This window comes from Dama dama, chromosome 5 (assembly GCF_033118175.1).
Source record: "Dama dama isolate Ldn47 chromosome 5, ASM3311817v1, whole genome shotgun sequence".
Taxonomy (NCBI): Eukaryota; Metazoa; Chordata; class Mammalia; order Artiodactyla; family Cervidae; genus Dama; species Dama dama.
Genome location: NC_083685.1, coordinates 129,834,017 through 129,906,105, shown reverse-complemented (window position 1 = coordinate 129,906,105; position 72,089 = coordinate 129,834,017).

The following is a 72,089-nucleotide window of genomic DNA, read 5'->3' as shown; positions in this document are numbered from 1 at the left end:
TTTCCACTCTCTAAATGAGGCTGGCCTCCCAATCATTCTTTCCCCCGGGCCCGCCCCCATATTTTCTTTTCTGAAATTTCTGATCTAAAAGCACTTGCAACAAATAGATAGTTAAGCGTAGAGAAGCATGGGCCTTATAAATCAGTAGAGAGGGAAAATGTTAAAAACGTTTAAATTGAAGTCTAGCTGGTTTACAATGATGTATTAATTACTGCTGTATAGCAAAGTGATTCAGTTATCCGTGTATACATTCTTTTTTTGTTTAATAATCTTTCCCATGATGGTTTATTACGGGACAGTGAATGTAATTTTCTGCGGTGAGCCACACAGTAGGAACTTCTTGCTGTCCATTCTCCGTATGAAAGCTTAAATCTGTTAACCCCAATCCCCACTCCATGCCTCCCTCAACCCCTCCCCCCTTGGCTCCCACTAGCCCGTTTTCTGTATTTGTGAGTCTGTTTCTTAAGGACATATTTAATCAGTGGTTTGTCCGATATCCCTATTCTCTCTCTATTCTTTCAAACACCACAGATTTGAACATCAGCCATCATTTGAAGGCGGCACTCTGATAGTGACACTTTTGTAAGAAAGTTTTGCTTCCTAAGATCCTGAGACCCTTCAACATAGTTGTATATATTTCTTCTAAATCTTCAGACTGCCGTGATGATTTATGGTAGTAATAATTGCATATACTCTGCACAGTGTTAATATTGGAGACAGACCTGCTGTTACGGGGACCAAGTTCAGTGCCAGCTGCGTGTGGCCAACCAGCCCAGGCTGCTCGTTGATTGGGATGACCGCCTCATCACGACCGTCCTCACCCCACTGCCCACGGCTCTGCCCCATGTTCTCACTGTGTGGCTCCACCTTAGAAACTCCAGTTCCCCTCTCTGACTGATCAGCTACCTACCTGACTCCTTCAGCAGCTCTTTCTTAATGCATTTATTTGGCTGCCTTGGTCTTTGTTGTATCACGCGGGATCTTCATCGTGGCTTCGGGACTCGCTGGGTGCGGCGTGTGGACCCAGCAGCTGTGGTGTGCGGGCTGCAGGGTGTGTGGGCTTCTGGGCTTGTGGCAGGCGGGCTCCAAAGGGCCTGGCCTTAGTTGCTCCATTGCATGCGGGATCCTAGCTCCCTAACCCGGACCCAACCCACATCCCCTGCATTGCAAGGCGCATCCCTAAGCGCTGGATCGCCAGGGAAGTCCCTATTCTTTTAATTACTGTGATTGCAGTGCTTGGCGCATGAAAGGCTCTCAGCAAGTATGTCTTGAACGTGTGAATGAAGACTTCCCCAGTGACTGGTACCCTTGGACTTCCTGTCTTTGAGTGAAGGGTGTGAGGTGGTCACCCCTTGTTTCCATCTGTATCCTTCTGAGGGCTGACCTTGAGGGCAGGCGCCTCTCCACACACCTCTTACCTGTCTGCATTTTCTGTTCCAGGAAGCGTCTGTGCAGAGCTTCCATCTATTGAAGTCCCTACTTTTTCCATTGCTGATTTCTAAAAATTTCTTGACAAATCTGGGTAGCAACTCTCTGTCAGTTTTAGACACCACCTTGTTTTCCAAGTTCTTTGTGAATGCTAATCTTTACTCAACAAAACCTCTCTGTCCGATGCAGCTGTATCTATGGGAAAAGGCAAATCAGATTATGTAACCGTCCTGATGAAAATCCCTTAATGACTCTTAAATCCTTAAGATAAACATAAAACCTCTTAACAGGATACATAAGCTCCTCCAAAGGCTTACCTAATTCCTTGCTACTGTCCCTCTTGTTCTTGGCTTTTTTCCTATAGCATGATGGTACTGTCTTCTAAGCCAGGACTTTTTTGAGATGAAGGGACCCTGTTAATCAGGACGTCAAAGCAGTCGGTAGGAACAGGGACTGTCTAGGTGACCTGGGACCTCTGGTCACCCTGGCTATCTGGGTTTCTGCTTCTTTGAACCTGAAAATCTTTCTGGGCTTTTTCTCTGTGGATTTTTCCTTTATCTTCAACATTCCTTCCCACTCATGCAGCTTTCCCCAAGATCACCTTCCCCTGTCATTTTTCAGGTCTCAGAGCTACTCCAATCCAGAGCGAAGCCTTTTCTGGACACAGTCATATACTTTGAAAGAGAGACTTCATTTCTTCTTCTTTCTTGATTCTCATGACACTTTTGTTACACTGCCTGCTTTATGGCTGACTTCTGTGTCTGACTGTGAACTCCAGGGACTTGTCTGCCCTGCTCACTGGTGTACCCCACGGGCCTAACAGAACTCTTATAACAGAGGTGGTGTTGAATTAACGCTCACTGAGTGGTGCAAGTTCATCTTCACAGCACCTCTGTAGGGTGAATATTACTATCCTCAATTTTTATAACTGAAACATACAGAGGTCGTATGAAACCATGAAGCTAGTAAACCATGTAGCTCGGTAGGGATAATATGAAAACTGAATTTAAAACCCCATGCTGTCAAGCACTGTGCGTCTTCCCTCTATAAATGAATTCTCTTTGTTCATGGTCTTTTATAAGACAGACCTCACTCACTCCTGCTGATCGCTGTTTGGACTATTCATCTGAATAATTCTGCTAAGGAAAACATAAATCTGAAAGTATATTTCAAAACCTAGAAATATCTAAACTCTTTGATCTAATAACTCCATTTCCAGAGCTGTGTCTTATAGGAATAAATAAAAGATGAAGAGAAAAATTTATGGGCCAAGATACACGCTGCAAAGTAATTTATATAAGCAGAAATGTAAATTTCCTGCAAGCTTAATAAAAGGAATGAAATAATTAATTAAAACATGACAGGTCCATGGAAGAAATATATGTCATCATTAAAATAATGTTTACAAAACATGTTTAAAAATGTGAGAACATACTTGCAATAATATATGAGAATATAATAAAAAGTGGCTAAAACTCCAGAAGGAAAAGGGGTGACCTTTGAGAGCGTGGTGTTGACATATGCACACTACCATGAGTAAAATAGACGGCCGGTGGGAAGCTGCTGCAGAGATCATGGGGCCCAGCTCGATGCTCTGTCATGACCCAGAGGGCTGGGATAGGGGGGAGCGGGGGGAAGGTTGGGGAGGGAGGGGACATACGTGTCCTTGTGGCTGATTCGCGTTGTTGTATGGTAGATGCCAACACAATACTGTAAAGCAACTATCTTCCAATTTAAAAAAAAAATGAAGAATTTCAAGATGGTGATAATATAGGATGAAACCCAAAACGTGGTCCCTCTGAGTGTGGAACCCTGTGTCTACACAAGTCTTACACTTTTAAAACCAGTCCTGTCTGCATATTCCAATAACAAAATAACTGTGAAAAAGTATATTCAGTTATTTCTAGCAGTTTCCTTTTGTGGTTGCATTATGGGTGGTTATTGTCTTCCTACTGCTTTACTAAAGTCCCTAAAATGTTCTCCATGGCATATATTGCTTTAATAGTCAGAAGTAAAGATTATTTTTAAAAGCTACAGATTTTCATAAATCCTACAAAGCTACAGTTATATCCTGAAGCTTAACTATGAGGTTTCCTAGAATGTACTTGGAGTGTACTTTGCTGCTCAGCATCCCCAAATACTTCTCGGCAGAGTTTTGGTTATTTCAACTATTGTTGCCTCATGGTAATAAGATTAGCCCTTGGAAACTTGACTGAAGTTGGTAAAGGGTGTCTTTATTATCCTTTTCCCTTTTTCTTTTTTTCCAGGAAGATATCTCTCTCTTTCTGCATTTTTTCCTTTTATCCACACAGCGACTTATTATACCCTCCTTTATCAGAAGAGGAAAAGTAGCTATCATTTGTTACAGGGTTGCTACATGCAAAAAGCCACACCGCGTTAACTGTAGCGCCCCTTTCACTCTGTTTAGCAATCTGATCGAGTGGACCACTGTTGTTTCAGTGTCATAGAAGAGCATGTTGAGTCCTCGAGGTTATACATCCAGGGCCATAATCCTAGTAAGAGACAGAACAGGACTAGACCTCAGCTGGAGTCTCCAGATGTGGTCACCAACACCTCCTCCCACCTCTGGGTGTGTCTGTGTGCCTTAGATCAAGAGGTGGGTTCTGCTTCCCTTCTGGAATGGGAATGGGGTTCGGACTTGCTTTGACCAATAGAATGAAATAGAAGTAATATTCCAGAACTTCAAAGGGTCGAGCTTAGCAGCTCCTGTTTCCTAGAACTTGGAGCCCCGCCCCCAAGCTGTAAGGACATCCAGACTAGAGCGTTGGAGACCACGGGTAGAGGGGCTGGTTAGGTCGCCTCACTGTGTATATAAACCTCACAGTCAGGCAGGGAGGAGGGCTCTGGGAACTTGGATGTCAGAGCTTGTTTTATCATCTGTGCTGTAACAGAGGGGGTAAACAGTGCTGCAGACGCAGAGGGAGGGGGAGTGACTCTGTGTGTGTCTACGGCTGCGGGCGTGGTGAAGGGCGCCTCATGAAAGGGGTCACAACGTTTGTCATATATCTGGAGGGCTAGTAGGGTTCCCGAGGTAGAAAAGGATGTTGTAGGCATTTCCAAAGACACAGAGGCGTAACAGAACAGGGTGTGCCCAGGGAATGTGAGTGAAGAGTATTTTCCATGGTTTCTTTGTGTCAGACACGTCTAAACAATAAATCCTCTGAAGGCTCTAAACTTTCTCACTGCAGTTTACACACTGGTGAGGCTGCACAAGGCCAGGGCAAGGGTTTCCTGCAGTGGCTGGTGGAGAAGGACTTGTGCTTTAAAGCTTTATTCCTCTTACTCAATTCTTTTATTGTGACAGTACATTGTGTATTAGTTTCTGAAGGCTGCTCTAACAAATGACCACAAACCCAGGGGCTAAAGACAACAGAAACTCATTCTCTCGTAGTTCTGGAGGCAAGAAACCTGAAATCCAGGTGTTGGCAGGGTCACATGCTCTCTGAAATCTCTAGAAGAGAATCTTCCCTGCCTTGTCCAGTGTCTGGGGGCTCCGGCGTCTCTTGGTGTCTGGCCACGTGACTTCCGTCTCTGTGTCCACGTGGTCTTATTCTCTGCATCTTCTCTCTTCCGAGAGAGACAGTATGACTGGCTTTAGGGCCCACCCTAGTCCAGGATGACCTCATCTCAAGTTCTTAGCTTAATGACATCTGCAAAGACCCCTTTTCCCAAATGTGGTCACCTTTACCGGTTCTGGGTGAAAACAAATTTTGGGAGAATGGTCATCATTCAACTTTAGACAGGAAACCAAAATCTCTCTTGGCTAATTCATTATATTTAAGGACAAATTAAAATACAAATCCTTCTCGGGTCATCATTCATAAACTTCAAAGTTTAAAATTTCTACAGTGGTTAATTTGAAACGTGACTTCAGGTAAAGAACATTAGCAGGTTCTCCTAGGCAGGACTCTTATCAGAGCAGAATTGCTCTCGTGGCTAGCTGTGCTAAATTGAAATCTTAAGAAAATATAACGGGGTTATATTAAACTTTGGTTGGAAGGTGGTCTACATTATTACACATACGTGTTTTTCATAAGATTTTACTCTCAGCAAATGCTGGTGTGAAACGCACTGCCCTTCCTCATACGAGGAGAACCAAAAAATACACCAACATCTGGGATCTTTGCATGGGTTATTTTGTGGGTTCCAAAGACTACAAACCAAATTCAGAGAAACATGAATGGAAATTCGATGGGGTTTATGTTGGACTTTTAGCCTTGCTTCTTTTGTCAGGAAGGAAGGATTGCCTGGACCTGGAACTTGTTGCTTGAGTCCAGTTTTCTTTTCTTTGTGTCCAGAGTTTCTATTCTTAATCCAAAATAGAATTTAGAATAGTTTCTATTCTTAATCCAAGCTTGAAGAGTGAGAGGTACTCCCCCAGCTCATAATATGATAGGATTTTACCTGCCAAGGTAACATGCAAAACTTCAGGTGGGTTTAAGCTGACTTCTCTTTGGAAGCAAGAGAATTTTAAAGCTTCTAGGAGCTCTTTCAGTTTTCTTCAACTACTATCATTGGGAAAGTGAAAGTTGCTCAGTCGTCTCTGACTCTCTGCAACCCCATGGGCTATACAGTCCATGGAATTCTCCAGGCCAGAATATTGGCGTGGATAGCCTTTCCCTTCTCCAGAGGATCTTCCCAACCCAGGGATCGAACCCAGGTTGCCCACATTGCAGGCAGATTCTTTGCCAGCTGAAGCCACAAGGGAAGCCCATCGTTGGGAACTGTAGTAATTCTAGGTGTTTCCTCTAAAGATTCTACATCTATAGAGGCAGCTGGGGAAGGAAATAGCAACCCACACCAGTATTCTTGTCTGGGAAATCTCATGGACGGAGGAGCCTGGCGGGTCGAAATAGCTGGACAGCCCTTAGCGACTCAACTACCGCCACCACATAGGGGCAGCAGGGAGCCTGTTCTATTCACGTCTTACAGAGAGTACCGAACACTTTCCAACTTCTTCAACACTGTCGTCAGTGATCACCTTCATAATTTCCATTATCATCACCGTCATCACTATCAGCGTCACCATCATCAGTACCAGCTGGAGGATTCCCTCACTGAGCTCATGGTTGGCAATCACACTCTCCTGTCCTCCAAGAGAAAACAGAAAGAGGTGCCTCCTGGAATGTTCAGGTGGCCTGTCTGCCCCCTTGCTCCACGTCTCTCTGTGTTGATATCATGGACACATTCAAAGCATCCACGGGCTCTAAGGCATATCAGCTCAGGATGCCAGGCAACTGGTCTCGACAGCGCAGACCCAGCCCGCTCCTGAATTCCGTGTCCTCTGTTTCTCGTGTTATGACGGTCTGCTCTCACGAAGGCCGGAGATCATTGTCATCTGGATGAAAGCCTTGTTACCGTCTCTAGAAGTGAGGACCGTAGCCTCCACGCTGAGAAAAGTGAGGGCTGTAGCCTCCACGCAGAGTTGGCATCAGAAAGGCTGCATGCACTTCAAGGTAGGGCAGATTACCTCGTGCCACTCCCCCTGGCCTTCTAACCCTTCTGACCCTTCATCAGTTGTTCATTAGATCCAAGGAAGTGTTCCCTGGATGCAAGCCCAGCAAAGACTCTCTCCGTTGAGATATTCCCTAATTCAGGGCACAGCCTCTGGAATTCGGAAGCCAGATCTCTGTGCGTATTCTCTAACTGCTTGGCACACAGTTTTGTCAAATGAAAGACAGGCTCTGACCAGTCAATGCTTCAAGAAGCTGTGCAAATCACACTTAACGTTCCACAGACTTAGAGACGTGTTTTTCCACCTGATAATTATTTAGAGCAATTTGGCTGCTCCAGCTTCCGTCTTGACTTCCATCATTCAAAATCTGGGAAACTTATATCCAGCCCTCCTGGAAGACTCATTGAAAGGTCTGGAAATCTGTTGAGCTGAGGAAATGTTGAAGCCGGAAGCTAGGTGGCGCTGGCTGCCACGGACTGCCCAAGGCACACTTGTACATGTCGGAACATGCCCGGCATGCAAGGGACACAGCTGTGAAACCCTGCTAAGGGGTCTGGGCTGAGAGGCAGGGCGCCCGATTTGAAACAAAAGAGAAATCTAGACGTTTCCCTGCATTGCTCTCACTCCACACCATTACTCGCTCTTGAACGAGACCCGTGGCTTCTGACTTGTAAAAGGAAAAGGAGACCGTGATTGTATGCGTCTGTTTTCTGAACGAACTCCTTCTGGTCATTTGCAATTCTGATCTTCTGTTTAGTCTTTTTGGTTGTGCCATCAACACGGGCCTCGAGCGCCACAGAAAAGCCAGAAGTTCTGAATTAGCAGTCGGAAGAGAACTTGGTTTCAGTCCCTTTTCCATTGATGCCTATTTTCCACCAGCCACATAACCTGTGCACTTGCAATTATTTCTCCAGTGGCACTGGCTTTCTTAAGCTGTAGTCAGGAAATAAAACTGCTCTGGTGAAAAGACTGGAATTGTAGCTGAGAACACAGGAATGTCCACCCAGCCTTCGAGGTCCTGTAGAACAGAAGAGAACAAAATGTCAAGGAGGCAGGTTGAACAAAAGTCGACTTTTATCAATTTCTCGTCACCTCGGCTGGCAGCACCATCTTCTACAGGGTCGTTTCTTTCCGGCACAGGAGATATTAATCTTGAAAAGTGTTCTGCTCTGTGAATGCTTATGGAAAATGTTTTATAGATAAATATCACATCACATTTAAGAGGTACATTTAATAAGTTCCATTTATTGACTGTAATGTAGCTACATGAAGTGGAAAAAGTCATCAAGAATATGCTTTTTGTTAATATTTCCAACTGTCCTCAAAGATACCAGCTATAGTGTACATACATTTGTAATGGTGATGGGCTTACTGCACAAGAAAAAACGAGCATACTGTTGATTTTTTCTTTTTCTTTCCTTTCTTTCCTTCTTCTTTTTTTTTTTTTTTTTTTTTTGGACATATTGACTGGTAAAATGCTGATCCTAATTAATTCCCGAGTGGAAACAGGCTTGCAGGCTGGCAGAGGGGACATAAACTTCATTGGTCTCAGAGATTCTGGGATCTTTATTCTAACAGGAGTAGCTTTGGCTCAGGTTAATATTTCTGGTTGCTCAGTGGTAAAGAATCTGTCTGCCAATGCAGGAGATGCAAAAGGTGTGAGTTCAATCCCTGGGTTGGGAAGATCCTCATGGGGGTGTACAATGTAAGGGATAATAGGGAGGGGTTGGGAGGAGCTGGAAGAACCTTTAGCCTGCCCAACAAGCCAGCCTGACCCCGATTGGACAGCAGAAATCCTAGAATGCCCTGCAGTCCAAGGGAAGTTCAGGTGAGTTGGGGAGTGCTCAAGCCAAAGCTGGCCATTGGAAGACCTCCTGTCTCAAAGGAAGGGTTTTGCCTGAGTGTCCCTCCCACTAAGCCACTGGTCAGGGGCAGCGGCCTGTGGACGGTAGAGCCTTGGCTGATACAGGATGCTGGATTCCTGAGCTCGGCAAGCGGGGCCCTTGTTCAGTGATCTTCCCTGTAGATGAAGATCTGTAATGGGCATTCTTATGTTGACACACACATCATTCGTTTTTAAAAAATACTTATTTACTTGGGCTATGCTGGGCTTTAGCTGTGGCACGCAGGATTGAAGACATGTGGCAGGCAAGACCTTTAATTGTGGCATGTGGGATCTAGTTCCCTGACTAGGGATCGAACCTGGGCCCCCTGCATTGGGAGCGCGGGGTCTTCACCGCTGGACCACCAGGGAAGTTCCACCGATACCATTTGAACTTTCAAGTGTTAGGAGACACACCCAGGACCTCACACAGGCTACTATAACATGACCACGTAGGCGCAAGAGTGCAGTTTAAGTATTTGAGGAGGAATAGCCTTCTTGGGAGCTAAAGGCAGGAAGGGGCACACACATTCAGAGCAAGCAGTGTCCCTGGCCTTGGTAGCGGACCTTGCACGGGGATTAATGTTCTAGGGGGAGGCAGGGGGTGGGATGAACCGAGAGAGCCGCACGGACGCCCAGACGCTGTGTGGCTCCTGCCTGCTCGGTCAGCCAGGCACGTCTGGCTCTCTGTGACCCCATGGACTGCAGCCCACCAGGCTCCTCTGTCCATGCCATTTTCCAGGCAAGAGTACTGGAGTGGGTCACCATTTCCTCCTCCAGGGGCTCTCCCGATCCGGGGGTTGAATTTGCATCTCCTGCAGTGGCAGGTGAGTGTAAATGGAGAGCTAGCAGGAAGCTGCTGCATCGCACCGGGAGCCCAGCTCAGTGCTCTGTGATGAGCTGGGGGTGGGATGTGGGGGGTGGGAGGGAGGCTCCAGATGGAGGGCTTGTATGTACACGTGTAGCTGAATCGTGTGTCGTACCGCAGAAACCAACACAGCATTATAAAGCAATTACACTCCGATTAAAAAAATTATTATAAAGTATAAAAATCATGCTATCAGCTTGATGCCAGCAGGGAGGAGAGGGCACCCCTCACGGAACAAACGAAGGAGCGCAATGTTGGGAGAGCGATGCTGTGTGCTGTGTTGGGGAACAGCGAGGGGTCCCACGCGCCTGACGCATCAAGAGTCTGCAGGAAAACTGATGGATTGGACGTTAGCTAGTTTAGGGTGGAGGGCAAGGCTGAGCAGCAGGAGTGGGAGTTGGCCAAGCAGTGCAGAAGGAAGAGCCTTGGAGGCAGGAAATAGCACGTGAAGGAGAAGAGGTGTTTTTGTGTGAAGATGAGGTCTAAGGGAAAGGAGTGAAGATAAGTCGTATCAATGGAGAACCAAGGTGGGCTTGTCCTTAAATTTGAAAACTGCTTAGGAGTTGTGAGACAAAGGTGCTCAAGGTAGTGTGAATATGGTAGCCTATGGAATTAGGGCGTGATGGACAGAGACGGGAGTGGAAAGAGAAACTGACCCGAAGTTGGAGGGTGAGGCTAGAGGGTCAGTTAGGATTCTGTAGACTCCAGCACAAAGGAAAGAAAAAGGCAGATGTAATTAATGAAGATGACGTATCAGGATAATGAAGCACCCGGTTTCTCTGTTCCCAGACTGTGGGCATTTATCACGGACCAAATAACAATTACAATCAGCGAGTGATAAATACTATCTCCTCTGGCAGATTGTGAGTGCCTGGGAGACTCATTCATCTTTGCATTGCCAGGGCGCTTCTGAAAAGGGACCATAGAAATATTCAGTAAGCACCTACTGAATAGAAGAATGAGGACTGGGTATCCGGAAATGAAAGCCAGTTATCATTTGAGCCCATGGTGAGGGATAAGCCCTGTCAGGCACTTTGGCCCATATCGTTTCAACCATTTTCCAGCCATCTTATGAAGCAGGTGTTATCCTACTTAAGAAATGAAGAGACGGAGGCTTGCAGGGGTGGCATTAACTCGCAGTTTCCCATCACCAGTAAATGGCAGAGACAGAGCAGGATGCTGGGGTGGGATGGGGTAGGTAAAAAGAAGCTTCCTCCATTGAAGAGGGCTTTGATGTGGCTTCTGAGAAAGCCTGGTTTGGGTTAACACTAAGAAGTTAACAGAGTTTGTGAATAAAAGGTTACAATTCAGTGGTAAGATGATAAACTTCCAGATAGTGTAATGAATATGAGACCGTAGGGTGGTGATTGGGAGCTAGCTTGGCCCAGTAATTAAATGAGGTTGAGAGAACGGAAAGAGAGCTGCAGGAATGGATGTGAAAACCCAGGATGGAGGAAGTATTTCTTCCACATTGCCTTCAGTTTAAGAAACTATAGCACAAAATACAAAATAGCAGGGTACCACGTTATGCTATGCTTCCCAGGTGGTGCTAGTGGTAAAGAATCGCCCTGCCAATGCAGGAGACAAAGAGATGAGGGCTCGATCCCTGGGTTGGGAAGATTCCCTGGAGAAGGAAATGGCAGCCCACTCCAGTATTCTTACCTGGAGAATCCCATGGACAGGGGAGCCTGGCGGGCTACAGTCCATGGGGTTGAGAAGAGTTGGACACGACTGAGCACGCATGTTGCTTAACTATCCTTTGCTGTGTGACAAATCACCCCCAAATGCAGTTACTTAAAAAAAGAACGTTGATTATCTCACAGTTTGTGTGGAACATAGAGATGGCTTAGCCGGTCCTCCAGCTCACGGTTTCTCATAAGGCTTCAGTGAAGCTGTCAGTCTGGGCTACGGGTGTCTGGAGGCTCGCCAGGGGTGGGTCTGCTTCCAAGCTCATCACGATGCTGTCGGAAGAATTCAGCTCCTGGTAGGCTGCAGGTGCAGAGTCCCAGTTCCTCATCCCTTAGTCCTCCCATCAGACTTACCCCACGTGAGCTGGGGCTGTCAAGATGGGCAGATGACAAAGAGCCAGCTGACGCCAGCAACATGGAAGTCATGACTTTTCATAACTTAATTTCCGAAGTAATATCCCATCACTTTTGCTATTTGGAATCAAGACACTAAGACCAGTCCCCCCACAAAGAGGGGATGGAATTTGTACAAGGAACACCAGGAACCACAGGTGGCTGTTCTGGATGCAGCCAACTATGAAGTGATTTGCTGAAATAAGATGCTCTCTTCCAGAGGAAGAATTAGAAGTGAAGTCGTTGGTGTGGAGCTGAGCATGTGATGAAAGAGGAACAGGTTATGAGTCACTTGGGTGTATAAGGAAATCAGATGACATATTCAGACTCAGCTTTATCTTCCTGATACACCTTTTGCAGCAGGATTTCAGCAACCTCTCCCGACCCTCTCTCAGCTGAAGTGTTGGTTAAGGCAGAACCTTTCAGTGTATCACCCTCATCTGAATTTTTGATCACAGATTTGAACTCTGATAGTTTTTCAGTGACCGTTTCGGTGTTCCCAAATCATATCAAATGACTCAGTGATAAAGGTATTGCTCATGTTTCTGGAGCCTCAGTTAAGCTTTGAAACACACAGTCTATGGCTGGACAGCTTTTTCTCCCCCAAAGTTCTTCATGGTCAGAGAAGAGTAAGGACTGAGATAAGATCCTGAATACACTGATGGTGTGTGGCAGGTATTTGATAAAGACGGACACAGTCTTACTAATGGAAAAGTGACATAACAAGTGAAAGTGACCAGTCACGAAACACTGCATAACATGCAATTCCATTTACATGAAATGTCCAGAAGAGGCAAATTCACAGAGAGAAAATGAGATTTGTGTGGGTGGGGCTGTTTTTTTTTTTTTTTTTCAGGTTTTTCCACAAGGTGTTTGGAAAATCCAAACGAATGTTTTGGCTAACCCAATAGGTGGTGGTGACTGACGCACAATTCTGTGAACACATCAAAAGCCATTGCACTCCACACGGTAAAAGTGAACTTTATGGTACATGAATAATACTTCAAAAAAGCTGTTACTAAAAAGAATCGCTCCCTATTTCACTTCTTGTGAGTTGTGAAATTTAATAAACCAAACAATAGTCTGTATGAAGGTCAAGAAGCAATAGAACCGGACATGAAACAACTGATTCCAAACCGGGAAAGGGGTACGTCAAGGCTGTATATTGTCACCCTGCTTATTTAACTTATACGCAGAGTACATCATGAGAGATGCTGGGCTGGATGAATGACAATCTAGAATCAAGACTGCCAAGAGAAATGACAACCTCAGATATGCAGATGATACCACTCTAATGGCAGAACATGAAGAGGAATTAAAGAACCTCTTGATGAAGGTGAAAGAGGAGAGTGAAAAAGCTGGCTTGGAACTTGTCATCCAAAAAGCTAAGATCATGGCGTCTGGTCCCATCAGTTCATGGCATGAAGAAAGGGAAAAAGTGGAAGAAATGACAGATTTTATTTTCTTGGGCTCCAAAAATGCTGGGCAGTGACTGCAGCCATGAAATTGAAAGAAACTTGCTTCTTGGAAGGAGAGCTATGACAAACTAGAGAGTGTATTAGAAAGTAGAGACATGACTATAACGTCCACACAGTCAGAGCCGTGGTGTTTTCAGTAGACATGTGCAGATGAAATTTGAATCCTAAAAGAGTCTGAGGGCTGAAGAATTGATGCTTTCGAATTGTGGTGTTGGAGAAGATGCTTGAGAGTCCCTTGGACTGCAAGATCAAACCTGTCAATCCTAAAGAAATTAATCTGAATATTCACTGGAAGGACTGGTGCTGAAGCTCCAATACTTTGGTCACCTGATGCAAAGAACTGACTCACTGGAAAAGGCCCCAGTGCTGGGAAAGATTGAGGGCAAAAGGAGAAGGGGGTGGTAGAGGAAGAGATGATTAGATAGCATCACTGGTACAATGGACATGAATTTAAGCCAACTCCGGGAGATTGTGGCTAACAGAGGAGCCTGGCATGCTGCAATCCATGGGGTTAGACATGACTTAGTGACTGTAGTTGTTGTCCAACTACAGCCATTGGAGGTGCCTGTGAACCGACTTTCACCAATTTAAACTTTTAACCATAGACTTTCTATTACTGTGCTTCTTAGTTAAATATGGCAGTTTAAGAAAGTTGGTTACATTATGATAATCCTGTTGAGCATATCAACTCTACCACAAAAACCTTTCAGAACAACGTAACTGCCCATCATTCAAAGAATTGTAGAATTTCATTCCTCATGAATATAAAGGCCGGGGAAAAAGTTCATTTACTGTCATTTCAGCATTTTGAGTTTTCATTAACATTTTGTTCCTAAAGATGAGTGGTAATCTAGCAAATGTAGTTAGATGAGATGCTAACACTTGTCACATAAAATCTCCTAAAAAAAGTTCAAGTTCTAACACCTTGTGTCCTGAATTCTCCATTCTGTTCTTAAAAGTAGCAATGATTGTTTCTTGAGCATAGGCTCAGATGTATTTAATACATCTTAAGACAATATATTTCTAAGCACAAGATATATAATAACAAAAATTAAAAATGCCCACAAACAAGATATTACCACATGACAGCTTATTTTTCGATTTGGCAATTTTCTGCTAAACTCATAGCAGCTGGAGAGAGTAGTAAGTAACAAAATAAGACAGATTTATGGAGCCCACACATGGCAATATTTTTGTGTAAAATTAGTCAAAGTCATTATACTTGTAGATGAAGATATGGAGTCCAACAAGTTTGCATTCTTTAAAGAGCAGTCATATTTGGTCTTAGTGAACTGGAAGATCTGAGCAATGTATTGGATTAGCTGATCACCAGCCTCGTAACTCACAATAAAACCTGCAGAAGCATGCCAAGCATCGGTGCTTGGAAAATTAGGATAATAATCCATCGATTCTCAATAGGGAGAATTCAACCCACATTGAGGTCTATCTTCCTGTCCAAGGAACTGAGGGGGAAATAAGCCATTAGGGGAATTTTCCACTGGAGTTTCTCTGTTTTGCTCTCATGTATGCCTAAAATTTTCTGATAGCAAAGGGCAAGGCAGGCATACACGTGCATCATTTTCAGAAAGTTGAATGCACAATATCTCACTTTTATAATATAATTAAGAGAAATGGCTGATTCTGGGTCTGGAGCAGGAGAAGTACAAGATGATCTTGGAACATAAGGTGGGGAAACTCAATACAAATATATGTGTATATGAACACCAGAACTTCCCTGGTGGTCCAGGGATCAAGACTCCTGCTTCTACAGCAGGGGGCATGGGTTTGATCCCTGCTCAGGTAATTAAGATCCCACATGCTGTGTAGTGTGGCCAAAAAAAAAAAAAACTTTATATATATATACATATATATATATATATATATATATATATGCCTCTCGAAAGGCTACTCCTAGTCAAATCTAGGACAATTTAAATGTTAAACTAATTGAGTTATATAATTATTAAATAATAATGAAGGAATTAAACAATGACACCTTGCAAGCAATTGAAAAAATAAGAACTTATGAGTTCATATGAAAAATAGACAAATAGAGAAAGGAGGACTCTTGCTAATAGTTGATGCCTAGGGTGTACTGGTAGATGCAGGGGAGTACTTGGAAAATGATCATCCCCAACCACAGCGGCAGGATGCGGTCCAGGCGATCCCTGAAAACATCCTTGCACGTCAGGCAAGAATCATCGATAGATTCTAAATACAGGAAGGCGACTGGATGAGGAACAGGGTATTGGTGTGGATTTAAAGTGTCTTCCATAGATGACATCTCATTGTCAGGGGGACAAATAACTCTCTATTAAACAAAAGACGGGCTGTATTTTCCTCTAGTGTCAATATCACAAAAGATAAAGACTGGAAATGTTTCGCAGGAAAAGAAGTCAGAGGCATGACGAATCAATGCCATACCCGATTCTAGACAGGATCCTGTTCTGCAGAGGGGGTTGTTGTTATTTAGTTGCTCAGTCGTGTCTGACTCTGCAACCCCATGAATTGTAGCCCACCAGGCTCCTCTGTCCAAGACACTCCCCAGGCAAGAACACTGGAGTGGGTTGCCATTTCCTTCTCCAAGGGATCTTCCTGACCCAGGGCCCTAACCCGCATCTCCTACGTTGGCAGGCGGCGTCTTTGCCGTTGAGCTTTGGAGTTGGGGTGGGGCAACACTTCATAGGACTCTGTTTTGTCAATTGACAAAATTGGAATACAAATGGTGAATCAGATAAAATGTTTGCTGGTATTAATTTGTCAGAGTGTACAATGGTACTTTGGTTATATGGCAGAATATTCTCATCCTTAGGATACTATGTATTTAGGGGCTTCCCTGGTGGCAGTGCAAGAGATGTGGGTTTGATCCCTGGGCTGGAAAGATCCCCTGGAGGATCCCAGTGAGTTACTGGAGCAACCCACTCCAGGATTCTTGCCTGGAGAACTCCATGGACAGAGGATCCTGGTAGGCTACAGTCCATAAAGTCGCAAGGAGTTGGACATAACTGAAGCAACTTAGCATGCATTCAACTTGTGGCTCAGATGATAAAGAATCTGCCTGCAATGTAGAGGATCCAGGTTCAATCCCTGGGTTGGGAAGATTCCCTGGAGAAGGGAATGGCAATCCACTCCATTATTCTTGCCTGGATATATTTAATTTATATTTAATTTCTATTTTATTTATATTTAATTTACCATCAAATAGTTCAGAAGAAAAAGATACTGCCGGATGGCTGTATGTTTAGATAAAAAGTACCAATGCTAGAACAACTGGGTTAAACTGTTAAAAATAGGTGAATCTGAGTAAAGGGTATAGGGAGTATTTTTCGTATTATTTTTATTTCCACAATTTATCTGTAAATTTGAAGTCATTTCCAAATAAAAAGTTAAAAATATACCATTTAACTGGGAAATTTTTATTTCTCTTGGCAAAGGATAGCTTGCTTGTGAAGAACTCAGCAAATGAACCCCTGGACTTGGGACATATACCAGAGCTTTCAAATATGATGACTTTGCAAATTATGATTTGGATACAAGTTTGGGGTTATATTGAGAAGGAAAGGCAGAAGGCTAATTTTATTTCTGTTTAGGGCCTATTTGGTTACAAGAAAAACAAACCCATGTTAACCAAAAGGAAATTTATGATAGGGAACAGAGAGAATTTCCTGAAACCCAACTGTGGGAAGCGCTGCCAGCCTCCTGGGAACTGTTAAGATGCCAAGCATCTCTGTCTTTCTGTCTTATCTGGGCAGCTCTGATGAGGCTTACCAGAGAGAAAAGAGAAGCGACTTGTTCAGCAAAGGAAGAGAGGTGGTTCCAATAAGAGGGTCTGGGCTCTGCAGGCCCCCCGAGGAGTGTTTTCTTAAAGCTATTATTTTTTATTCATTCGTTTCTTTACTTGGCTGCATTGGATCTTAGTGGCGGCCTGCAGGATCACTAGTTCCCTGACCAGGGATTGAACCCAGCCCTCCTGCACTGGGAGCGCAGAATCTTAACTCTTGAACCATCAGGGAAGTTCCCCAAATAGTGGGAGGTGGGTGGTTTATGTTGAAATTAAAGAAGAATCACTGACTGCTGCTCTTTCATTATTGACTTATTTAGTTAATCTACAATTAAATTTAGCTATTCATTTCATCGATAACTTGTCCTAAGAGTAACATAAGAAAAAGCAATTTTAATGTGAGCACGATGTGCTTAAGTTTGTCTTTTGTAACAATCACAGTGACAGAACATGAGGAGAGCATTTTATTTTCTCAATGAATTTTTACTGAAGTACTGTTGCTTTGCAACATTGTGTTACTCTCTGCAGTACAGCAAAGTGAATTAGCTCTACATGTGCATATGCGCTCTCTTTAGATTTCCTTCTCATCCAGGTGGCCACAGAGCACGGAGCAGAGTGCCCTTGCTCAGATTCACTCAGGGCTTCCCTGGTGGCTGGGACGGTAAACATCAGCCTGCAAGGCAGGAGAGCAGGGCTTGAACCCTGGGCTGGGAAGGTCCCTGGAGAAGGGGATGGCAACCATTCCAGTATTCTTGCCTGGAGAACACTTTAAAAAGATCAGAGACATGATCTTTTAAAATATATATATATATATATATATATATTTTTTTTTTTTTTCCAATTAATTTAGCTGAACTGGGTCTTAGTTGCAGCAATCGAGATCTCTGATCTTAGCTATGGCAGGTGGGATCTAGTTGTCTGACCAGAGGTTGAACCCAGGCTTCCTGCATTAGACGTGCAGGATCTTAGCCACTGGACCTCCAGGGAGGTCCCACGGCATGATCTTGATAAAGGTAACAAGGGTATGGTATTCAAAGCCATGGAAAGTGAAAGTGAAAGTCACTCAGCCATGTGTGACTCTTTGGGACCCCAGGGACTATACCTCCTTGACATTCTCCAGGCCAGAATACTGGAGTGGGTAGCCCTTCCCTTCTCCAGGGGATCATCCTAACCCAGGGATGGAACCCAGGTCCCCGCATTGCAGGTGGATTCATTGTACCAGCTGAGCCACTAGGGAAGCCCAAGAATACTGGAGTGGGTAGTCTATCCCTTTTCTAGCGGATCTTCCCAACCCAGGAATCAAACAGGGGTCTCCTGCATTGCAGGCGGATTCTTTACCTGAACTATGAGGGAAGCCTCAAAGCCATGGGAATAGATGTAATGCCTTCACAATAAGGGAAAGAGGTGCATAAAAGGAGGTATTTGGGCCAAACCCTAAAGAACCCCATTTAAGGATACAGATACAGAGGGAAGATCTCCAGGAAGAGAAAGAGAAGAAATGGCTCGAGATGTCAATGGACAATCAGGAGAGTCCAGTGTTGTCAATACTTCGGTGGTGGTGGTAGTTTAATCACTTCAGCGTGTCTGACTCTTTGCGACCCCATGGACTGTAGTCCACCAGGCTCCTCTGTCCATGGGATTCTCCAGGCAGGAATACTGGAGTGGGTTGCCTTGCCCTCCTCCAGGGGGTCTTCCCCACCCAGGGATCAAACCTGCATCTCTTGTGGTTCTTCACCACTAGTGCCAACTGGGGGCCCATCTGAGATCTCTTCTTCCCTAAGAAAACTCATTGTGGGACCTCCCTGGTGGTCCAGAGGTCAGGAATTCGTCTTCTAATGTAGGGAATTCAGGGTGGATCCCCTTCAGGGAACTAAGATCCCACAAGCCCCTGCTCTAGAGCCCGAAGGCCACAGCTAAGACCCGAGACAATCAAATAAATAAATGTTAAAAGAAACCAATCTCATCGAGATAGCAGGATGAGTGAGCAGTCCATTGACTTGACAATAACAGCATCAGCATTCCCAGAAAGGAAAAAAAAAAAGCCTGGTCTCTTTCTCTGGGAACCACCTTCCAAAGGGGAAAAAGCCAAGATGATTCCCCAACACCGAGAAGTCACTTCCCCCAAGATGCCGCAGACGGGAAGCTCGGCCGCCTTTCTGGGAAAAGGGGTTGCTCCTATCTGCGAGGAAGGCCCCCCCAGGCGGAGTGCGGCCACGCGGGGACACGGAGAGCGGGGCCGGTCCCACACCCAGCGCCTAGTTCCACCGCCGCCTTTCTGCTGCCTCTCCCAGCGAGATAGACGGAGACCGCCGTCCTGGCGGCAAGGGTTGGGGCGCCGGTGATTAAGGGGGCGTCTTGCTCTGGGGGTGAGTAACAGACAGCGGAGACCTCACTGCCCAACCAGCTTCGGCTTCTGCTGCTTCCTGAGCTGCAGCAAGAGGTCCTTTCTCCAGAGACAGCGAAGGCATGTGCCGGGAAACTGACGATGCGGTGAGGAGGGCCGCCAGCCTCTGGGAAACTGGGGCCTGGACTCTTGGCTCTGGGACCTGCGAAGCCTTCAGAAGGCCAGAGAGTCGTCAGTGGAAATGAATGGCCAGCCTCTGACAGGCATGCTACGAGCTGCGGAATTACAAACAGACCTGGCACGTTTCCTCAGAGCCCAAGAGAACCAAGCCCCACTTACAAGTCATGGGACAGCAGGCGCTTGCTTGCTTCACTGGAGCCGGCTTTGGCATTAAAAAAAAAAAAAATCATCATCTGCCTTTTTTTTTTTTTTGGTCTTTTTGGAGAGTTCAGAGCCCCAGGGACAGCCTTTGTTGTTGGGTCTGTGTCCCAAGCCTCTTCTGTCGTCCAGAGGAACTGGGCAGCAGCGTCGCTGACTGTCTGCAAGCACTGCAGACGGAGGCAGGTGGGAGTCTTACCACGCAGGGCAAGCCGATCAAGGGCTTCAGGGGCAAACAGGCCGGCCCCACAGGTTCAAGCCTGTGTTGCACAGCCGCCTATCTGAGTCATCCTAGATCCGCGGCTTTTTCTTTGAGATTCTGAGTTAGATGTTCTGCGTCTCATCTGTAACATGGGGGTTGGGGTCGGGGGGATAATGTCTGTGAGCTTTGGGAAGGAAGCAGCAGAATGAAGTGCTCAGTAAATAACAGGGTGGGATCAGAAATGCAGGCAGTGTCTCTTCTGACATTCAGAGGACCAACTGGCTGCCTGCTCAAAAGCTATCCCTTCCACCTTCCTCATGGCAGGCAGAGCCGGCTGTTCGCTATAGATTTGGAAAAGGCAAACATTCTCATTTCCCTAACCTCTCTTAAATCCAGACTTGGGCCTGTCCCTTAATCTTGAACCGGAACGGCCACAGGCACCTTGAAACTTTAAGGGTAGGCATCACTGTTCGCAGAGGAAGAAAGAACAGGAACACAGGAAGCACAAAAGCCCGTGACGCTGGAGAGCTGCTGAATGAATCCTGGAACACCCTTCTCGTGTCGGGATGATCTGAGCGATGCTGAGGGAACGAGCAAGGCTTGATCGTTAGTGGTCTCTAACAGCAAAGATTTATTTCTTGCCCGGACTGCCTGCAAACTGTAGATTAGACAAGGGATTCATCCTGTATCTCCCGACTCTGGGAGCCCAGCCCATGGGGCGATTGCATCCTAAACACTGCAGTGTCAGAGCGGGAGACATACCTCTAGAGGAGCTGTAATAATGCTCTAAATTACCTTCTTGTTCCAGTATGTATTCCTAGTCCTCATGGGCAGACTGATTTTTTCCAAATCACACTTTTGTTAGACAGTTGCTGCTGAGGTTATGCTATGTAACAAACAGCCCCAAACTCAGTGATTTGCACTGACAAATGTGTGTTTGTCACTCACAGGTCTGTGGGTTGGTGGTGGTTTTGCTGGGCTCACCTAGGGTGGCCTACACTTGACTTCACACTTGTATTGAATTCAGATTGATCTCATCTATTAATAGCTCCTTCTTTTGCCATCAGCTGCTACCTGGTGTATGTTCTTCTCATGATTATGGGGAGATGTGCAAGTAACCCAGCCCACAAAATAAAGCCGATGGCACTAACTCGGGCATTTGAAATGCTCTGCATTCTTAGCTTTTCACTTTTCCCCCGTTGTTTTCTCCTGTGCTTCCTTATTCAAGTCAAATAGTAGATTTTTGTCCCTGATCATCCCTGATCCACTTGTGGCCATATGTCTATGTTCTGTTGTTTGCACTCATCCATCGAGGTAAGTCGTACACTTCTTCCATACCCCAGATAAACCCCAAGATATCCTCTTATGCATTTGGTCTTCTGAACTGTTACTGTAGCATCTATTTGAACTGTTTATTTGGGGATTAGCAATTATAATCTTGGATGGACTGCCTCCCTTTTTTTAATCCCATGTAGAAACCATAACTTTGAAGCATACAGCATAACTTGACCACTTGGAATTGAAATTCTTGGCTTTACTTTAGGGCAATACCCACAGGCATGCAAGCCAGTAATCATTTTCATTTCCTTGAGATAGGAACTTTGACTGGTAACAGGATCCCTTTTTTGTTAGCCATGGACATTTGGGGACCCGTGTAATTGAAATATAGCAGTCAAGTTGCAATCCTGCTAATATAATCTTTGGAGATTTAATGGATCTCAAGATATTTGGCTGAGCACAGATCTCTCTCTCAAAATGAAATAGATGAATGAGACTAATGAAAGAAAGATAAAAAATCTTTTTCCACTACAGTATTTTATGCTATAGTTACTTCCCAAAACTCAGCCAGAAAAGGGGTTTTTGGAAAATACTAGGCTATTTCTGCTACCTTTATCCCAAATTTGAAAATGTTTACTTGCAAAAGTCCTTTCCATTTTGTACCATGAGCACACAGTGTCTAGAACAATTAGCTCCACATTTTAGTTTTGGGAAACCACCTCTGTGTCCAGGATCAGTTGGTCAGGGTTCAGATACTTAAATTAAATCGTTTAGACAGAGCCACCACTGGCAAGGAAACAGTTTAACACAAAGAGAATTCAGGTTACCTTAGGGTGACTGTGTTTGATAAGGAAGAAAATGCCCCTAAATTTTGTTGTGTTTGTTTAACCTCAAAGAGGTTTATATTAGTCACAGTTCTCCAGGGAAACAGAGCCAATGGTAGGATTGATGAATCTATCGATAAATGTGTAGAGGCTTCCCTGGTGGTTCACCAGTAAAGAATCCGCCCGCCAATGTAGGAGATGCGGGTTCGATCCCTGAGTCAGGAAGATTCCTTGGAGGAGGAAATGGCAGCCCACCCCGGTATTCTTACCTGGGAAATCCCATGGACAGGAGGGCCTGGCGGGCTACAGTGCGTGAGGCCGCAGAAGAATCGGACACAACTCAGTGACTAAACAGTAACAATAACGATGCCTGGAGAGATTTATCTGAAGGAATTGGCTCACATATCTGTAGGGGCCAGCAAGTTCGAGATCTGTAGGTCAGCAGGCTGGGGAGCCAGGGCTGCCAGCCTGGAGGCAGAGCTCCTTCCACTCTCAGAACTTCAGTCTTTTCCCTTAAGTCCTTCATCTCATTGGACAAGTCTCTCCACATGAAGGAGGAGAAATACTTTATTCCAAGGTGACGGATTTAAATGTCAATTCCACCTGAAAAGGACCTTCACAGCAACCTCAAGGATTGTGTTTGACGGGGTGACTGAGCAGGGCAGCCAGGTGGACACTCTACATGGACTTCAATCCAGGACCCCTGACCTTCAGCAGCAAGTTCAGAGTGAGGCACCCAGCACTGGCTGAAGCCACTTCCAAGAAAGGAGGGAGTGTGTTTAGCTAGGATCGCCTTGTACTAGCGTGTAAGCCATTGTGGACACCAACTGGAAATGCCTTCTTAGAGAAGTCCTTCTCAGGCCCCAGGTATTCAGGAGAGCTATTTGCCTTACCTGTCTTAACCTTTAACAAACTGTTTTCAGAATACCTGTCCTGGCTCTATTAGCTAATTTCCTCCCTTATTTTCTTTTTTACTGTAGTGTACTTGTTTTATGACGTTGCGTTAGTTTCTGTCACACAGCACAGTGAATACACGAGTATCCGGGGTTTTTGGATTTCCTTCCCATCCAGGTTACCACCAGTGGGTCCAGTTCCCTGTGCTATACAGTCGGTTCTCACTATTCACCTGTTTCACACATCGTATCAGGTGGATACAGGTCAAACTCAATCTCCCGACTCATCCTCCCACCCCCATTCCCTCCTTGGTCCCCTGTCCTTTTTTATCCATTCTGACCACCTCCTTCATTATTTCCAGTAATCACATTTTCCTAAGGTATTTCTAAGTTGATTACAGACAGCGTTTATATTTTTCACCATTTTTATACAGCTCATGAAATGAGGAGTGCTGATTACTGAGAATCAGGTTGTTTCACCCATTAACGATCCATCTTGGTTTGCACAACTGGAGTTCTGAAAGGTTGTCTACTCAAGGGGCTTTGAGGAGGGGACACGTGTGCTAAGTGAGGTTTGCAAACAGGGAACTTCTGTGGTTAACCCGAGTTACATGGTAAACTTAAGGTAATTTGACCAAATCATTTACAATATTAATACTGAAACTATAAGATTATTTTAGGTAAAATTAAGGGTTTTGATTAAATGCTAATTTAAAGAAGTGACTGTTTTATTTCAAATAGATGATCAACAATAGCCTTTTCCCAGGAGCACGCATAGGAAAGTAGGACACGTGCTCTGTAGGGTCATCACTGAGCAAAGACTGTTACTGAAGCAGAGTCATCATACACACAGCAAGCCCAAACTCCAAGAAGCCCGGGTTTGCAGCAAGAGAGGGTTTATTGCAGCCGAGCGGTGAGACGGAAGGACAGATCTTAAATCCATCCTGCCCGAAGCAAGGACTGGTACCCCCTGGGGCTTGGGGGGTGGTTACTGATGAGAGAAGGAATAAAGAAGAGAGCTGGCCTGAGGCGCGGCCGACGGGGAAAGTGTCAGCCTCAGTCCTGACTCTCTGCGACCCCATGGACTGTAGCCCGCCAGGCTCCTCTGTGCGTGGAAGTTTCCAGGCAAGAATACTGGAGTGGGTGCCATTCCCTTCTCCAGGGGATCTTCCTGACCCAGGGATCGAAACCGCGGCTCCTGAACTGCAGGCGGTTTCTTTACCATCTGAGCCTCCAGGGAAGCGGTGACTGGAAAAACGCGTGCTCAACATTGTTCCGCGCGGGCATCGCCGAGCAGCCGCCGCGCCCGCCCGAGCGCGCCGACCCGCGCCGACCCGCGCCGACCCGCGCCGACCCGCGCATGCCCCGTCGGCGCGTCGGCGGTCCTGTCCGGTGTGAGCCGGCTCAGACCGGACTCCATGCAGCCGACGCCACGTTCCTGGAGAACCACTCAGGCCCACATCTTACTGTTTAGGCTTCGTGCTCCCGCTTGGCGGACGTGTGAGACTTTAAACTACCTTGGTGAGTGAAGGCAGGTGAAATGGACTTAACCCAGGTTATAAGCAGAAGTGTTTCATGTATTTTAAAACTCTCTCTTTTCAGAGTTTGTCTATTTGTACCTTTTCCTTTCTCCAAGATCTTGAACGCCTGATTACTTTGCATGAGTCTAACCTAAAAAACCCAAATGTATATAATAGCTCATGTGCTCAGACGCTTAGCCGTGTCCGACCCTTTGCGACCCCGTGGACTGTAGCCCGCCAGGCTCCTCCCTCCATGGGAGTCTCCAGGCAAGAATACTGGAGTGGGTTGCCGTTTCCTCCTCCAGGGGACCTTCCTGACCCAGGGATCGAACCTGCACATCCTGCATTGGCAGGTGGATTCTTCACCACTAGTGCCACTTAGGATGCCCACAATATTTCATATCCATGTATTTTTCTTAAATCCACTTAGCTATGACTCTGAACCTCTTTTTGGCCCTTGCCTGAGGAAAAGTAGATTTCAGTACTTATTGGGGTGCTTGCTTGTCTTCATTGTTCTCTTTGTCCCTCTCCTCTCAGCTACCCGCAGTCACTGGCATTGAGTAAATGTTCCAAGGTCACGAAGAGCATCCTGTTGATACAGGGAAGTGAAGAGGACAGTTTCCCCCCATCATCCAGTTGATCTCTGCTGTCCTGGGCCTTCTGGTCCCTTCAGAGCTTGTCCTTGGCTGCTTCTGTACCCTGTGGGGCATCTCTGTCAGGGGTGAGAGCCTGTCATCCTGGAGTCTAACATCCCTGAAGGACTTGTGCCCAGTCCCCCTGAGGTCCTGCCTCCTGACCAGCAGTCACCACACCCAGCCGAGCTGCTGACTGAGAAGGTGAACCTTTGCTCAGTTTAAGTGAGTTCCCCTTCTCTCTGCTTAATCAGACAGCTTCCTGTCTGTTCCCACCTGATGAAGAACCTCCAGCATCATCTCATCAAGGACTCCAGGCTGGATGAAATCAAGAACCAGGTAGGAGATTATCTGCTAGTAAGAAAGTCTGAAGCAGGTCAAGCTTCTTTGCTGGCAGGGAGAAGACACTGTGTGGTGATGGAAATTGACGTTAGTGTGTCTCGTGGCATGTGCTGTGGGCGCTGGTTCATTCTGGTTATTTCTGCTTTGTTTTCCCTGCTAGAGAGAAAATTCCTTCAGATCAGTGTTTCACTCCTAAAGCTGTGTACTAGCACTTTCAGGGCTATAGCAAAAATTAGACTGGGTAGCTTATAAACAACAGAGATGATTGCTCAGAGTTCTGGAGGCTGGAAGTGTGCGATCAGGTGCCAGCCTGGTGTGGTCCATCTTCTCACACGATGGCCGGCGTAGGAGCTTGGTGGGGTCTCTTGTAAGTGCATTGATCCCATGGATGGGGGCTCCACTCTTATGACTTCATCACCCCCCACAGGCTCTACCACCTAATCCCATCACTTTGGGTATTAGGATTCCAGCACGTGAATTCTGCAGGGACATGAACATTCAGACAGTTTTATTGTTCAGTTGCTCAGTCATGACTGACTCTCTGCTACCCCATGCGCTGCAGCACGCCAGGCTTCCCAGTCCTTCACTGTCTCCCAGAGTTTGCCCATGTTCATGTCCATTGAGTTGGTGATGCCATCCAACCATCTCAAGCTCTGTTGTCCCCTTCTCCTCCTGCCCTTAATCTTTCCAAGCATCGGGGAATTTTCCAGTGAGTTGGATCTTTGCATCAGGTGGCCAGAGTATTGGAGCTTCAGCTTCAGCATCAGTCCTTCCAATGGCTGGTTTGATCTCCTTGTAGTCCAAGGGAGTCTCAAGAGTCTTCTCCAGCACCACAGTTTGAAAGCATCAGTTATTCAGCACTCAACCTTTAGTGCTCCATAAACATAATTATATTTCAGTACCAAAAAATGTTATTGAATGACTGAATACAAGAGAGAAACAAATACAGTTAAAGAGAATAATTTAGAATGTAGCCATCACTGGCCAACACTATCACTTGCAGAACTTTTATTGATTTTCCTTCTGGGACCTCAAGTCTAGGGAGTCCAGTTTAATACACCTTTGGGTGCAATCTGTATTTAAAGAACACCCAAGGGATTTCTAGTTGAAGAACCGCTGATAAAAATTAGTAATTTCATTTTAAGGATGAAAATAATGAAGTTCAGAAAGGTTAAGTGACTTTGCAAAGATATACCTAGTGACAGGAAAAAGGGACCTCAGTTTCATTTGTATGCTGTCTTTTTATAAATACATTCTTTGTAATAAAAACAATACATATTTATGCTAAATGTTCTAACAATATGTAGAAGTGTGTAGTACAAGTAGTTTTCCACCTCTGTTTCTCAGACTCCCATTTCTCTGTCCCCAGAGAGAATCACAAATCAGCTTTCCTACTAATCCTCACAGACATTATATATATATAATTATAAAAATAATCATATGCAAAAATGCATCACCATCACACGTGATACTGTAGTATACATACTCATATAATTTGTTGTTTTCTTTCCTCTCCAAATCTTTTTATGTCAAATCTTTTTATATCTGCATTTATGCATGATACCTGTGATTTATGCATACCTTTATATTTGCATATAAAATGTCTGAAAAGCATACCTAGGGAATGCAATTTGTGATTAGCTCTGGGGAATAAAAACAGGACTCTGAGAGATAAAGGTGGGAAATTGCTTTTCACCATATGCCTTTATACACTGTTTGAATTTTTAGCATAAATGTGTATATTCTTTAGAGCAAAAACAATGTCCTGTATTTATCAAAAGACATGCAAGCCAAACCAGGACCCTTTCTCATCCTTGTCACTAGACGTGTCTTTTCAAATCAGCATCTATACATTCACTTAATTTCTTAAATAACTTCCCTTTTTAAGGAAGACAGCGTTTGGCGAAGTGACTGTCTATTCTGTAATGGCTATTTTTAAAATATATAATGATTTTCAAATACAGGTTTGCTTATTTTCTTAAGAATAGAAATGTCTGCCTGTCATGTTGGGAGGACTGGGTCTTGTGTCAGGGGCTTTAGCAAGGGGTGGACTGTGATCCTGGGCTTCCCTGGTAGCTCAAGTGGTAAAAAAATCTGCCTGCTGATGCAGTAGATGTAGGTCCAATCCCTGGAGGAGGTAATGGCAACCTGCTCCAGTATTCTGGCCTGGAGAATCCCATGGACAGAGGAGCCTGGCCAGACTACAGTCCATGGAGTCACAAAGAGCTGGACATGGTTGAAGTGACTAAGCATGCATGGACTATGATTCTGGAAAGAAAGGGGTGAAGATGAACGTTACTGTTGGAACACTGTCATGGATAAAGCCTCATACTCACTATACTCAGTAAATAAATTTAGTAAAATTTATTTTACTAAAGAAAAAACAGGATGTGTTTACCAATTTTATAAAGGGAGGAGGCAAACTAGAAAATTGAGAAGCTGGTAAATATGGGCTTTTGACATTTGGGGGAAAGATTCACGTTAAAAGTAGTTGAGCAAAAAACGAAAGTCAAAAGCTTCTCTGAACTTTATTCCATGTTAATTTCGACCAGAAAGGATCTAGTGATGTAATAATAATAGGACTATGAAGGAAAATAGTCACATTATGAAGTTCATAGCAACAGTGAAAGAGAAATCTGGCAACAGGTTTAACAGTTGGCTTATTAAAATGTTCGCTTTCGCACATTTGAAATATTATACTTTGCAAACTCCTATTTATATATATTTAAGCTTCAGGCATTCAGATAGCAGTCCTGGCTTAAATGTGTTGTATTAATTGGTTCCAAAGATCCTTTCTTAAATTTTTTCTTCATTTTTAAATTTTTTTTTAAAAAACATAAGCTTGTTTTGATGTTTTTATTGTGGTAAAATGTGTATAACAGAACTCATTATTTTGTTCATTTTAAGGGTGCAATTTAGAGGCATTAAATGCAGTGACGTTTTTGGCTAACCATTCACTACGATCAGTTTTCAGGATTTGTTCTCATCCTGAATAGAAACTCTGTACCCACAGAGCAGTAACTCTCCATTTCTCTTGCCCCAGCCTCTGGTAACACCTACGTTTGGTCTCTGTGAATTTGCCTATTCCAAATACTTATTAGAAATGTAGACATACAATATTTGTTTTTTTGTATCTGGTTTATTTCACTTAGCATAATGTTTCTCAGATTCACCCACGTTGTAGCATGGATTAAAATTTCATTCCTTTTTGCAGCTGAGTAATATTCCATTGTATGCATATACCGCATTTAAAAAGTCTGTTCATTCGTTGACACTTGGGTTGATGTACAAGTATCCGTTAGAGTCTCTCATTTCAATTCTTTTGGGTCTGACCTCACAAGTGAAGTTGCTGGATCACGTGCAAATTCTGTTTACCTTTTTGAGCTAACCCAGAAACGTTCTGGTTACCACAGTCCTTGCACTTTCTCACTCCACTAGGAGTGCACAAGGGCTCCACTTTTCCCACATCCTCAGGTGCACTTACTATTTCCATCCATCCTCCTCCCTCTTTTTGTAAGCTTTTTTTCCCCCTGTGGACCACTTTTTAAAGGTCTTTATTGAATTTGTTACAATATTGTTTCCATTTTATGTTTTGGTGTTTTGGCTGCCAGGCATGCAGGATCTTACCTGCCCCATCAGGGGTTGAACCCACACTGCCTGCATTGGAAGCATGGGATTTTAACCACTGGACAACCAGGGAAGTCCCGCTCCTCCCCCACTTTTGATTGTAGCCATCGGTGGGGACGTGAAGTAGTGTCTCACCTTCCATTTGCATTTCCCCAGTGACTAAAGGTGTTGAGGGCTTCCCTGGTGGCTCAGTTGGTAAAGAATCCGCCCGCAATGCAGGAGACCCCGGTTCGATTCCTGGGTCGGGAAGACCCGCTGGAGAAGGGATAGGCTACCCACTGCAGTGTTCTTGGGCTTCCCCGGTGGCTCAGCTGGTAAAGAAAGATGTTGAGCATCTTTTCATGTGCGTATTGGCTGTTGTAGATCTTTGGAGAGATGCCTGCTCAAGTCCTTAGCTTAGGAGACATCTTGGTGGTTATTGCTGTTCCTGTGGAGTTGTCCAGGGTTGGCCTTTTTCCTGTTCAGGCTTCTGTGGCCCGGGCAGCCTGACAGGGAGAGGAGACTTCTGATCTGTAGGTTGTTAGAGAGTGGAGGGCAGGCTCGGGAAACCTTCCCGGGCTGTGTTCCTTCTGCCGTCTCCCGGCTTATACTGTATGTGTGGTCCTGATTCCCTTCCAACCAGCGACAGCATCCTGGGTGCTCAGGGCACTGTGGACGTGCTCGGGGAGTAGCCCCAGCCCAGGCAGGCTCATCCAGTGACTGCTGGGGGTTAGCACGTAAGGAATCACCTGGGATGCAATGACTCGGAGACATACATTCTGCCCTGGACCCTAGAGCTCCCCAGCGGGGATCAGGGTGTTTACTCTCAAAGGTAACTAGCTTCATTATAATTCTTTTTTGTTAAATTTGTTTTTCTTACTGGAGAATATTTGCTTTGCAATGTTGTGTTAGTTTCTGCTGCATAACAACACGAACCAGCCACGTGGATGCATACATCTCCTTCCTCTCCGTCCCCCTCCCACCCCGCATCCCAGCCCTCTAGGTCATCACAGAGCACCAAGCCTAGCTCCCTGTGCTGTACAGAAGCTTCCAACTAACTCTCTATTTCACACATGGTAATGCATATTTTGTTTTTCAGTCACTCAGTCATCTCCGATTCTTTGCAACCCCATGGACTGCAGCACACCTGGCTTCCCTGCACTCCACTATCTCCTGGAGCTTGCTCAAATTCATTTCCATTGAGTTGGTGATGTCATCCAACCATCTCATCCTCTGTCAGCCCCTTCTTCTCTTGCCTTCAATCTTTCCCAGCATCAGGGTCTTTTCTAATGAGTCAGTTCTTTGCATCACGTGACCAAAGTATTGGAGTTTCAGCTTCAGCATCAGTCCTTCCAATGAATATTCAGGACTGATTTCCTTTAGGATTGACTGTTTTTATCTCCTTGCAGTCCAAGGGGCTCTCAGGAGTCCTTGGAAGAAAATCTATGACCAACCTAGACGGCGTATTAAAAAGCAGAGACATTACTTTGTCAGCAAAGGTCCATCTAGTCAAAGCTGTGAATTTTCCAGTAGTCACGTATGAATGTGAGAGTTGGACCATAAAGAAGGCTGAGCGTGGAAGAACTGGTGCTTTTGAGCTGGTGTTAGAGAAGACTCTTGAGAGTCCCTTGGACAGCAAGGAGATCCATCCAGTCCATCCTAAAGGAGATCAGTCCTGAATATTCTTTGGAAGAACTGGTGCTCTTGAGCTGTGGTGTTGGAGAAGACTTGTGAGAGTGCATACATGTCTGTGCCACTCTCTCAGTCCTTCCCACCCTCTCCTTCCCTCATCTGTGTCCACAAGTCTGTTCTCTAGGTCTGTGTCTATATTCTTGCCGTGCAGATAGGTTCATCAAATGATAGCTCTTTCTTTCTTTTTCTTCCCAGTCTCATTTCCCCGTTTTCTGGCTGTCTCATATCCTTCCAAACAACTGGCATGTGAAGCCTCATCTCGTGGAGTCCCCTGGGTGATCCTAGCTAAGATGGAAGCACAGGCTGAGTGCGGTCCCCAGACAAGCTGGGTGGGGGGCGGGTTTAGAGCCTCCCTTTGGTTACCATCTCTCCAGGATATTCTCCCTCTGGGCTCCAGAAATAGCTCCTTTTCTTGGTGGGATAGAATGGGTGTGACCTCCAGCAGGCAATTGCGACTCTCCACTACATATGAAAATCCTTTGCTCTTGTTTTCTATGGAAAAACTGCTCTGGGTTTATTAATTTTGGCTTCTGTATACTTTTCCAATGCAGTGTCCCACCATTAGACCAGAGAGTGGCTTACTACCAGAGCCTGCGTACAACATCTTAAAATAAGATGCTCTTCCAAAATTTTGAGCAGTGGCTAAATATGACCTCATGGCTCAGCATTTCATAGGCGATTTGTCATTTACCGCTTGTTACTATGACGATTTCCATGTTACAGATGAGCAAACTGAGACTTAAAATATCTGAAACAATACATCCCAGCTGTGATTTTTATGATATGAAAATGTTGATTCTATCAGATATCATCTCAATCCACTGATGGGACATAGACGAAAGGGTGATTTGTTAGACTTGCATGTACAACAGAAGTGGAAGGAGTAACTAATATGCTAGGTAGATGACTCGGGTTTCAAATATCTTGACATTTTTAATTTAGGCAAAAAAAAAAAAAAATTACAGCACAAGTATAGGATGTGGGAGCCGTGGCTAGACAGCCGTGACCACAAATTGTATACGAGCCAGCAGAGTGATGTGGTTACTCTAACCCAGGGTCCAGCATCGTTGTCAGAGGGCATCTGACCAGAAGCTGGGTGTACTCCTCCTTGGTCAGATCAGATGTGTTCATTGGAAGGACTGAAACTTAATGAGAGACCTTGCTGATGCAGGACGCTACCAGGGGACTTTCAGAATGGCAAAATGTTCTGGAAGCCCTGCTGTGAGGAACACTTAGGGCACTAGTGTTTATTCATTGGTGTCTGGGAGGCCGACTGTAATCATGAATGTGGAAGACAGACAGACCTAAACCAAACTTAGCTCCTTTACTTTGTAGCTCTGGAACCTTGCATGAGATACTCTCTACACCCCTGTTTCCTGTGAAGTTGCAATGTGAACACTTGCCCTTAGAGATCCTATATGTCCAAATAAGAAACTGTAGGCAAAGTGTTCAGCATATACTGGATGTGCAGTAAATAGTGGTTTTCATTCTTTCAAATGTTTTGGGGTTGGTTAAGGAAGGAATTAGCTCCTCCCCATCCCAAGACGAAATTAGGACCAACAGGGAGTTGTAGGGGAGAAATTTTCATTTTACTCTTAGGAGTTGTTGTTTAGCCGTTAAGTTGTGTCTGACTCTTTGTGACCCCGTGGACTGTAGCCCGCCAGGTTCCTCTGTCCATGGGTTTCTCCAGGCAAGAACACTGGAGTGGGTTGTCATTTCCTTCTCCAGGTGATCTTACTGACCCAGGGATCAAACCCAGGTCTCCTACATTGGCAGGCGGATTCTTTACCACTGAGCCACCAGGGAAGCCCCACTAATAATTCAGTTGTTTACAAAATGCGGATGCCTCAAACATCTGGCCTCTGCCTAGAACTGCACACTTGTATGGCCAGTCTACACCACAGGCATTTTAAACACAGCAGGGTCAAAGCAGAATTCTTGGGCTACATGCATTGCCTGCCTGGGTGTGTGCTAAGGTGCTTCAGTCATCATATGACCCTGGGCTCCTCTATCCATGGAATCTCCAAGCAAGAATACTGGAGGGGGTTGCCATGCCCTCCTCTAGGGGATCTTCTCAACCTGGGGATTGAACTCCCGTCTCTTACATCTCCTGATTGGCAGGTGAGTTATTGACCACCAGCATCACCTGGGAAAGCCAAACCTGGTCAACCTTTAGCTTTCCTGTAACAGCAGCTGTACCACCTGCTCAGCTGTTCAAATCAAATGTCTTCGAGTTCTGGGCAATTTTTCTTTCTCTTACTACCCCCCTGCCCACCCCAAGCCACACCAAGTACTGAGTCTTTTTAACCCTGATCTCCCAACATACTGCAAATCCATCAGCTTCCATGGATTTGCTCTCACTCTCACAACCCGAGCCGTCAGAGTATACGTGTGTGTGTGTGTGTATTTCTGATTTAACTTTGCAATTGTTTTCCTTGCTTCTATTCCTATTGCTTTGGATTCCGTTCTCTCCACATGAGCAATGAAGTCCCCTGTTTAAAACTGTTTAATTAAAATTTTGCTTCTTTAATTTTACTTTATGTTAATTTTGGTGAAAAACTTCTACAAGTGGAAATTTCTTTTTTAATAGATCACAAGGAAAAGCAAGACAAAAGTTTGATTGTCTTTTATTTACCATTTTTAAAATATTCATTTGGTTTTCTATCATCCTCCAAATGTGGCTAATGGGGTCCTTTTTTCCTTTAGTATCATTGTAAGTTTACAGAGTTTAATGTATCAGTAGTGTTTTAATCCTTTGCATTACGATTCTCATTGATGTTCTAATTTTCCCATCCTTAATTGGCATTTCTTTTAAAAAATACTGTGTTCACGGATCGGAAGAATCAATGTAGTGAAAATGAGTATACTACCCAAAGCAATCTGTAGATTCAATGCAATCCCTATCAAGCTACCAACGGTATTTTTCAGAGAACTAGAACAATTTCACAATTTGTATGGAAATACAAAAAACCTCGAATAGCCAAAGCAATCTTGAGAAAGAAGAATGGAACTGGAGGAATCAACCTGCCTGACTTCAGTCTCTACTACAAAGCCACAGTCATCAAGACAGTATGGTACTGGCACAGAGACAGAAATATAGATCAATGGAACTAAGTGGAAAGCCCAGAGATAAATCCACGTACCTGTGGACACCTTATCTTCGACAAAGGAGGCAAGAATATGCAATGGAGAAAAGACAGTCTCTTTAACAAGTGGTGCTGCTAAAACTGGTCAACGACTTGTAAAAAAATGAAACTAGAACACTTTCTAACACCATACGCAAAAATAAACTCAAAATGGACTAAAGATCTAAATGTAACACCAGAAACTATAAAATTCCTAGAGGAAAACATAGGCAAAACTCTCTCCCGACATAAACCACAGCAGGATCCTCTATGACCCACCTCCCAGAATATTGGAGATAAAAGCAAAAATAAACAAATTGGGCCTAATTAAAATTAAAAGCTTCTGCACAACAAGGGAAGCTATAAGCAAGGTGAAAAGACAACCTTCAGAATGGGAGAAAATAATAGCAAATGAAGCAACAGACAAAGAATTAATCTCAAAAATATACAAGCAACTCCTGCAACTCAATTCCAGAAAAATAAATGACCCAATCAAAAAGTGGGCCAAAGAACTAAACAGACATTTCTCCAAAGAAGACATACAGATGGCTAACAAACACATGAAAAGATGCTCAACATTACTCAGTATCAGAGAAATGCAAATCAAAACCACAGTAAGGTACCATTTCATGCCAGTCAGAATGGCTGCTATCCAAAAGTCTACAAGCAATAAATGCTGGAGAGGGTGTGGAGAAAAGGGAACCCTCTTACACTGTTGGTGGGAATGCAAACTAGTACAGCCACTATGGAGAACAGTGTGGAGATTCCTTAAAAAACTGGAAATAGAACTGCCATGTGACCCAGCAATCCCACTCCTGGGCACACACACCAAGGAAACCAGATCTGAAAGAGACACGTGCACCCCGGTGTTCATCACAGCACTGTTTATAATTGCCAGGACATGGAAGCAACCTAGATGTCCATCAGCAGACGAATGGATAAGAAAACTGTGGTACATGTACACGATGGAATATTGCTCAGCTGTTAAAAAGAATACATTTGAATCAGTTCTAATGAGGTGGATGAAACTGGAGCCTATTATACAGAGTGAAGTAAGCCAGAAAGAAAAATACCAGTACAGTATATTAACACATTTATATGGAATTTAGAAAGATGGTAATGATAGCCCTACATACGAGACAGCAAAAGAGACACAGATGTATAGAACAGTCTTTGGGACTCTGTGGGAGAGGGCGAGGGCGGGATGGTTTGGGAGAATGGCATTGAAACCTGTAAATTATCACATGTGAAACGAATGGTTCAGGTTTGATGCAGGAGACAGGGTGCTCGGGGCTGGTGCACTGGGATTACCCAGAGGGATGGGGTGGGGAGGGAGGTGGGAGGGGGGTTCAGGATGGAGAACACATGTACATCCATGGTGGATTCATGTCAATGTATGACAAAACCAATACAATATTGTAAAGTAAAAACATAAATAAACCTGAGAAAAAAAAGAAAAAAAAATTTATTGGAGTACAGTTGCTTTAATAGGAGCTTCTCATTGTGCTTAGAAGAGAATCCACAATCCTTACCCCACCCTGCCAAGCCCAGCATTGATCGGCCTCTGCCCACGGTTCCAGTTTCACCTTCCAGCATCTTTGGTCCAGCCCACTCGTTTCCTGTTACGCTGTTTATTTCATCTCTTCTTTTGCTAGACTGAGAAGATTCCCATTAGGTCCTTCATCTCAGCTCTTCCCTCTGTTTAGAACACTTTTCTCTCTGAGCACTTTTCTCTCTCACCTCCTTTAAGAAGCCCTCCTTGACTTCCTGATCTTTAGGAGCTATGCATTTGCCCTCACATTATTCCATTTCAATGATTTGAATTCCATGTATTATTATCTTATGATTTTCCTGTCCATTAGATTACTATCAGCACCTGTGGGAATGCTTAAATATATGTATGTAATACATAGATGCATGAATAATGGAAGAGTGAGCCACAGAACAGCAGGTTGCTTGTTAATGAAAATATATAAATATGTACAAGCAGGTTCTCTCTGGTGACTGTATATTAACAGATATTATAGAAAAGATTCCTGCCCTGAGTCAGAGGACCAACTAGATGAGCACTGGGTCGTCTTCTAACTCTCATGTACTATGGTTTCATTAATAATTTCCATCTTCAACAGCTCAAAATTTAGCTGTGAAGAAATCAGTGATTTGCTTCATTTTTTTTTGAAGAAATTTAAAAGGGAAGAAGGATGGAAGGAGAGAAGAGAAATGCCTTTAGGACAAGTATAAATTTGAAAATGGATGTGTTAATACAGATAGGTTAATGAGTGGGTTTTTTATGACTTCAGTTGCTAGACCTGAGATAAATATCACACAGCCTCCTGCATCAAAAGTTATGGATATCCATCCACACATAAGCTTCCACCATGTACATTTTTCTGATTGTGTCTGCCTCAGATGTTGGCATTTGTACTTTTCTATAAAAATCATCAAAAAAGCATAAATTCCTTCTCTTCTCTGGACTTCATCTGTTCCTCGTTTCAACTGTATAAATATTATTTGCATGTCCTGGGTTTCTGACCCCTACCAGTGGAGACCAAATCGATTACCCATGAGCCGCTCAATTTGCAATCATTTAAAATTCCAGGCTCTATCTGGCGCAGATGACGAACAATGGAAACTGGTCATGGTGCTCTGTCTTGGTTTCTTTCTTTCCTTTCATTTCTCTTTTTATTTTTTCCCTTTTCATCCTTCCCAGTTTTCTGCCTTTTTCTTTTCTGCATGCCCCCTACACTCCTTAGGGCAACTCCCATCCCCTTTCACTCGCCATCTCGTTTTTGGTCACCAAACGAAAGCATTTAGTGACGTTCATATCCACAAGGTCAGTTCACCCAAGCCTGCTGGAGGCAGGTGTCCCTGCATCAGGGAGGCAGAGGGGGCCGAGGGCAGATCCTGGCCCCGAGCTGCCTGTGGCTGGCCCGCCGGGTGGTGACATCGCTCACTCGGGGCCCCGCACAGCTCCACGCGCAACCTGGTCTGTGTTTAATCTGCTCCGACCACAGAGCAAATGTTTTAAATAAAGTCTCTGCATGAGTGAGTCACTACTCTTCTGGCTTTTATATGACATACCGAGGAGTGATGGTTTACTTTGCCTGAGTAACAAAATTAATACAAGAGAAACATTTTTGTTATGTGGTATCTTTAGGAAAAAAAATACAGAAAAGAAGAAAGAAGAGACATATGGGCCTGAGCAGTGAGATTTGGATGAAAAAGTTCCACTTGACACAAGGGAAATAATGAAAAAAAATATAGTAAATTTGTTTTTTTTTTTTTTTTTGGCAGGGAAGGGTAAAAAAGGATCAACAAGAAGAAGTAGAAAAAAAACCGCTACACTTTCACTAAACAGCTGCAGTGCCTCTAATAATGTCCCTTATGTCATTTAAGGTCATAATCTCCAAGAAGCGTCATCTATTATCGCTTGTGAAAGAGATGTTTTGTATTCAAAACCTTGTCAGTTTCCAGGGTGCGTGTGCGTTCGTTGGAGTCTGTTACAGTAGAGGAACGTATTGGTGTTTTCTCGTCTTTCCTTAGGGATCTGGTTTAGGGGTAAACGCAGGCAGTGGTGGTTGCCCTTCTCTGACTTGGAGAAAGTTTTTGTGCTGTTTTGTTTGACCTAAAATGGCCAACTTCTGTAATATCAGCTCGGTTTTCATGCCTTCTGAAGTCCAAACCAAATATTCTCCATCCAATGAATGGAGTGTACCTTGAAGGCACCCAAAGGTGTTTGGGGTGCCTGAGTGATTAAGTTCACTTACAAATGAGCATTGTGGTCTGTGGGCTAGTCTGTGTATCAGTTTCATTTTTCTGTGAACGGATTCTGATTCTAAAGTGAAAGGGAATTTGTTTTGGCCCCAATCTTGCCTTCATCCAAGGAAGACACAACTGATAAAAAAAAAAAAAAAAGGATGTCTTTGCCTGGCTCGGCAAGTTGTGCAAGGAAAGAGAAGCCCAGTGTGAAATGGCAGATGCAGGGAAAACCAAAGAAACCCACAGAGCTTGGCCTTCGAGCAAGGATGGGCTCAGAGTGCATCCTGTCTCTGCAGCTGGGAGTCGGCTCTCACCCTGCCAGTCATCTTATCAGGGTCCCTGCAGGCAGGTGGCTTCCCTCTGGGAGATTCATCGCCCTCATCTCAGTGAGACCCGCCCGCCTGCCTGCTTCCACACAGTAGGAAGAATTGAGAGCATGTCTGTAAAGTGCTAGCATGTTGGTGGCTTGTAATCAACGCTCATCTAACGATTCCACAAATGTTGGTTTCATTATAAAGTATTTGTTGAGAGCATCTCTCAAGGCCCCTTTCTCTTTCCTCCACCTAGTGTGATGTTTACACAAACGTCGATAATTTGTCCACATGATAGCATTGAAAAAGTCTAAGTTTAAAAGCAACGTCAGTCACAATAGCACCATTTTTAAGTTGCACATAATGACTTCTATTTGTTCTTTTTTTTTTTGGAGACTGTGAATGAGCCTGCAGTGACTCAAGCTTGATAAGTAATTGACTGGGCCTGACTACAACACATTTGGAAAGGAACTTTAACTAAGAATATAGGATTAAGTTTGGACTGGAATTGTGAGCATGGCAGTCAGTTTCACTCGTCATTTTTCATAAGAGGCAATGCAGCACAATTGACCTTGAACAACACACATTTGAACTGTTCGTGGGTCCACTCAGACTTGCAGTTTTTTCAGCAGTGAATACCTCGGTGCTACAAGATCATGGTTGAATCTGCAGATGTGGAGTCCTGGACATGGATGAACTGGGTATATACAGACGGCTGACTGTGGATTGATGAACTGGGTATATACAGACGGCTGATTGTTGACTGATTATGCTTGGACTTTAAACTGGGTGGGGAGGGTTGACACCCCTAACTCCATGATTTTCAAGTGTCAGTGTACTTTTGAAGGTAAATTTAAAGTCAGACACTTAAGTCTAGGAAGGCAGTCCAGTGCTCTAGGCAAAAACTGAATTCTCTACCCAGAGTAGAGATTTTCAGATGGTCTTCCATGGAGCCCTAAGCTTTTGTACTGCCTTAGGTTTGAGAGTATGTCTCTGCGTGTGTGTTGGGTTTGTGTGTGCATTTGTGTGTGTGCCTGTATCTTTCTGTGTGTGTCTGTGTGTGTATGCATGTGTCTGTGTGTGTGTGTGCCTGTATCTTTCTGTCTGTGTGTCTGTGTGTATCTATGTGTATGTATATGTGTCTTTGTGTCTGTCTGTGTGTGCCTCTGTGTGTGTGTCTGTGTGTGTCTTTGTGTCTGTGTGTCTCTGTGTGTATCTTTCGGTGTGTGTGTATCTTTGTGTGTGTGTGTGTCTATGTCTGTGTGTGTCTGTGTGTGTGTATCTTTGTGTGTGTGTGTGTATGTGTCTGTGTGTCTGTCTTTCTGTGTGTGCGTCTGTGTGTGTGTCTGTGTGTGTGTGTCTCTGTGTATCTTTCAGTGTGTGTGTATCTTTGTGTGTGTGTGTCTGTGTGTGTGTATCTTTGTGTGTGTGTGTCTGTGTGTGTGTATGTATGTGTCTGTGTGTGTATCTTTGTGTGTATCTTTGTGTGTGTGTGTCTCTGTGTGTGTCTCTGTGTGTGTTGGGGACTGGAAAGCCTGCCTGCCCTCTCTTCTCCCCCACCATCTCAGTCACAGCAGTTTCATTTTATTTGTATTGGTAAGATTTTTCTCCAGAACAGTCTCAGGGCTAAAAATAATTATGGAAACCGCTGAGCCGTTAAACAAAGACAAGCCCCGCACAGCAACAGACCCTCGGGACAGGCCGCCAGTAGCCGGCGGGGTCTGCTCCAGGGGCCGGCGCTGGCCGGTACACAGGCGTTTTTCCATTACCTTTCAAGGGTAATTTGGGCCCTGAGGACGGGAACCGTAACTGCTGACGGACGAGAGGACTGCTTGGGAGTTCAGTTGTTGATAGGAAAATTACAGGGAACGAGTCGGCAACGTCATTGAGGCAAGAACACATCTTGTGTTAAATTGGGCTGTAAAGGTCTGAACCATAACCAGCGGACATCTGATCCAGTCAATTCTGGCCTGGGAACAGCTGTGGTCTCAGGATCCAGGGAGGGGCCAAGATGATCTGCAGGGATGGGGGTCCCCGCTTGCTGCCCTTCGAGAGGTGGGTGTTGGAACGTTACACGAGCATCACCTGGGCAGTTTGTTTAAAACGCGGGTCGTGTGTTCCAACACCAGCTCGCTGCAGCTGGATCTGAGGCTGAGATCCAGAAACTTGCTCTTTTTAACAAAATGTGTGTCCTGGGGAATGTGATCCCCTCCAGTTTGTCAGGACAACCTGCCAAGTTTCTCAGAATTTCCTGTTGCTAAGAATCACGCATGGTCCTGTTAAACACTCAGCTCTTCAGACCTGTTCCCCAGAGAAGCCTGGATGAGACTGAAGAATAGTCGGTTTATAATACTGTGTGAGTTTCAGATGTACAGCAAAGTGAGTCAGTTATGCGTATGTATATTTGAGATTATTTTCCATTATCCATTATTACAAGGTGATTGAATACAGTTCCCCGTGGTATACAGTAAACGCTTACTGCTTGTCTGTTTTGTGTACAGTCGCTTGTGTCTGTCAATTTATCGCTCCCTTCTCTCCCCTCCAGTCACCACGTTTGTTTTCTGCGTTTGTGAGTCTGCTTCTGTTTTACACTATATAGATTCGTTTGTGTTATTTTTTAGATCCCACGTATAAGTGATATCATACATTTGTCTTTGACTTCACTTAGTTTGGTATTCTCTGGGTCCATCCATATTACTAAAAATGGCAATATTTCATTCTTTTTTTAAATTTTTCCAGTTTATTTTTATCATAGATACTAGTAGTGGGGAATATTGAGGTAAGAGTTGAGTTTGTGGAATTTCTGGCTTTTGTTGAAGAGCTATTGTAATGTTACAGAAAACTCCCAAGGAATATTTAAAAAAATCATTTTCGGGTTTCCTTCCTCTCATGGGGAATGGTTTTATGAAAGTGTCATTGTAAACAGTTTCATGAGATTGGAACAGATGTCATGTGCGACAAGAAGCCCTGTTTTTGGTGAACTGACAAGGGGGCCTATTTGTCATTATCTGCGTGAATGTGACATGTGATTGCAGATTAAATCAGCTGATATCAGATGCCATTGCTTTCCATGTTTGCTCAGAAAACCACTTATTAACCTCAGTGGATGCTTCATTTAGGTGTAACTCATAGATGTTAAATGTCTTTTTTTTTTTTTTGCATTTTTACACTTTATTCCCAGACGACAAAGTAGGAACCACCAAATTACAGCAGAGTTAATTTTGGCATCTTCACAAAGGCAAAGAAATGAATCGGGTCTCTGGAGAGCATTTTCTCTCTCTTTCTATGGAGTGAACTTGTTTTTTCCAGTCAGTAGATTTGTTGACTTTCCTTTTGTGCTGGAGTGCAGCTGATGTCCAGTGGGCAGTTAGGTCCAGGCGTGCAGCAGAGTGATTCAGGTATGCATATACACGTGTCTACTCTCCGTGTGAGCTCAGGCTTTCAAATTCCACATGTAAGAGAGGTCACAAGGCAAGCTCACGAGGCTGAGTGTGTTTGGGAACAGCAGAACTGCATTTTAGGGTGAGCAGATGGTAACAAACTACAGTGAGCTTGTTGAAGGCTTGGGGTAGGTTTTATTTACAGGCAGAGGATGTAAAGCAGGAGCAGTTCGGGGGCAGTTCTGTTAGTCAGTTAAAATCAACAAGAGACAGAGGCCGGACTTGAAAGCTTTCTGAGCAGACGGTCCCGTCACACAAGCGAAGCTCAGTGCAGCCTTCTTGGTGAGACCCGTTCCAGCTGGGGCGCTTTCCATCCGTGCCTCTGGCGAAAACTCCCAGGGGTAATACAAGACCACCTTTGATCAACATCCCGCCGTCCGAGTCCCTTAATCTTTAAGTCTGGTCTTCCTCAGTCTCCAGTTCACTCTCTGGTTCTGTTTTAGATTGAAATTCTTTCACGCTAGTCTGTCTTCTTGTGAGCAGGACCGAATTCAGAGCAACCTATGACGTCATCTTGATGGTGTCACCCCTAGGGAGGAATTTCACGTTGTGGCTCCTGGGAGGGCCCCAAGAACAAGCATGAGGGTTGAACACAAGGTTCCTGAAAGTGTCCCTCGCCTCACAGAAGAGCAGGTGGGGACAGAAAGTGCAGGTAGAAGGTGACGTGAGGCCATGTGATCTCCCAGAGCTCTGAACAAGCGCGTGGACTGAGTGCCTGCCTGCAGGCCTCTCAGCAGGGAACCGGCAGCCAGTGCCGCTGGAGAGGGTTGAAAACGTGATGCTGGGTCTGGGCCGTCACTGCCTGACCTGGGGGCTATTTGGACAGTGGCGAGTGGCCACTCAGGAGCCAGGAGTGAAACCAGGTGAAGTCTGAGCTTGCTTATGGTGACAGTGTTCTGGGGCAGAGAAGGAAGCCAGGATTTAGTTTGGGGCCGTCAGAGAATGGGCTTCCCTGGTGGTTCAGTGATATAGAATCCTCCTGCCAATGCAGGAGACATGGGTTTGATCCCTGGGTCGGGAGGATCCCCTAGAGAAGGAAATGGAACCCATTCCAGTATTCTTGCGTGGGAAGTCCCGTGGACAGAGGAGCCTGGTGATCTACAGTCCATGGGGTCGCAAAGAGTTGGACATTGCTGAGTGACTAAGCAACAACAACATGAGAGAATAGAGATTTAGGGTTTCTCACTTTCCTGAGTGACTTTCATCCTTCGAAGAAATCTGGCTGGATTAGAAGCCTAGAAACAGGTAGGTCAGGGCATGCTGTGGGGATGGGAACAGGTCAGAGTGCTGTATTCAGGTAGAGACCCTGCGAACCTGGGTACTCAGTTTCCACCCTAGACAAAGAGGGCCATAGAAGTCCTCTTCTGATATAAGCAGGAAATTTTCAGAATTCCTTTATCATTTTCCACCGTAGTACATTGGGCTTGACCTTATTTCTTCTTGATCCCTGCTACCAAACTCCGGCAGTTCGTAATCTTTCTGGAGCACGTGGAATTCATTTCACGTGGCTGGTTTTGCATTGAGCTTCTTCTAGAGACTGTTGTGAAAGTTTTACTTCTCTTCTACAGAATGTGGGTGCTTGCTGTGATGTCCTTGGCTGCAAAAATTAGATGAGTCTTTATCTCAGTAGAATATTAGCTTTTCCATAGAAATTATAAATTTAAATTATGCACCTTTCTAAGAATTTGTCCATTTCATCCAAGTTGTCCACCCCATGAAAGGGAGTACAGAAGCTGAGAAAATTGAATGAGAGAAGAGTCTATGTTCAAGTGTCCTATTTAATAGTTTAAAGTGCACACTAATTGAAGAATCTAGGATTTTGGAATTGGTCATTTCTAATGAAATTTCAGTATTTGGGATAAAGGAGCTGAAGATTAGAGGCGGACTGAAATGGGTCGTCACGTTGCAGCAACTTTAGTAGATAGAAAAGCTTTAATAACTTTGTTTATAACTTTCGCTTGAGGATAGTTCAAAGAAAAGGTTCCACCCCACCCCCGTTCTATTCTGTCTTCATTTTCTTAGCCCTTTGGCAGAAAAGAAAACCAAGAAATCTGAAAATAGACATGGCAGGTTTGGAGTGATGGGGAGCAGGTCTTTAACTGTGACTGCATGACTCCACAGGTTTGCACTTAATTCTAGGAGAGTGTTTCTTTGGCCATGGTCCAGTCTGAATCAAATGGCCCCCTTTTCAGCTACTGAATGCAGGGAAATCTGCATGCAAATGACCTCAAGCGGTCTATGATAAACGGTGGTGGTGATGGCTTATCAACGCCACAGCAGGAAAAAGTGTTGCTGATGAGTAAGGCATCGGGCTTGTTGAAGGCATCTAAATTGGCCCCGACACATGGTTAGTGGCAGATAAGATATGATCAGAAGGCGCTGACTCCAGTGCCTTGGAATTTTTTGAAACAAATTTTTGGGTTCAAAGGAAAAACAAGCAAACAGGAAAATGAACATGCAGTAGAACAAGAACAAAGGAAAATTCATACACAAAATGAAAGGAAAATGAGTCAAAGAGATGAGTGTGGGTGTTGATTAGTTTATTCTGACTTTACAGATAGTCGTTTTATATCAGCATCGTGCATGGTGTGATCTCATTGCCTTAGGATCCCACAAGCGGAATCTCAGAATTCACTAGAACACATTTTCCCTCCTAGGAGACCTTAGTTAACTCTACTTACTCAGACCTTATTTAAAACATGCCCATCCTGTAGGTAATGACTAAATGTAATATGAAGACATCTTACACATCTGACTAAAAGCTCAATGGAAAAATAGGTAAAGAATACAGACATTTGGCACTAGAATGCAGAAATCACTATTGAAATATGAAAAAAAAAGTTCACTCTGACAATTTTAAATGAAAATAATTTGACAATAGCATTATTTTTAAACCTCTGAAAGTAGCAAGTGAAAATGAGAAGAATATGTTCTGTGATGATAACCTGTGGTCTTGTAAATTGCTATAATTTTCCTTTAAAAAAATTGTTTTTCACGTGGACCATTTAAAAAGTCTTTATTCACTTTGTTTCAACATTGCTTCTGTTTTGTGTTTTGGCTTTTGGGCTGCGAGGCACATGGGATCCGGGATCTTAGCTTTGAACCTGCACCCCCTGCATTGGAGGGTGAAGTTCTAACCACTGGGCCGCCAGGGAAGCCTTTTGTGTAACTTTCTAAAGACCGACTTGGCGACACTATGTTCATTCAGAGACTTGTCTTTGCATGATCTGACCCATCCTAAAACATGAACTTGATTGTGATTTTTCTGGAATATGATCTGCTGTTGGTTTCGCCTGCAAGCAAGGTCAGTAGATTTTTTTTCTGCAAAGGGATGGATGATGAATATTTAGGGTTTGTGCACCACACAGTCCCTGTCTCACTCACTCAACTCTGCTTCGAGCATAGAAGCGGCCATGTTGCTGAGCCGTGCTCGGCCCTGTCTGACTCCTGCGGCCCCGCAGACTGCAGCCCGCCAGGCCCCTCTGTCCGTGGGGCTTCCCAGGCAAGAACACTGGAGTGGGTTGCCATCTCCTCCTCCAGGGGATCTTCCCAGTCCAGGGATTGAACCTGTGTCTCCTACATTGGCAGGTGGATTCTTTACCACTGAGCCTCACCTGGGAAGCACCTCCCGCCAAAAAAATAGTCATAGAAAATAGCTAAATAGATAAGCATGACTGTTTTCCAATCAAAATTTATTTATAAACACTGATATTTCAATTTCACATAATTTTCTCATCTTCCTAATATTATTACCCTTATAATATTTTTCAACTTAATAGTGTAAAACCCATTCTTAGGTCATTGGTGGTTCCAGGAGAGGTGGTGAGCTATGTTGGGCTATCTGGCTCTGATTCATTGATTAATTTTTAAAAAATTAATTAATTAATTTATTTTACTTTACAACATTGTACTGGTTTTGCCATACATTGACTTGAATCCACCATGGGTGTACATGTGTTCCCCATCCTGAATACCCCTCTCACCTCCCTCCCCATCCCATCCCTCTGGGTCATCCCAGTGCACCAGCCCCGAGCACCCTGTCTCATGCATCAAACCTGGACTGGCGATTCGCTTCACATAAGATAATTTACAGGTTTCAATGCTATTCTCCCATGTCATCCTGCCCTCGCCCTCTCCCACAGAGTCCAAAAGACTATTCTAAACATCTGTGTCTCTTTTGCTGTCTCGCATATAGGGTTATCCTTACCATCTTTCTAATTTCCATATATATGTGTTAGTATACTGTATTGGTGTTTTTCTTTCTGACTTACTTCACTCCGTATAATAGGCTCCAGTTTAAACACCTATGGCTTAAGACATAAAAGCTCAAAACCCCCAAACTTTTACTGTCGTTTAATAAGTGTACAACAATATTCTGCTTAAAAAATGTACCTTAATTCAAAATACTTAATTGCTAAAGAAAGCTAGCCATCATCTGAGCATTCAGTGAGTCATAATCGTTTTGCTGGTCGAGAGTTTTAGCTCGATGTGGATGGCTGCTGACTGATCAGGACGGGGACTGCTGAAGCCAACCATGACGTCTGCTGCCCTGATTGACTTCTCCTTCCACTAGTGATTTCTCTGTAGTGGGCAATGTTGTTTGATCGCATTTTACCCACAGGAGCCCTTCTTTCAAAATTGGAGTCAGTCCTCTCAAACCCTGCCGCTGCTGTATCAACTAAATTATGCAGTGTTCTTAATTCTTCATTGTCAGTTCAACAACCTTCACAGCCTCTTCACCAGGAGTAGATCCCAGCTCAGGAAAACACTTTCTTTGCTCGTCCATAAGAAGCACCTCCTCGTCTGTTAAAGTTTTATCACGACGTTGAAGTGTCGCAGTCACATCTTTGGCTCCACTTCTAATTCCGGTTCCCTAGCTGTCTCCCCCACGTCTACAGGTGTCTCCTACCCTGAAGCCTTGACCCCTCAGAGTCGCCTGAGAGAGCTGGAATCAACTTCTTCCAAACTCCTGTTAATACTGATACTGTGACCTCTCCCCATGAATTACAGTGTCCTTAGTGGTGTCTAGAATGCTGAATCCTCGCCAGAAGGTTTTCAGTTCACTTTGCCCAGATCCAGCAGAGGAATCACTGTCAATGGCAGCTAGACCTTGCGAAGTGTATTTCTTAAAAAAGTAAGACTTGAAAGTCAAAATTACCCCTTAAACCAGGGGCTGCAGAATGGATATTATGTGAGCAGGCATGAAAACCTCAGCTTCGCCTTGTCCAGCCCCATCAGAACCCTTGGGTGACTGGGTGCATGGTCCATGAGCAGTAATATTTTAAGGAGAGTCTTTTCTTTTTTCTCCTGAGCAGTAGGTCCCAACATGGGCTCGAAATACTCGTGAACCGTGCTGCTGATGGATGTGCTGCCGTCCCGGCTTCGTGGTCCCACCTACAGAGCACAGGGGGCCGGGCACAATTCTCAAGGGCCCTGAGGTTTCTGGAGTGGCAAGTGAGCACTGGCTTCAACTTCAAGTCACCAACTGCTTTGGCCCCTGATGGAAGTAGTCAGCCTGTCCTTTGAAGCTTTAAAGCCAGGCATTGACCTCATTCTATAGAAAACCCTAGATGGCATCTTCCAAAATAAGGCTGTTTCTCCTACATTGAAGTTTCTTTGTTTAGTGTAGCTACCTTCAGTGGGCTTCCCAGGTGGCACAGTGGTAAAGAATCTGCCTGCCAATGCAGGAGATGTAAGAGACCTGGGTTTGATCCCTGGGTCGGGAAGATCCCCTGGAGAAGGAAATGGCAACCCACTCCAGTATCCTTGCCTGGAGAATCCCATGGACAGAGGAGCCTGGTGGGCGACAGTCCATGGAGTCTCAGAGTCAGACATGACTGAGGGACTAACACAAATTAGTAAATAAGCAAATAAAAAACAGAAAGTGTAATAAGATCCTCTTTTTGTAAAAGTAGACAATAAGTTATCTTAGCTAGATCTTCTGGATAACTTGCTGCAGCTTCTACAGAGTACCTGCTGCTTCTCCTGACACGTGGATGTTACAGAAGCGGCTGTGTTCCTCCAGCCTCATGGACCAACCTCTGCTAAGCACCAAGCTTTTCTTCTGCAGCTTCCTCCTGTCTCTCAGCCTTAAAGGAGGTGAAGAGAGTTAAGGCTTTGTTCTGGCTGAGGCTTAGCTTTAAGGGAATCTTGGGCCGGGTTTGATCTTCTAATCAGACACTAAGACTTTCTGCATGTCGGCAAAAAGTCTCTTTTGCTTTCTTACCATTTGTGCACTCACTGGAACAGCACTTTTGTTTTCCTTCAAGGACTTTTCTTTTGCATTCACAACTTGGCTGACTGCGTGGAGCAAGAGGCCTGGCTTAAAGCCCGTCTCAGCTTCAGACATACTTTTCTCACTAAGCTCAGTCATCACTAGCTTTTGATTTAAAGTGAGAGATTCGAGACTCTTCCTTTCTCTTAAATACTTAGAAGCCCTGGTAGGGCTGCTCATTGGTCTAATTTCAATATTAGGGAACAGGGAGGCCTGGGCAGAGGGGGAGAGGCGGGTCTGACCAGTTGATGGAGCAGTCGGAACACACACAGCATTTATCCGTGAAGTCCTCTGTTTTTCATGGGTGGAATTCATGGTGTCCCAAAACATTTGAAGTGGTGACATCAAAGATGTCACCAAAGTGAATAAAATACCTATAAAAAATTTGGACATATTGGGAATACTACCAAAATGTGACACACAGCCAGGGCGTGACCAAATGCTGTTGGAACAATGCAGCCGATAGACTTGCTCAAGGCAGGGTTGTCATAAATCTTCAATTTGTAGAACCGCGCAGTATCTGCAAAGCACAGTAAAATGAGGTCTGCTCGTGTCATCAGATATCCAGCATTCAACTTTCCAGTCATCTCGTAAAAGTTAAACACGGGTGTGTTTGTATTTTTAATTTTTTAAAAATTGTTTATTTGAATTGGGATCCGACTGATTTCCACATATGACAAATAGCTTCTGATTCATAGGTGCCCCCATTCTTCCTCACTCTGTCTTTCTCTTTCTTTATTTGCGGTTTATTTATTGAGTAGACTGGATCGTTTGTCCGGAGTCTGGGTTTGGCTGGTTGCGCCCCAGGGTGGCCCTGCCTTCTGAGTGTCCTATAAGTTGACAGCTCTGTGTGGAGGCTTGATGGGGTCGACCTGAGAATAAATTGTGGGGCGGGCAAGGAAGACTTGTGGATGCTGTGTTGTTTTTGTAGGGAGGCTTGTTTTCTCTCTCTCTGTGATATTTACAGATACTGTTGGTAGTAACCTAGATTCATTAACTAAGTTGTTCAGTCACTAAGTTGAGTCTGACTCTTTGCAACCCCATGGACTGTAGCCCACCAGGCTTCTCTGTCCATGGACTAATCCAGGCAAGAATACTGGAGTGGGCTGCTGTTCCCTTCTCCAGGGGATCTTCCTGACCCAGGGATCAAACCCACATCTCCTGTGTCACCTGGATTGGCAGGCAAATTTTTTATCCCTGAGCCACTAGGGAAGCCCAGACTCATTAATTAGCGTCTCCAAAATTGTTATAGTCTAATTCTAGCAACTTTTTTCATTAGCTAGAAACTTCTGTTTAAAAAAATGTCTTCTCAATTACAACTTTTCTCCCAAGTGGTACACTTTATGTAGGAAAGTCAGGGCGAATGCTTCATTCCCCCTCTATATTTACTACTTTTTAAATAATGAGTTAGTAAGCATCTGTGATCAGTTAGTGTGATTATTTATTTGGGGAGGGCCACTGTGATTCATAGATTATACATACATGCATACATACACACATGCATACATGCACGAAACCTACACCCTTAGAATCTTTCAATCCATTATGGTAATTTTTCCTATCATTGCTCAGAGTATCCCACTTTGATGGGAACAGTGGGCAGAGCTTCTTCAGGTTGGTTCCTGAGCCCTTTTGTAAGAGGCCTGTAGTCTTTGCTAGGGTCCTTGTCCTACAGGGATTTCAGCCTCTCCTGTACATTTCCAGTTTCATATCTGTAATCAATCATTTCTTCAAGAAGCCCTGGTTCTTTTAAGAAGGAAAAAAATACTTGGACACCACTGTCTAGTCTGCAGGGGTCATCATTGGTACTGAGACGGCTTTCTCAGTGGGATGATACTAGGCAATATGTAGATATGTTTTAAAAATAAAAAAAACATGAGTTTTTATTGATGCTTCCAGTTCCAATTCAAGGATGTTTAAGGTTTGTACTAAACCTATTTTTATATCAGATCTCAATCTTCTTTCTCTTACCCTAGAATCCCAGTTTTCAACAGCACTTGGAATTTCATTTACTTTTTATTTTTCTTTTAAAAAATTTCATTGTAATGGAGTTGCTTTACAATGAGGAATTTTAGAGTAAACATATCCTGTTAACACTCCGTGGTTTTATGTTTCATGCCCTCCCAACATTCTAGGAATAACAATGTCACACAGCTGCCAACTGTGTGATTACAGAAGAGACTGTGCAACTTGTTTGGGTCACTTTCTTTGTCTTGAGCACATTCAGAGGACACCCTCCAGAAGCATGCAGACAGATTATTGTGCTTTAAAGTTGCATAGAATGGTTAGATTTCTCTATGTTTGATGATGCTACCACCTAGATACATATTTAAAACCATTTACTTTTGTTTTTGGCACTGCATTTTAAAAATAATATCTAGGTTTTATAATTATCTGAAGCATTTACATAGTTTCAAAAAGAAATATCCAGAACAATGTAGATTCAAGGGAGGCTAAACTCATCTATACACAATTCTACTGTTGTTTTTAAAAAAGAAGCAGATATATATTTGTCATATATTTATTATGTTGTTGTTCGGTCACTACGTCACCACAGGCGTCATGGCCAAAACATAAAACAGAGGTAATATTGTAACAAAATCAATACTTAACAGAATGGTCTACATCAAGAAAAAAATCTTTAAAAAAAAAACAAATATCAACTTCATGATAATCAAACTTGTCCCAAGAAAGTGACTATTCCTGAACTATATGTCATGGCTTAGTTCGGAATAATATTTGCCTAGCAATAGTGATATCATGAGTAAGTACTAATGTAACAAATTTTGACATAAATGAGTCGGGAGTCTGACTGGAAGGCAAGACTGTATGGAGACTAGATGTAAAAGAGATGTGGTAAATGAGTTACAGCTTAGGATTTACAGCAAGAAGTCCACAGGTAATATTCTAAAACGGAACAATTAAGAAATGGTAGTATTTGTTGCTTAGGTATTGGAGAGGACATGTCCAAAGAAACATCTGAGAGAGTAGAAAGTAATTGTTTCAGGGAGATGGGAGTAGAGTGTATGGGAGATAAGTGCCAATTTTCAAAGAGAGCTGCATAGAAGCATCTGACTCTGAAACTCTTTACCTGTATGGCATTGGTATGGTACCTTTCTTAAAGAGGAGCTGGGGCAAGAACCAGAAGTGGAAAGGGCTGCGTGGTGGAGGGTGACCGTCAGCGCCGTGGTTCATTATCAGTGCCAGCAATGTTGCTGTTGAGCCGCTCAGTCGTGTCCGACTCTTTGCAGCCGTGCCAGGCTCCTCTGTCCGTGGGCTTCTCCAGGCAAGAACACGGGAGTGCATTGCTGTCTCCTTCTCCAGGGATCTTCCCGACTCAGGGATTGAACCTGCTGCTCCTGAATTGCAGGCAGATTGTTTACCATCTGAGCCTCCAGGGAAACCTATCAACATTAACAAATTATTTTTTTCAAAGAGACTGGGAGTAGAAACAGTTAGAAGTATAACCCCAACTAGAATAAATAGCAAGTCAAATGGTGTCTTAATTGAGCAAATATTGATGGGTTCCTAAAACCAAGAAAATGTATGCTATTCCCAAATGGAATTCCTATTTAAATGAAATGACCTTCTTCTCTCAACCGCTAATTAAATGAGAACCCCAGGGAGAGAATGAAGAGCTGTGAACTGTGAGTACATCTTAAAAGTGAAAATACTGTCCTCTGGGGTAATGTATTAACACCTTCAATTTGCCAAAGAATCAGCAATAATGGTCAATTTATTGCTCTCAGGGAAATCATATGACTGCTGAAATGTGAAAAGAGAGCATCTAGAATTCCAAAACCCATTGTTTCTTTTGGAGAGGGGCAGGGATCATTGGCTGAGGTCGTCAGTTACCCCCTTGGATACCCCCTTGGAATTCACAGTGTCATTATTATCTTTGGGATTTGGGGGCCTGGAGGGATGGTGAGAAGGAAAAAAGCATAGACCAGTATAAACCTCATTCAAACCACTAATTTTTAAACATATTACATCTAAAATTTTGCAGCTTGGATAAATTTTCCCCCTCAATTCTCCTTTTCCCATTTATTGCAAAGCATGATAAAACTGAAAATGAGCTGGATGTGGAAAAACTGTGTGTGTATAAGAGTTCCTGAGTTTTGAAATGCGTATATTGAGTTTCTATATACTCACAAGTGCAGGAGGGACTAATCTGAAGTCCCAAGGGTTGAATTTATCACTGGTCTTTCCTGATATTTGAACATAGAAAGTGGAGCTGAGATGAGTTCTATACTAGCTAGGCTATCCTGTGGTCTCTCTTCCTGTTTTCAAACCATTTTGACTCCATCATCTATATTAAATATTAAAATGAATGATCTGGGAATGATTGCTTATTTAATTTTTTATTTCGTTATTTTGATAGCTCTTTTGCATCCAATTTTATTGAGATAAGTTGACATATAACACTGTACAAATGCAAGCTATGGGCTTTCCCTGATGACTCAGTTGGTAAAGAATCTGCTTGCAATGCGAGAGACCTGGGTTCAGTCCCTGGGTTGGGAAGATGCCCTGGAGAAGGGAACGGTTACCCACTCCAGTATCTGGCCTGGAGTTCCGTGGGCTGTGTCGTCCATGGGGGCACAGAGAGGTGGACTCACTGAGCAACTTAAAACAACAAAAAAAGTGTGAGCTGTAAGTGTGAGCTGTGGTTTTCCCAGGGGTCGTGTGTGGGTGTGAGAGTTGGACCATAAAGAAGGCTGAGCGCTGAAGAATTGATGCTTTTGAACTGTGGTGTTGGAGAAGACTCTTGAGAGTCCCTTGGACTGCAAGGAGATCCAACCAGTCCATCCTGAAGGAGATCAGCCCTGGGTGTTCATTGGAAGGACTGATGTGAAGCTGAAGCTCCGATACTTTGGTCATGTGATTCGAAGAGCTGACTCATTGGAAAAGACCCTGATACTGGGAAAGATTGAGGGGAGGAGGAGAAAGGGACGACAGAGGATGAGATGGCTGGATGGCAGCATCGATTCAATGGACATGAACTTGGGCCAACTTCAGGAGATGGTGAGGAACAGGGAGGCCTGGCGTGCTGCAGTCCGTGGGGTCTCGAAAAGTTGGACAGGGACATAATTACAAATAGTTTACTAAACTACAAAATATGTTTGGTAACAGCGAAATAACTAACAAAAAGATCCTTTAAAATATACTTCAGTTTTCTAGACACCAACTCATTTTAACTTTGTGAAATGAGTTTAACAGTATGCTATTCAGTTTCATAATGTTTTTTTTAATATACATTTTCCATCCCAACTAAATTAAAATATGCATCAAATATGTTAATAATATAAATCTTGGAAGATAACAAAGCATAATTCTGTATAACATGGAGTCTTAAGATACTAAAAAAGAATTCTGAGGTAAATTGAATCAAAATAGAAATAATTAAATTGATATTTAGCTGGAAATAACCAAGGTTTAATGATAAGCAAACACATCTTCTTTTTTTAAACTTTTTATTTTGCACTGGGGTATGACCAGTTAGCCAACAATGTGATAGTTTCACCTGAATAGCAAAGGGACTCAGCCACAAGTATACTTGTATCCATTCTCCCTTCAACTCCCCTCCCATCCAGGCCCCCAGGTAACGTTGAGCAGAGTTCCCTCTCCTCTGCAGTAGGAACTTGTTGGTTATCCATTTCAAATAGAGCAGTGATTACATGTTGCTCTAATTATCCCTTCTCCCCATCCTTCCCTCCCACACCCCGAGCAACCATAAGTTCATTCTCTCTTTCTGTTTGTAAGTTCATTTGTGTAATTTCTTTGTAAATTCCACATCTAAAGGATGTCATAGGTTTTATTTCTCGTCTGACTTCTCTCAGTATGACTGTCTGGGTCCATCCATGTTGCTGCCAATGGCATTATTTCAATCTTTTTTATGTCCAAGTAATGTTCCATTGTATATACGTACCATGTCTTTATCCATTCTTCTGTCAATGAACATTTAGGTTGCTTTCATGTCTTGGCTATTGTAAACAGTGCTGCAATGAACTTTTTTCTTTTTGAGTTATGTTTTTCTTTGGATATATGCCCAGGAGTAGGATTGCAGGGTCATATGATAACTCTATTTTTAGTTTTTTGAGGAACTTCCATATTGTTCCCTATAGTGGCTTTACCAATTTACATTCCCACCGACAGTGTAGGAGGGTTAAGCAGATGCTTATTTTTAAAAACTTCTGGACTGGCCTCTGAAATCCTTCACAGACACACATGTAGGTTTTGGGGTGGTTCGTCACCATCTCAGTGCATTGAATCTTAGCAAGGAATTATGGCTGTGAAATAAATTTGACTTCTGTCTGAAGTTTGTTTTGAGCTGGGAAATCATTCCATGACAAACGGGTTCACAAAGATGACACCGCAGGAAAGTATAAATTACTGGCAATTGGGGTAGAATTTGAGCTTCCAAATAAAGTTTCAAATTAGCCAAAATAAAAAAAAATTAAAAGTGGGGAAGAGGACCCATGGCCTCCATCCCAGATATGACATTTATGATTTTAAGGTGACATTCTGTGTTTGGGGTGCAGGGTTTGGAAGTCATGGTCTGTTGTGTTGGTAAAATATTGTCAGAAGTCCCACGGAGAGGCTCATCCTGAAGATGAGTTCTTTGGGAAGAGAAAGTTTTAATTTGTTTTGTAGATTCTGAATCCTTGAAGCCAGGGTGGGGAATCTGGGCTGTTATTCCCCACATCGGAATTCCCCTCCCCGATCTGAGTTCAGGGCTTCTCTAGGATTGTTTCCACAGTGGGGTAAACGTCGGGACAGAGGGGCTGCTTCAAAGCAAATGAGGCCCTTAATTTATCATAAAAAAGAAGACTGGTTGTTAAGGTTTTATTGGATTACAATAACGGCTCCTAGCACTAGGAGCCTGTGGTTTCATTCCCGGCATCACTCAGGGAGGTTGAAATCATAACCACAGATTATAGCAATGAACTTCCAAATTTCCATACCCTAAGCAGAGACGCTGCCTTCCTGGAGCTAACGTGGAATTACATGCTCTGCGATTTTAGGGGATGTATTGGAAAACTTTCTGTTTGGATATCGCTGGGGGAAGGCTGTGATTCTCCAATCACCTCTGTGGTCACAGCTCCAGTATTCTTAAAAAAGGAAAGGAAAGAAAGAAAAAACAAAAACAAAACAAAAGATGATTGTTGCAACTCCCTCGGCTCTGTTCTCTTGGACAGTTTGAAGGTTTTCATTAATTTTTTTTTTCTTTCACTGAGTTCAGTAAAAGTTCTTATAAGGTCATCCTAGGTTGTAGCAGTGGCTTCTGCAGATTGCCCAAATGGCCTCTGATCAAGTTGTATTTTATTAGCCAAATAGACTCTAAAATCTACCATCTGATGTAAATTGTATGTACGATGTGAAGTGCCACCTCATTGGAAAAGACCTTGATGGGGAAGACTGAAGGCAAAAGGAGAAGAGGGTGGCAGCGGATGAGGTGGTCAGGTAGCATCCCTGACTCGGTGGTGAAGGTCAGGGAGGCCTGGCATGCTGCAGTCCATGAGGTCACAAAGAATTGGACACAACTTAGTGACTGGACAACACCAACATATATTTAGGAGGCTCTAGTAGTAAAGAGGGTTTTCCTTGTGGCTCAGCTGGTAATGTGAGAGACCTGGGTTCGATCCCTGGTTTGGGAAGATCCCCTGGAGTAGGGAAAGGCTACCCACTCCAGTATTCAGGCCTGGAGAATTCCAACTGTATAGTCTATGGGGTCCCAAAGAGTCCCTGCCAATGCAGGAGACCTAAGAGACTTGGGTTTGATTCCTGGGTTGGGAAGATCCCCTGGCGAAGGAAATGGCAAGCCACTCCAGTCTTCTTGCCTGGAGAATCCCATGGACAGAGGAGCCTGGAGCGCTGCAGTCTGTGGGGTCACAAACAGTTGGACACGACTTAGTGACTCAGCGACAACCCCACCCCTCTGGGAAGAGCAGGCTTCACTTTCCCCTCCTCCCCGCTCCCCTGCAGTCTCCTGGGACTGCGGGCTCCAGCCCCAAACAAGCTCTCCCGGGGGTGAGACTGCAGACAGGACGCTTCACACAGAGCCTTTCAGAGCCTGGCTCGCGCCTCCTTCGCTTGGGGCTGCCCTCTGCCAGCTGAGCAGCAGGTCTCATCAGCAGCTGCTGCTTAGCCCCAGTCTTAGCCCCGGTCTGGGAGGAACAGGCATTTGGTGGTGGCGGGGGGGACCGGAGCCCAGAAGTCCCACAGCCCTCCCAGGACAGAGGGAAACAAATGTGTGTTGCCTTAAGCCACTAACACGTTGGAGTTGTTTATGGCCACTGGAAAGAATGACTAATTTTAGAGCGCAGAGTCTGTCAGTCTCTCCACGCCGGTCCTGGCCAGCAGCAGCGGGCTGCAGTCTGAAGCTGTTTCCCTTTGCGGCTGGACAGCAGAGGGCCGAGCATCGCCTGAGGGGGTGACGGGAGGGCCCCTGCCATGTGCCCTGCGCACACTCTGGGGAAGACCTCTTCTGGTCCCTTCCTGAGCAGAGACGAGCCACAGTCCGCCTCTGAACGTCGCTGGAAGCTGGTAACCCTGCAGCTGGCTTGTGCCGGTCAGGATCGGCTCCTCGGCCAGGAGGGCTGCCGCTTTTTAAAAGAAATAGCTGCTTTTGTCTAATTGAGGCATAACTGACTCGAGTTAGTTTCAAGTGTAAGAACAATGGTTCTGCATCTGTGTGTGTTGTGAAATGATCACTACCATAACTCTGGTTAACATCCTTCGCTCTGTGTGCTCAGTCGTGTCTGACTCTGTGACCTCGTGGACCATAGCCCACCAGGCTCCTCTGTCCATGGGATTCTTCAGGCAAGGATACTGGAGAGGGTAGCCATTCCCTTCTCCAGGGGGTCTTCCCCACCCAGGATCAAACCTCCGTCTCCTGTGTCTCCTGCATTGGCAGGCGGATTCTTTACATTAGTGCCACCAGGGAAGCCTGAAATCGCCACAGGGACAGCCGGCTTGGTTTCAGATATCACGACGCCACGAACTTTAATAAACTACCATCTGTCAAGTTCTGCTGTCATATGGGAGGTAAATTTCCACAATTGTATGAAAAGGTCGATTCCTCCCTTTTGCAGCTGCGTCACCTGTGAATTCCGGTTTTTAAACCACGTCAACCAAAGCAGGGGCTTCCCAGGCAGCTCACTGTAAGGAGCCCGCCTCCAGCGCAGAAGATGCAGGTCCGTCCCCAGGTTGGGAAGACCCCCTGGAGAAGGAGACGGCAGCTCACTCCAGTGTTCTTGCCTGGGAAACCCCACAGACAGAGGAAGCTGGTGGTCTAGAGTCCATGGGGTCACAGTCAGACACAGTGAGGAAGCGAGCATGCAGCCAGAACCGTGGACCACAAGAGCAAAAGCAGGAGTGGGTAGGAGAGCCTGAAATCTTAGTGTTTAATTAGGCCAGACTTGAAAGAGATGTGCAAAATGTAAAACCAGTCCACTCTTTCCACTACATTTTTTTGGGAGGGGGAATACAGTTATTGATAAAAATTTATGTTAACATGGAATAGGTTTATATTTTAATAGATTAAGAAAAATTTTATGAATATATCATCTTTAATTTCCAATATCTAAAAAAAGGAAAAGCTTTGATTCTAAGGCCATGTATAGCTATACATAAATACGTAAGACTCTATAATGAATGGACTGTTCGATTAAAGTCTGTACCACATTTTGAAGATGGCCCTTGGAGTAGGAAATGACAACTCACTCCAATATTCCTGCCTGGAGAATTCCATGGACAGAGGAGCCTGGTAGGCTACAGTCCATGGGGTCACAGAGTCGGACATGACTTAGCGACTAACATTTCACTTCCCCTTACACTTAGGGTATCAGCTGAAAGCTGTCGAAAAACTGGGCCTTTTGATCTCTTTCTTAACACTGTGCCAAGGCAGGCTGGCATATCCACCTGATTTATTCTGTAGGCCATCATCTCTGATCTTCAAAGGGCCATTCCAACAATGTATTAGGATGGGCTCCAGGTGTTTCTGCCAGGATGTTAAATCCCGAGACACGGGAGAGTTCTCCTTCAGTGCAAAATCCTCTCCTATGCAGGCTTATGTTCTGGCTCTGTCCTCCCCGCCTCCGGTCCTGTATCCTCAGCATCAATTTCCAGGCCTTTCCTCCCAGTTACCACAGGTACAAAGAAGCCATACCCTTCAACTGTTTTTGATCCTAATCCCTTTCTTCCCATAGCAGTAAGTGGACTGTCCCAACTGGGCTATGCTGAGAACTGCCCCTTGTTCTGGGGACTGGAAACAATAAGAGGACAGAAAAGACAGTCTTGAGTGGCCCGTCATCGAGGCATCTTTCTCCGGTAACGGTCTTCAGGCCACAGGATGCTCTTGTTCACTAGCAATGACAAGAGACTGCTTTTCCGTAGCTGGACGATGCACGTGGCTCGTGCAGTTCAAATTTTCTAGAAGTGTCAGCCCTCCAAAATCTCTATTCTGATGAGTACCATTGCTGCCTTTTTAGGGTGATGAGTTTTTCATCGGAGAGATTTTGAACTATAAATTCAGGCTCCTTTGTACCTCCACCACCCTGAAGGTCAAAGCTGGTGCCTGATTTTCAGCACCGTTTGCCTGCTGGCTGCAGGACACGTAGGCTTCTGCAAAGCTGCCTGTAGGCTTCCTGGCTCCTGTGATGTGCCAGGAGGTGAAGGCTGGCTGTCTCAGCATGTAGGTCTCTTTCTGCTAGGCTTCCAGGGTATTTAACAAAAGCTATTCAACTCTATAATCTTTATAATTGTCACTGCTCTTATATGTTTCCAGGACAAGAAGAAATGTAAAAACCAGTGCTTCCTCTTCTACCTGGACTGGATCCACTGCAGGTGAGCGTCTCAGCAATCCTGGCAGCTGCCCAGCGCTGCTCCTCCCGACTCGTCACCAGTCACAGGGTGCCTCTTGCCGTCTGACTGGCGAGTGATCCAATCCCAGTGTCTCCTGAGGGTCTCTATCCACTAGTCTAAAAGGCAGACATTGAGGCCAAGGACCAGTAGCTCATGTGGAGCCAAACCCAGTGGACACAGGCCGAGGCCGCTGAGCTGAGAGGAGGGAGGGAAAGCCAGTAACAGCTGTTAGTAAACGGGGCCATGCCGTGGACCACTGGGCTCCGTCCTGCTAAAGCTTCCACGTGGAGTCTCTGGCTTTATATCCACAGAACACATCTCAGCATCCTCCCCTCCATGGAGGATGTTTCTCCATCAGCTTCTGTCCCTCCTGGTTGCCCAGAGCAATAACTCCTGGCATTTCTGGCCTCATGCACTGTGGGCTGAGCTTGCACGCATTGCCAGAGCCTTCGGGTAGAAAGTGCTGCAGATGGACCAGGCAGGAGACCATCAGTGTGAGTGAGAACTGCCCAGTGAGCCTGCAGGAGACCTCCATGGGGGCTGCAGCGTCTGGGCGTGGCCCTGCCGCCTCGGAAGGTAGACAAGGGAGCACCACCATGATGTGGGGAGGGACAGGGATTCACGGAATATTTCTCACACTTCAGTGTCTTCATGTTTTATTGCGCTCCTGGTGGTTTAATGTAAATTGTTATAGTCTGGAAGAGGCTAGAGGCAGACAGGCCGGTGAGAGAACTGTGACGGTCACGCGAGGATGATGCAGAGAAGCAGGGAGTCAGGCCCGGTAACGAGCAAGGACGGCAGACCAACCACACTTCTGTTCCTTTCACATTACATATTATGCTGTGGGAAGACAGAACCAGGACGCACCTCACAAGTATCGCACAGGACATCAAAAGACAAAGATAACATAATATGCCACGAGAAGGTAAAAATATGCCACTTACGTATAGTGGAGAGACGCATGTATAACATGGACACCAGAAGTACAAGGAAATGCATCAGAATAGTAAATATCACTTTGAGGGTAGTGGTTAATGTTTGGGGACCAAGAGCAAATATATTTGGAAAGAGGTTTCTAGGAGTTTCAGCTGTGTGGTACTGCTTTATTTCTTAAAGCTGGGTGGTGAGTACATGGGCTCTCATTATATAATTATTTTACTGTTTTGGTGTTTCTAAATTAATACAAGATATATTTTAAAACATTTTAACGCATAGGACTCGATGGCTTAGGGAATAAAGCAAGTTGATTCTGTGTCTTCGTGGCCTTTTACAGTATGATTTAAAAAAAAAGTTTCCACACACATGTGTACATACTCACATAAAACAATAATGAGGAAACGGTTCTAATTTATTACATGTTATTCACTGTCTATGCTGACGCCCCCATAAGCGAACATTTTAATTAACTGGGGACCTGTAATTTCCATTTACAAATGATGAATTATAGAAGTCTCCTAATTATAAACCAAAATCACTGAGTTTGAAGGGATCTATGATTAAATGGCAACCCACTCCAGTATTAGCTGGAGAATCCCGTGGACAAAGGAGCCTGGCGGGCTACAGTCCATGGGGTCACAAAGAGTCAGACGCGACTGAGTGACTAACACACACAGACACAGGATTAAATGAAGGCTTTCCTGGTGGCTCAGTGGTAGAAAATCTGGCTGCAATGCAGGAGACTCAGGTTCAACCCCTACGTTGGGAAGATCCCCTGGAGGAGGACATAGCAACCCACTGCAGCATTCTTGCCTGGAGACTCCCCTGGACTCAGGAGCCTGGCAGGCTCTGGCGCATGAGGTTGCACAGAGTTGGAGGACTGAGCCTGTACGTATGGTTAAATGAAGCATTTTTATAAGCGTGTCTTCAGGAATAGCAGTAAGCTTTAAGATGGATTTTTTTTTTTCCCCCTCAAAGGAGTGAATCGTAGTGAAAGAAAAGTGAAAGTGAAAGTTGCTCAGTTGTGTCCGACTTTTTGCAACCCCAGGGACATCCATGGAATTCTCTAGGCCAGAATACTGAAGTGGGTAGCCTTTCCCTTCTCCAGTGGATCTTCCCAACCCAGGAGTCAAACTGGGGTCTCCTGCATTGCAGGCAGATTCTTTATCAACTGAGCTATCGGGAAAGCTTTAAGAGGGACTTTTTTTTTCTCAAAGGAGTGAATCATAGAGCTTCAGTTAAATCGTGTGGATGGGTTTTTGTGTTGGACTGCTCTATAGCGGCAGTGACACTTCTTTTGGGCACGAGTTTTCCAGGAATAACGACATCGTCCGCCTGTGTCCCTGCATGGGGCGGGGGGGGGCGTTAGTCTTTCTGTGGCTGCTCCCCCAGGGGGCTTGGTGAATTTCACCACTGCTGGGACGACACCTAGAGAGAAACAGGATTGGTGGGTCTCCCTCAGCTGTGGTTTCATTCACCATAACCTCTCTGCTCTCGCTGACTCTTAGAATCATCCAAGTGCCTATTCAAAGGGAAAGACAGAAAAGAACTCAGAAATCATACTGGGTTTCTTAACTTGCAACTCAATCATTCCATTTCACAATAGGACTGAGATCCTCCAAGGGGGGAAAAAAAAGACAAGACATTTAAGTCAGCTTAAGAGCTCTGATGTTTCATCTGAGTATTTGTGAAGTAATTCTGAAGACAGCCTCTGCAGTTTCACAAGGAGAGAGTATAAATTGCTTTGTATAAACGAGATCCAAGCCGTTTTATCCCTCCAGATTTTATGGACTCGTTCCCCAGGGCGATATTACTTGCCATATCCTTGGACTTTGAATTTTATAATTTTTATGGGAGGAGGGAGTGCATTTAATAAAACTGGAATAAAATGACACTTTTCTTTGGTGGCCAAATAAAGCTGAACCTCAGGACATTTGCAGGAAAGACGTGTCCTGGGTTTGTGGTCAGCTGGTCACAAGGAAGGTGAGACAGACCCAGGAGCTTTAGGTGTAACCTGAAGATTCAGGGCCACTTATTTCTCCCCCCCTAGTTTTGGCTTTTTTTGTCTTTCTCTTTGAGAATGAGAACAAATCTGGCTCTTGTTTTCTCAGTGACCCAGGAAGCTGTATGGTTGTTTATTTTTCATAATCTGAAAGAGCGTTTCCCTAGTTTTCCAGTGAGGGGAGCCATCCATCTCTGATAAATGGAGACCTGAGTTCATGACTCTGTATCTTGTCTTGAGGTTGGGGGTCGGGAGAGGTTATGGGTGCAGACATTTTTCTTTCACATACGTGTGTGGTGTGAGCTAAGTCGCTTCGGTCATGTCCAACTTTTTGCAACCCCACGGACTGTAGCCCACCAGGCTCCTCTGTTTATGGAGTTCTCCAGGCAAGAATACTCGAGTGGGTTGCCAGGCCCTCCTCCAGGGGATCTTCCCCACCCAGGGATCGAAACAGCCTCTCTTGCCTCTCATCTCTTGCATTAGCAGGTGGATTCTTTACCACCTGGGAAGCCCTCTTTCATGTGCAATTATGCCTGAAAAGATATTTATTAGTCCTTGAGTGTTTACTGTTAGTTATTTTCATTGGATCACTAAATCACTTTTCTCTTTACAAATAGTAAAGAGCAGAACACACATCAGTCCTTAATTCAACATAGGTCATGTGGGACTATTTGCCTGAGGTTTTTCTCCAGGTTTAGATATTGGGTGTGAGAGGAGGGACGTGGACAAGGGAGGGAAAATCTGGGGGGAATGTAGTCCGGCGAGTGAGTTCCGTGGATCTGCGAGGCAGCAGAAAGTGTTAAAGAGCACACTGGGTCTGTGTGATGTCGCTGAGCACATGCGTGTGTGTGTGAGGTGTGCATGGTGTGCACGCGTGTGGAGGAAGGGGAGTGCTTCATTTATTTTAATTAATTTTTATTCGCGTGTCATTGCTTTACAGTATTGTGTGAGTTGCTGCCGTACAACAAAATGAACCAGCTGTAAAAGGCTTCCCCAGTGGCTCAGCGGTAAAGAATCTGCCCGCAGTGCAGGAGACATAAAAGACACGGGTTCCATCCCCGGGTCAGGAAGATCCCCCGGAGGAGGGCATGGCAACCCACTCCAGTACTTTTGCCTGGAGAATCCCAAGGACAGAGGAACCTGGCGGGCTATAGTCCATAGGGGTCACAAAGATTCAGACATGACTAAAGAGGCCGCCTCTTGTTTGGATTTCCTTCCCACTAAGGTCATCACAGAGCTCTGAGTAGAATTCTGGGGTTGTGGAGTAGGCTGTTGTTCGTCATCTCTTTTATACACAATATCAGTGTATATATGTCAGTCCCAATCTGGAGGGGGCATGCTTCCTTCATTTGTTGCCTTGAGCTTTGTCTGCTAAGCGTCCTACAAGTGCAGGGGACAGGGCCGTAGGAAGGATGGACCTGTCCCAGGTGTCTTCCTTCTGCTGAGAACCGGTTGAAGAAACAGACTGAATTGAAACACTCAAACCTCCTGTACTTTGCAGTTTTGCTTAGAGTCCTGGTGGCAGCGATAGTCAGCCACTAATTTATCTGATCCTACCAGCCTTGGTATTTTCTTGGCTTGTTGTTGCCTGCAGTGGAGCCCAGAAATCGATGAGTCAATTTAGAGGTGAGTCAAAGCAAAGCCGCCAGAAAAAGCAGGCTATTAACTTGTCTAAAGTATCATAAATTATGCCCAGAGCAGCAGAGTTGTGTATTGTAAAACCGAAAAAAAAAAGTTCTTGTTTGTAAGCAAGACATCAATACCTAGTAATCTTCTATCCCAGTTTCTTTTCTTCCCCACTAAGCAGTTACATACAGTCTCCTCAAGTATCTTTGAGAAAACAAGCTCTAACTTTTTTTGAGTGATAGCAGTGTTATAAATGGGCTTCCCAGGTGGTGCTAGTGGTAAGGAACCCACCTGCCAATGCAGAGACATAAGAGACGCGGGTTCAATCCCTGGGTCAGGAAGATCCCCTGGAGGAGGGCATGGCAAGCCACTCCAGTATTCTTGCCTGGAGAACCCTATGGACAGAGGAGCCTGGCGGGCCACAGTGCGTGGGGCTGCAGAGAGTCGGACACGGCTGAAGCGACTTAGCGTGCACGCGTGCAGTGCTGTGACTGTCTCAAGGTCATGGTACGTCACTGGTGCTCTGTGTATTAGGCACTTCCCCAGTGGAATCACGACATTCAACTGTATGGAAGTGATAGTTACCTAAAAACAGCATCTCCAGTCCCTGCAGGTGATGAAGTCTTTGGAATCATCCGTTTCAGACCATGAACAGCGGCAGATATTCCACGCCGGGTCCTTTGTTTGCTGTGGCAGGCGCTGACGCACCTTTGCTGAGTCTGGCCTTGGAAAGGATGGCCTTTGCTGAGCATGTTAGCCTCAACGCTGCTTAGTGATTTGTGTTGAGCTTTTAAGCTTGAAAGGAAAGCAGTGTCATCTTTCTTCAGAGAAAGAACAGATAAAATGTCCCTGAGTCAATACTAGAAGGGCGTTATGACTTTTAAAAGTTGGCTCAGGCAAGCTTCATTTAACAATGCCTGGGAGGTCCCTTTGAGTGAAATAAATCATGAGTAATGATATAACAATTTCTTTAAAATATAGTGTGGAAAACCAACGTCTATTTGCAGATGTCAGATCTGGTATCCAGGAAACCGGCATCGCTTCTTTTCAGGAAGGGTCTGTGTTTGAAGACTGAAAAATGTTCCTGATAGCCTTTGATACAAACAAATGGCTGATCTGACAGAGTGGGAAACAAGAAGAGAGGGAATGAGACAGTCTTCACTTTTCATTTGAAGGCTCAGTTGTGGCCCAGGGAGCTTATGCCCCAAATACTCCATGCAGTTTCCTAACATTTGGTTCAAATTGTTTGATAAAGAAATATAGTGCAACTGGTACAATAGCTACAAGGGATAAAAAAAATGACTTCTTCCGGTGCCACCCAAATAATCAAATAAAACCACGCTGTGAAATAGGAGGGACGTTTCTAATTGCTTGATTCGTGTTGAGACTGTTTGGTGAAAATTTGGAATGTGGTCGTTCTTGTCATTTGCGCACTAGGAACGTTGAAAGCAAATGGAGAGCAGTAGCAATGTGTCCGAACCGTGCAGGACTGATGCAGGAGTCTTGGGAAGCGGCTGAAGGGGGCCATCAGGGACATCCAGGCATGACGCTAAAATGCAGTGTGTGTCCAGACACCTGTGCCGGTCTTGGGCCCACAGCTGCTTTTCCTCTTTCTGACAGTAGAGCGTGCGATGGGCAGGTATTATCTTTTACTGTTGTGTGGATGATTCTCTGTGACTTTAATAAGACACACAAGAAGAACCACATCTTTATACCAACACCTACTTTTTCACAACATGTTTGTGTGTGCTTGCTAAGTCGCTTTAGTTGTGTCCAACTCTGCGACCCCATGGCCTGTAGCCCACCAGGCTCTTCTGTCTGTGGGATTCTCCAGGCAAGAATACTGGAGTGGGTTGCCATGCCCTCCTCCAGGGGATCTTCCCAACCCAGGGATCGAACTTGTGTCTCTTATGTGTCTTTAACTAGCAGGCAGATTCTTTATCCCTAGTACCACCTGGGAAACCTTCTTTCACAACATGGGTGCTGCCAAAGAGGGGGGTGTTGTTGAAGGGAAAGCTTGAGGTCTCTTGAAAGAGGGAGTAAAGGTAGAGATTTCAGGATTCAGTCTGTGATTCATAAGTCAATGGAAGAGACTACCAAGGTGTGAAAAGAGTTTCCCATGAGCCAGCGGGGCTCAGGAGAGTCTCGAAAGTATGGCAGCAGGTCAGGCTTTGTTGCCTCAGCAGGGTACAGAATTAGTCAATCAGCTTGAGCTTTGCGTTTCTTGGGAACTAAAGCAGTAAATTATAATGATCTCTCAAGAGAATTACAATACGAACCCCTTTGATAGACATCCCGTTATTTTGGATCACTTGATGTTTATGAGTTTCTCAGGAAATTTGGTGCGATCCTTATTTTTGCCAAGAGTTAATTGCCCTTGCAATCTTGGTACTGCAAAACCTATGTTCTGTAGGATTGAAATTTCTAGACCCAGATCTGTTGTGCCAGCTGTGAGTTTTGGGTTAAGGGATTAGAGCGGCAGAGAGGTTAGGGAGAGAAAGAATTAGAAATGTGATAGGTGGCTTTACAGATAGCAGTTTAGATTCGGGGACAGAGATGGCAACCACAGGCTCTGGCTCATTCTCAGTTTAAAGGGGATTTAGAGTTATCTCAGACTCCTTCCCACGCTAAGGGTTTACCCTTTATGATGATAACGATAGGCTGGAAGCAAGAGCAGAGGCAGAAGGAAGGTCATACTGAGGAGGCTGGCCTGGCGTGGTGAGTGAAGTAGCCAGCCAGGGTGGTTTTCGATAGACCGAGTTTTGCCTTCAGAGCACCTCTCACAGTTTGTCCATCTCGCAGTTTGCCCAGGTGTGTCACTGTGCATCAGAGCGTCCCAGTTACGTTGTCCGGTTGGGCTCACTCTAGTTGGGATTGTCTTGAGGTGACAAAACCAAAGAAGGTGTCATAGTATAATGGTGAGGGTTTGGACTCTAGAAAGAGAATACCTACATTTGGAGTTCAGCTTTATCACTTGCCAGAATATTAAGGAAATGGTTTACCATTCTCTGCCTCAGTTTCCTTTTCTGTAAATGAGAATTATTATGTACCCATGTCATAGGATTCTTTTGACAGATGCATTCATTTTCTTCTCTTTACCATCTTCTCCATCAGGGCAAGGATTTGCATACACTTTATTGACTGTGGCATCCCCAGTGCCAATTGAAGATCTTATTGTTGTTCAGTTGCTCAGTCATGTCCAACCATCTCATCCTCTGTCATCCCCTTCTCCTCCTGCCTTCAGTCTTTCCCAGCATCAGGGTCTTTTCTAATGAGTTAGCTCTTTGCATCAGATGGCCAAGGTTTTGGAGCATCAGCTTTAGCATCAGTCCTTCCAGTGAATATTCAGGGTTGATTTCCTTTAGGATTGATTGCTTTGATCTCCTTGCTGTTCATGGGACTCTCAGGAGTCTCCTCTAGCACCACAGTTTGAAAGCATCAATTCTTCGGCGCTCAGCTTTCTTTATGGTCCAACTCTCACATCCATACATGAATACTGGAAAAACCATAGCTTTGACTCTACAGATCTTTGTCAGCAAATGGATGTCCATGCTTCATGACTGTTGAATGAATGCATACATATGGTGTTTGGAACAATACCCGGAACACAGGAAATCCTTTATAAATGTTGGTTGATGATGTAATTTTTCTTGGAAGTGCCTGTTCCGTTAGTTTCCTTCATGATTTCCATACCCAGTTGAGGGCTAGCACATGGAGAGAAGATGCTTGTGGTAGGCAGAATAATGTCACCGTCCTGCAAAGATGTCTTGTTCCTCATCCCTGAGTTGTGAATATGTTAAGTCACACGACAAAGGGGAATTAAGATTGCAGATTGAGTTAGGATTGCTAATCAGTTGATCTTAAAATAGGAAGACTATGTTAGTTTGGGTTATCTGGTTGGGTCCAACGCAGTCGTAAGAATCCTTCAGAGTAGGAGAGAGAGGCAGAAGGGACTCAGAGAAAGTGACGTGACATCCAGTGGGTCTGAGAAGGCATTGCATTACCAGCCTTGAACGTGGAGGAAGGGACTTCAACCCGAGCAATGTGGGCAGCAACAGAAAATGGTTAAAAGGCTCAATAAATGTCCATTGAACTGAGCATGCATAGAAAGCTTTTTTGTTTCAACAGTCAATTAGATTTTATCTTTCCTTCATAATATCAACACTTGATGATATGCTTCATATGAAGAAATCTAACAGTACATAAAAACTTGATAAGGAAAGTCAGAGTCCTGTGGGACCCTGGTACCTACAACAAACACAATGAACCTGTAGGTGTTACTGCTTCATGAATCTCTTGATGCATGCATATGCATGCACTGGTGTGTGCAAACGTGCATACACATAGACACATACATGCACACCACACAGCATTCCTTACGTGAGGTTATACCCCGTATGGCAGCTTGTGTTTTTATCATGGACACATCCCCACCCTTCCTAACCCTGGTGCCTCTCATTCCAACTCTGTCTACACATCCAGCCATGAAGGTGTGATAACTCCCTAGTGTGTGTTCTTCAATATATTTTTTTTGCACTTTGGTGATCTCAGAGTCTTCTCTTGTGTTGTTGAAAGAAGGTGTTTGCTATGACCAGTGCATGCTCTTTGCAAAACTCTGTTAGCCTTTGCCCTGCTTCATTCTGTACTCCAAGGCCAAATCTGCCTGTTACTTCAGGTGTCTCTTGACCTCCTCCTTTTGCATTCCAGTCCCCTGTAATGAAAAGGACATCTTTTTTGGGTGTTAGTTCTCGAAGGTCTTGTTGGTCCTCATAGAACTGTTCAGCGTCAGCTTCCTCAGCTTTACTGGTCGGGCATAGACTTGGTTTACTGTGCTATTAAGCGATTTGCCTTGGAAACAAACAGAGGTCGTCCTGTCGTTTCTGAGGCCGCTCCCAAGGACTGTGTTTTGGACTCTTCTGTTGACCATGATGGCTACTCCACTTCTGAGGGGTTCCTGCCCACAGTAGTGAGTATAAAGGTCATCTGCGTTAAATTCACCTGTTGCAGTCCATCTTAGTTCACTGATTCCTAGAATGTCAGTGTTCACTCTTGCCATCTCCTGTTTGGCCACTTCTAATTTACCTTGATTCGTGGACCTAACATTCCAGTTTCCTATGCAATGTTGCTCTTTACAGCATTGGACTTTACTTCCATCACCAGTCACATCCACAAATGAATGTTGTTTTTGCTTTGGCTCCATCTCTTCATTCTTTCTTGAATTATTTCTCTACTGATCTCCAGTAGCATATGGGGCACCTACTGACGTGGGAAGTTCATCTTTCAGTGTCCTATCTTTTTGCCTTTTCATACTGTTCATGGGGTTCTCAAGGCAAGAATACTGAAGCGGTTTGCCATTCCCTTTTCCAGTGGACCACATGTTGTCAGAACTCTCCACCATGACCCGTCCGTCTTGGGTGGCCCCACACGGCATGGCTCATAGTTTCATTGAGTTGGACAAGGCTGTGGTCCATGTGATTAGATTGGTTAGTTTTCTGTGATTGTGGTTTTCATTCTCTCTGCCCTGTGACTGAGAAGGCTAAGAGGCTTATCGAAGTTTCCTGATGAGAGAGACTGACTGTAGGGTCTTGTTCTGAAGGGCAGGGCTATGCTCAGTAAATCTTTAATCCAATTTTCTGTTGATGTGTGAGGCTATGTTCCCTCTGTTGTTTAACCTGAGACCAAACTATGGTGGAGGTAATGAAGATGATGGCGACCTCCTTCAAAAGGTCCCCGCATGCACTGCCGCAGTCAGTGACCTGACCCTGCCGCAGGCCACCCCCGATCTATGCCTCTGCCAGAGACTCCCGGACACTCACAGGCAAGTCTGGGTCGGTCTCCTGCGGGGTCACTGCTGCTTTCTCCTGAGTCTTGGTGCACACAAGGTCTGTGTGTGCCCTCCAGGAGTCCTTTTTGCCAGTCCTGTGTGAGTCTGGCGGCTCTGTGTGGGATGAATGGAGGCCTCCTCCAGGAGCGCTCACGCCGTGCCCAGGCCTGCTGCCCCCGGAGCCCCTGCCCCTGCAGCAGGCCACTGCTGACCCGGGCCTCTGCAGGAGACACTCAGACACTCAAAGGCAGGTCAGGCCCAGTCTCTGCGGGGTCTCCTGGTGTGCACAAGGTTTTGTTTGAGCCCTCTGAGTGTCTCTGGTGGGTATGGAGTCTGATTATTGATGAGATTTTGGCCCTCCTACTATCTTGTTGGAATTTCTCCTTTGCCCTTGGACATGGGGTATCTTTATGCAGCATTCTCCTGTCTATGTTTGTTCAGCAGTGAGTTGTAATTTTGGAGTTCTCTAAGGAGAAGGTGAGTGAGCATCCTTCTACTCTGCCATCTTGTGTATCACCAGATGGTCAACACTGAAATCAGATTGATTATATTCTTTGCAGCCAAAGATGGAGAAGCTCTATACAGTCAGCAAAACAAGACCGGGAGCTGACTGCGGTTCAGAACATGAACTCTTTATTGTAAAACTCAGTCTTAAATTGAAGAAAGTAGGGAAAACCACTAGACCATTCAGGTATGACCTCAATCAAATCCCTTACAATTATACAGTGGAAGTGACAAATAGATTCAAGAGATTAGATCTGATAGACAGAGTGCCTGAAGAACTTTGGACGGAGGTTCATAACATTGTACAGGAGTCAGTGATCAAGACTATCCCCAAGAAAAAGAAATGCCAAAAGGCAAAATGGTTGTCTGAGGAGGCCTTACAAATAGCTGAGAAAAGAAGAGAAGCTAAATGCAAAGGAGAAAAGGAAGGATATAAGCATCTGAATGCAGAGTTCCAAAGAATAGCAAGGAGAGATAAGAAAGCCTTCCTCAGTGATTAGTGCAAAGAAATAGAGGAAAACAATAGGATGGAAGAGACTAGAGATCTCTCCAAGAAAATTAGAGATATCAAGGAACATTTCATGCAAACATGGGCACAGTAAAGGACAGAAATGTTATGGACCTAATAGAAGCAGAAGATATTAATAAGAGGTGGCAAGAATACACAGAAGAACTATACAAAAAAGATCTTCATGACCCAGATAACCATGATGGCGTGATCCCTCACCTAGAGCCAGACATCCTGGAATGTGAAGTCAAGTGGGCCTTAGGAAGCATCACTACGAACAAAGCTAGTGGAGGTGATGGAATTCCAGTCAAGCTATTTCAGATCCTAAAAGATGATGCTGTGAAAGTTGTGCACTCAATATGCCAGAAAATTTGGAAAACTCAGCAGTAGTCACAGTATTGGAAAAGGTCAGTTTTCATTTGGCAATGCCAAAGACTGCTCAACTACTGCTCAATTGCACTCATCTCACATGCTAATAAAGTAATTCTCAAGATTCTCCAAGTCAACAGTACGTGAACTGTGAATTTCCAGATGTACATGCTGGATTTAGAAAAGGCAGAGGAACCGGAGATCAAATTGCCAACATCCGTTGGATCATCATAAAAACAAGAGTGTTTCAGAAAAACATCTACTTTTGTATTATTGATTATACCAAAAAGTCTTTGGCTGTGTGGATCACCACAAACTGAAAAATTCTTTGAGAGGTGGCAATAACAGACCATCTGTTCTGCCTCCTGAGAAATCAGCAGATCAAGAAGCAACAGTTAGGACTGGACATGGAACAGCAGACTGGTTCCAAATAGGAAAAGGAGTGCGTCAAGGCTGTATATTATCATCCTGCTTATTTAACTTATATGCAAAGTACATCATGTGAAGTGCTGGGTTGGATGAAGCACAAGCTGGAATCAAGATTGCCAGGAGAAATATCAATAACCTCACATATGCAGATGACACCGCCCTTATGGCAGAAAGCAAAGAAGAACTAAAGAGCCTCTTGATGAAAGTGAAAGAAGAAAGGGAAAAAGTTGGCTTAAAATTCAGCATTCAGAAAACAAAGATCACGGCATCTGGTCCCATTACTTCATGGCAAATAGATGAGGAAACAATGGAAACAATGACAGACTTTATTTTTTTGGTTCCAAAATCAATGCAAATGGTGATTGCAGTCATGGAATTAAAACACGCTTCTTGAAATCAAAGCTATGACAAACCTAGATAGCATATTAACAAGCAGAGATATTACTTTGCCAACAAAGGTCCATCAAGTCAAAGCTTTGGTTTTTCCAGTAGTGATATATGGATGTGAGAGTTGGACTATAAAGAAAGCTGAGCACTGAAGAATTGATGCTTTTGAACTGTAATGTTGGAGAAGACTCTTGAGAGTCCCTTGGACTGCAAGGAGATCAATCCAGTCAATCCTAAAGGAAATCAGTCCTGAATATTCATTGGAAGGACTGATGCTGAAGCTGAAACTCCAATACTTTGGCCACCTGATGCGAAGAATTGATTCATTGGAAAAGACCCTGATGCTTGGAAAGATTGAAGGCAGGAGGAGAAGGATGAGATGGTTGGATGGCATCACTGACTTGATGGACATGAGTTTGAGTAGAATCTGGGGTTTGGTGATGGACAGGGAGGCCTGGCGTGCTGCGGTCTATGGGGTCTCAAAGAGTCGAGCACAACTGATAGACTGAACAGAGGTGAACTGAACTGATGTCAGGGTGGGGCTCAATGACACGTTCTTTTGCAGTATTCCTCTTCTTAATGATACCTCAGGAAACCGCTGCAGGCCATTTTTGGGGGATCTGTGCTCCATCCCTCCCCCTCGCTGGTGGACAGTCTCTGCGGTCCTCACTGAGGTGACTGCGCGCAGCGCTGCGGTTCGTGAGTCTAACACTCCTCGCACAAAGCAAAGCGTTCCTGATTCGTAAAAGACTGTTTTCACAAAGATGCCTCTTTGTGATGCTGAGAACTCTTGAGGGACCTGTGTTTTCTCCCCAGAAGTTATTATCTGGGGGCTGCAGTTAAGGTCCACAAGAACTGTAGCAAGTGGAGGAGACAGTGACGTTTAAGGGTCTATAACCAGCAAGTCTTAAAGCTGACCGTGAATATTGTGTGATCTCGTTGGTCCAGTCTGAAACACTTGCCCTGTAACATCCACGTGCTCTAAATTCTTCAAAGGGAAATCTGCTTAAATAGAACCTATCATTTC